At 38.7% G+C, this 64,132-nt stretch overlaps 6 protein-coding genes across 7 annotated transcripts; 3 read left to right on the forward strand and 3 right to left on the reverse strand.

Moving 5' to 3' along the window:
• Nucleotides 1-306: 306 nt before the first annotated feature.
• Nucleotides 307-3,276, reverse strand: nitr9 (novel immune-type receptor 9). Of its 2 annotated transcripts, XM_037534191.1 has the most exons (5): nucleotides 3,240-3,276; nucleotides 1,614-1,690; nucleotides 1,170-1,523; nucleotides 705-1,061; nucleotides 307-616 (listed from the first exon to the last, which is right to left on the reverse strand). In XM_037534191.1, the coding sequence occupies exons 2-5, from the start codon at nucleotides 1,651-1,653 to the stop codon at nucleotides 414-416; spliced, it is 954 nt and encodes a 317-aa protein (XP_037390088.1). In that variant the 5' UTR covers nucleotides 1,654-1,690; nucleotides 3,240-3,276; the 3' UTR covers nucleotides 307-413. The 2 variants fall into 2 exon arrangements, with proteins under 2 accessions (XP_037390088.1, XP_017575490.1); XM_017720001.2 differs by lacking the exon at nucleotides 3,240-3,276 and having other exon boundaries at nucleotides 1,614-1,906.
• Nucleotides 3,277-9,843: 6,567 nt separating this feature from the next.
• Nucleotides 9,844-12,879, forward strand: LOC108440844 (immunoglobulin kappa light chain-like). Its single transcript, XM_017719989.1, has 3 exons — nucleotides 9,844-9,868; nucleotides 12,104-12,430; nucleotides 12,512-12,879. The coding sequence occupies exons 1-3, from the start codon at nucleotides 9,844-9,846 to the stop codon at nucleotides 12,877-12,879; spliced, it is 720 nt and encodes a 239-aa protein (XP_017575478.1).
• Nucleotides 12,880-19,700: 6,821 nt separating this feature from the next.
• On the forward strand, nucleotides 19,701-31,335 carry LOC108440845. Its single transcript, XM_017719990.1, has 9 exons — nucleotides 19,701-19,723; nucleotides 20,236-20,306; nucleotides 20,927-21,253; nucleotides 21,352-21,702; nucleotides 25,503-25,853; nucleotides 25,935-26,285; nucleotides 27,910-28,017; nucleotides 28,117-28,145; nucleotides 31,210-31,335. The coding sequence occupies exons 1-9, from the start codon at nucleotides 19,701-19,703 to the stop codon at nucleotides 31,333-31,335; spliced, it is 1,737 nt and encodes a 578-aa protein (XP_017575479.1).
• A 2,006-nt stretch (nucleotides 31,336-33,341) lies between these two features.
• On the forward strand, nucleotides 33,342-41,393 carry LOC108440846. Its single transcript, XM_037543811.1, has 8 exons — nucleotides 33,342-33,426; nucleotides 34,379-34,729; nucleotides 34,809-35,159; nucleotides 36,652-36,759; nucleotides 36,873-36,901; nucleotides 37,967-38,067; nucleotides 38,900-39,293; nucleotides 41,382-41,393. Exons 1-8 carry the CDS (start codon nucleotides 33,342-33,344, stop codon nucleotides 41,391-41,393), a joined length of 1,431 nt encoding a protein of 476 aa, XP_037399708.1.
• A 3,796-nt stretch (nucleotides 41,394-45,189) lies between these two features.
• Nucleotides 45,190-49,065, reverse strand: LOC108440847. The gene is made up of 7 exons (XM_037545216.1): nucleotides 49,036-49,065; nucleotides 48,866-48,933; nucleotides 48,420-48,770; nucleotides 47,902-48,240; nucleotides 46,987-47,094; nucleotides 46,080-46,114; nucleotides 45,190-45,448 (listed from the first exon to the last, which is right to left on the reverse strand). Exons 2-7 carry the CDS (start codon nucleotides 48,906-48,908, stop codon nucleotides 45,323-45,325), a joined length of 1,002 nt encoding a protein of 333 aa, XP_037401113.1. The 5' UTR covers nucleotides 48,909-48,933; nucleotides 49,036-49,065; the 3' UTR covers nucleotides 45,190-45,322.
• Nucleotides 49,066-60,906: 11,841 nt separating this feature from the next.
• LOC119264812 lies at nucleotides 60,907-63,123 on the reverse strand. Its single transcript, XM_037543813.1, has 7 exons — nucleotides 63,080-63,123; nucleotides 62,884-62,959; nucleotides 62,431-62,778; nucleotides 61,948-62,298; nucleotides 61,574-61,681; nucleotides 61,458-61,480; nucleotides 60,907-61,275 (listed from the first exon to the last, which is right to left on the reverse strand). Exons 2-7 carry the CDS (start codon nucleotides 62,918-62,920, stop codon nucleotides 61,150-61,152), a joined length of 993 nt encoding a protein of 330 aa, XP_037399710.1. The 5' UTR covers nucleotides 62,921-62,959; nucleotides 63,080-63,123; the 3' UTR covers nucleotides 60,907-61,149.
• Nucleotides 63,124-64,132: the final 1,009 nt, after the last annotated feature.

Raw genomic sequence — 64,132 nt, forward strand, 5'->3', positions numbered from 1 at the left:
AGAGTAACTAGAATATTGCATTCTTGCCTTTTTTGTTGTCCTCAAATGTTCCTTTGCCTAGCCACATTCATGTCTTAAAATCTAATCAATTTTCACAATTGAGGTTGCTTCCAAACAGACCTGCAATTTTACAATTCATTTATTGCTGTACATGATTTTGAACAGACTTGAAAATACAATACACATCTATACCAGATTTATTCTTTTTTTCATGTCTTTTCTACTTCTTCCAAAATTCCTTAAAAACAAGAAGAAGGCAAGCTGCTGTTGTCATTTGTATCAATTTTATTAAAATTTTAACAGAACTAACATTTTTACATTGACATTTTTACATTGACTTAAACATACAAAAGGTTACAGTACAGTAACACGGACCAAAAGATATTTACATTAGTTTTAATCAATGCTGGAGTTTAGCAGCTACTCTTTTTACAGTAAGGCAACGTGTTTTTCTTGGTAGACTCTCTAGACAGTAATAGTGAATCAGATCTCATTGTATTTGCTCTTTGACCTGCACAATGGTATATGATGATCACACCAACACTGAAAAAGAGAACTGCAGTTCGTATGATAGAAAGAAGAACCAAGATGTGCATCTGTTCGGAGCAATCCACACCTGAAAGAGTGTTGCAGAAAGGGTATTGAACAATTTATTACTTTTTGATATCTATAATATCTAGTAGAATAAATCTGGTGGAACTTACCATTATTGTTTATTTTCAGCATTGTTCCATTCCCAAAGATGATCTCTCCACACATGGCAACAGCACAGTAGTAAGTTCCAGCATCAGAGAGGCTGAGGTTTCTCTTGGGGAGTTTGTAGACACAGCTCTGTGTAGGAGAATCAGTCTCAGAGCTTTTCTCACACTCATCACTCCTGTTTCCATGAGTGTAAATGATTCCTGGATGGGATTCTCCTGATCCATGTCTGAGCCAGTACACACTGTGTTGTCTTGAACTGCTCTCACTGAGCACTGTACACTCCAGAGTCACAGAGTCTCCTGGGTGTACTGGCTGTAATGTGGGTTGCTGGTGTACAGACAGGCTATGCAACTGTGAAGCTAAATAAATGCCAAAATTTCATGATTTATATAAAAAATGAGTTCCTCAGCAAAACAATGTGAGTTAAGTATCAATCATAACATTAAGATGAATCAAATCACACTAACCTCTTACTACCAGCTGTGTTCCTTCCCCAAACTCCACTATATTGGAATGAGCACTTCCACAGTAATATGTGCCAGAGTCAGAGAGCCGTAAGTGTGTGATCACCATATGAGTTATACCCTTCCCATTCATCATGTCAAACCGAGCGTTCCAGAATTCACCATAGAATGTGGCCTTCACATCGTATTTGTATATAGTGGAGATGAGCTCAGGCTTCTGACCAAATTTGTGCCTGTACCAGGAGAAGTGCATGGCCATTTCACTCTGGTAATGGCAAGCAATGGTAATATTATCTCCCTCCTTAACAAGTAGTAGACCACCATCTCGTTGTGAGCCATTTTGCATTTCAACAAGATCTGAGAATTAACAAAGTACAAAACAACTTGTTTACCATGTACAAATTCTAATATAGCTATTGAAAGCAATGAAATTCACATGTTACTTACTCATTGGACAAAGAAGGAAAAAAATCCCAATGGTCAACATTTTTTCAGCCTCTTCGTACACATTTGCTGAGAAGACTCTGGGGCAAGAAAGGATGAAAGCGTGGAGGATAAATAGAATGACTGAAAAGAAGTGACTAGAGGGTGAGGCAACAGTGTGACGCTTGAACATTTTGTTGAGCCGTGAAAGACTTTGTAAATCACAAAAGAAAAAAAAGAAAATTGTCAGAAACACCTGACCATGCAGATATGCTTTGCTGACTTATACAAAAGTACGAAAGTAATTTCCTTTAAAACTGGACTGTTCTTATGTGAAACCGTGCTAGCTGTGGTTTTTTTCTCTCTCCGGATACAGAATGTGACCTTCTTCAGTTCCAACTAACTTTAACACATGTGCAAAAACTACATTGTGGGGGATGCAGGGCAATGACCATGTGATCGTAAATGTGTGAAATCGTGTTGTACCCAATGTAAAATATATTCTTCCTGCTATTTTTCTTGCATCCAAAAAGTACAGAGTTCAAACCAATTATAGCTGTATTTTTTTTGCAAATCTTAAAAAGGCCTTATATTGTACTTTATCACTACATCATTTACTACCAGCACCACAGTAAAGCTTTCTGTGTCTTCACACATTACAGAGGAGCAAAACCACAGATACAGCAAATTTGCTTTGATTGAATAGCTTATGGTTTTAACTAAGGCAGCTCCTGTGGCATTTCAGTTTTAGATGTGTATGATAAATATCAGAATGGTTAAAAAAAAATTTACGTTTAAATAGAAACTTTTCTAGACCCTGTTCTAGACCCCTTTTCTCTTTGTTTTTCACCTTTGTCTCTGTTGAAAATGTCATTTCCTAAATCTGTTCCTTCCATAAAATATTCAGTTTCTCAGATTTGATTGGTGTCATTTTCACTAAGCATAAAGTCTGACATAGTGCTGCTTTAAATGTGTTCTCTGAAGAGAAAATGTACATATTTTTGCTGAAAAAGGCATGTTCAAACTTTTACAAATAACTGTAAATGTAGCTATTCCAAGTGAAAAAGTTAAACACATGTTTTCTGCCTAATGATAGCAACTCTTCTCATGCATAGTTGTGTATTATTGTCACATTATTAAGCTTTGGTTTTTGCCTTTTTGATTTTGGCACAAATGTGTGCTATATGTATCGGACTCTGTGGTGGCTTGTTTGTACTGTAAGCACATGTAGGTCAGTGTACATGTTCACAATTGCAATGTACAAGAGCTAAATTCTACCGTAGATGAAATCTGTTAAATACATCAGTTTCAGAGAATGCAGCAACTCAAACAGCACATCTCTATGTTCTTGTTTATGGCATAGGAAATACCAGAGATAAAACTTAGTACTGCCTAAGATTGGGGCACCTTGTTCACTAGATGCTGTAAACAATAAATATCACTTTATTTGCAGTTGACTGTCCAGGGGCAGTAGTAGGGGTTCAGTGCTTTGTGGATCAAGCAGTGTCTGAAGGTGTGGGCCTTGGCGTTCTAATGCTCGGTTGCTGAAATTGGCTTTTGGAACCTGGAATGTGGAACCTCACTAGCGGGGAAGGAGCCTGAGTTGGTGCGTGAGGTTGAGAGATACCGGCTAGATATAGTCAGGCTCACCTCAACAAACAGCTTGGGCTCTGGGTCCAATCTCCTTGAGAGGGGCTGGACTTTATTCTTTTCTGGAGTTGCCCATGGTGAGAGGCGGCGGGCAGCTGTGGGCTTTCTCATAGCCCCTCGACTTGGCACCTGTATGTTGGGGTTTTCTCCGGTGGACGAGAGGGTAGCTTCCCTACGCCTTCGGGTTGGGGAACGGGTCCTGACTGTTGTCTGTGCTTATGCATCGAACAGCAGTTCAGAGTAGCCAGCCTTCCTAGAGTCCTTGGGAAGGGTGCTTGAAAGTGCTCCTCCTGGAGACTCTATTGTCCTACTGGGGGACTTCAACGCTCACATGGGCAACGACAGTGAGATCTGGAGGGGTGTGATTGGGAGGAATGGCCTCTCTGATCTGAACCCGAGTGGTGTTCAGTTTTTGGACTTCTGTGCAAACCACAGTTTGTCCATCACGAACACCATGTTTGAACACAAGGATGTCCATAAGTGCACATGGCACCAGGACACCCTAGGCCGCAGCTCAATGATTGACTTTGTAGTCGTGTCATCGGACTTGCGGCCATGTGTTTTGGACACTTGGGTAAAGAGAGGAGCTGAGCTTTCGACTGATCACCACCTGGTGGTGAGTTGGATCAGGTGGTGGGGGAAGATGCCAGTCAGACCATGAAAACCCAAACGTAGGGACATGACTCAGAATGGGCCATGTTCCGCTCCTCCATTGTTGAAGTGGCTGACTGTAGCTGTGGCCGCAAGGTAGTTGGTGCCTGTCGGGGCGGTAATCCTCAAACCCGGTGGTGGACACCCCAGGTGAGAGATGCCGTCAAGCTGAAGAAGGAGTCCTACTGGGCATGGTTGGCCTGCGGGACACCAGAGGCAGCTGGCAGGTATCGACAGGCCAAGCGATCTGTGGCTTCAGTCGTCGCCAAGGCAAAAACACGGGTGTGGGAGGAGTTTGGTGAGGCCTTGGAAAGTGACTTTAAATCGGCTCCAAAAAGATTCTGGCAAACCGTCAGGCGACTCAGAAGGGGAAAGCAGTGTGCCACTAGCACTGTATATAGTGGAGATGGTGTGCTGCTGACTTTGACTGAAGACGTCATTGGGCAGTGGAAGGAATACTTTGAGGACCTTCTCAATCCCACCGACACATTCTCCAGTGAGGAGGCAGTCTTTGGACACGGGAATAGGCTTGTCCATTACTGAGGCCGAAGTCGCTAAGGTAGTTAAAAAGCTCCTTGGTGGCAAGGCTCCAGGGGTGGGTGGATGAGATCCGTCCCAAGTTCCTCAAGGCTCTGGATGTTGTGGGGCTGTCTTGGCTGACACCTTTTCAACATTGCGTGGACATCGGGGGCGGTGCCACTGGATTGGCAGACTGGGGTGGTGGTGTCTCTTTTTAAACAGGGGGACCAGAGGCTTATGGCCAAATCTCAGATTCAGGAGGAGCAGTGTGGGTTCTGCCCTGGTTGTGGAACACTGGACCAACTCTTCACCCTCTCCAGGATTCTGGAGGGTTCATGGGATTTTGGCCAACCAGTCCACATGTGCTTTGTGGATCTGGAGAAGGCATTCGACTGTGTTCCCTGGGGTATTCTGTGGGAGGTGCTTCAGGAGTACAGGGTACATGGCTCTTTGCTACGAGCCATTCAGGCCCTGTACAAACAAAGCAGGAGTTTGGTTTGCATGGCCGGCAGTAAGTCAGACTCATTCCCAGTGAGAGTTGGACTCCATCAGGGCTGCCCTTTGTCACCGATTCTATTCATAATTTTTACGGATAGAATTTCTAGGCGCAGTCAGGGGATGGGGGGTGTCCGGTTCGGTGACCTCAAGGTCACATAGCTGCTTGCACAAGTGGCCGAAATGGAGGTCTGGGTCTCATTGCTTAGGATGCTGCCCCCGCGACCCAAACCCCGGAGAAGCGGATGATAATGGATGGATGGATGGATGGATGGATGGATGGATGGATGGATGGATGAATGGATGGATTGTCCAGGATTTTAGACATGGGGTGGCACAAGAGGGGCAGAATTGGTGATGGTGGGCACGCTAAGGGGAGGCAACATTTACTTATATATGGGATAAAATTGTATTTGCAGAACACATGATCTGTACTTTGATGTAAAATTAATGGCTACACAATGATATTACTGGACTGATGAAATACATGCTCTATTATGCAAGAAAATGCAATATCCTTCAACAAGTATTTGTTAAACAATTAAAATATACTAAAGGAATAAAAACATACTAAAGGATCCCTCATGACTTGACATTGCCGTCCTTCATTTACACCACTTCGTGTTCATCAACCAGTTTGGCCTCCTCATCAGGATTTCTTCCTTTCACTCTCCTTGTCATCTACTAAGTTTCTATACTTTTTTATTTCTTATTGGATTTCATTAAGGTAATATGGTTAATAGTAAACTTTTTATCAACAGTAGCTATGTCTGTGTTGTTTTGGGTATGTTGATGGTTAGTCTACACTAGTTTACCCGTAAATGGCTGCATAAGATTCAAGTCTTTAAAATAGTGAATTGTCTAACCAAACCCCGATTAACACTTAAATGCTTTGATAAGCAGAGAAATTGACTGCTGGATAAAAATATATTCTCTGATTGATAAATCTAGTAGTAGATTTGTCTGTGTGCTCCTGTTTTGTTCAAATCACAAACACTAGTTCCTTGGCAAGAAGTAATACATTAAGTAGGGCCTGTATTTACAAAGCTTCTCAGATTAGGAGAGCTGGCAAAGGTTTAGATTCTGACTGCTCCTAACGTTTTGTGCTTTTTAGATATTTGGAACTTTGAAATAGGTATAAACTAACAAAACATCCTATTGCATCACTGCTTTTTCGCATCTGCTGTCCATAATGCTCAATGCTTAACCATATCATACCAAGCATCTCGAAAATCCTTTCTGATAATTTAGTTACCCTGCTCCTCAATGGTCAGGACCCTCACAGAACCACCACAAAGCAAGTATATATTATATGGAAACTCCAGCAGCACTGCTGTGTCTGATCCACTCTTACAAGCACAACAAATGCTACCACACCACCAGGTACGTGTCACTGCGGTATCCAGCAAGATCCACCACGCCACTAATACCTGCTCTGTGGTGGTCCTGACCATTTAGAACAGGGTGAAAGTACAGTCTGTAAGTGTGGACTATAATGTGCTCCTATACGGTAAGTGGAACTGATAAAATGGACTACGAGTGTAGAAACAAGCAGGTGGTGTTAATGTTCATTTTATTGCAAATTCATGTTTTTTTTTTTCAAATTTTCCACTTTGTTAGATCACATTGTTTCCATTTAGAAATTTCCTTTTTTTTTTTCCTTTTTTCCTCAGCAGGAATAGGAGCTGGAACCTGCTGCTTCTTGAGTTTAGTCTTATCAATTATATACATTTTAATGTTTTTTTACTGGTAGTTGCTTGAAATACGGATCTGTTTGAGGCAGCTTATTAGCTGTGATAACACAGTGGTAGGAGGAGCTTCCAGAACCTGGCAACCCTTTGCCCTGTACTTTTTTGTGGTTTTCTCTGCTCTATACACTTGACCCAGCCTATGAGGTGCGTGTTACTTAGTTAACAAGTTAAATCAGGTAAACTCTATGAGTAAAGCACAGGAGTGTTGGGATATCAGGGGACTGGGAACCCTTACAATAGAAGAGCTGTTTTAATTCCCTAAAGAACAACAGGCTTCATTCACCAACCATTCTTAAGAAGAAATTTTATCTTAAAATTACGTACAAATTACAATATTTTTATAATTTATAATATTTTTATAGTTATTTGAATTAATTTCCAAAGCATTACAATCTTTTAAAATAAATTAACACTGCCACTATATTAATGCTTCATTTAACAATAATTATGTTAATCAGGAATCCTGCCCTCCAACAATCGGTGACTGATTGTGATGTTTTTAGTCCCAAAATAGGCCTATTTATGCACCCTAGACCTTCTCACACAACTGCATATTTACTGCTGTTTCAAGATGTTGCAGTTCATACCCTGAGGAGGAAACGCAGCTTTGCAAAGGTCTGGAACCAGCACTGCAGAGTCATACCAGACAGTCTAACCCTGTACCACCACAAGCGCAGGTCCTCTAGACCTTGAGCTTTTTAGCCACTGGGGCAATTTAGAGGGAGCTAGGAGACTGGGTGGGCATGTAACAGACCTCCATCATCCATGGAATAAATCAGCTGGCCACACAATACATAAAATTCTCCAACACAGCAAAAGTTCCCGATCAAGAGAGTATTCCATTCTATTGCTGGTCAATGTTATAATGTTGTAATAGTCTGCACTCATCTACACATTAAAGCACTCTCTCCAGATCCGTTCCCATATCTCCATCACAAGCATGACCATGCTATAAATGTACAACTCATCTTGAGGCTATCTGAGCAAGTGTCTGGGCGAATCTCTCTTGGTTGTCCAGGACCACATCTGAGATCAGACATGGGGCAGTTAAATGGAGGTGAGGTGTCAGGTTCCACCTGAGAGGGTTGTTGCCTCAGCAGAAGGTCATCTGTAAATATGAAAAAAAAAAAACATTGTAGTGACCTCTTCATTTTGGGGGTTTCAACTATGAAACGTTTGGTCTGTTTGTTTGTTTTTTTTTTACTTTGATAACACTATTTAAACACATGGACATGTTGAAGATGTTTTAAACACATGGACCTGTTGGAGAAGACAACACATTCGCAAAAAGAATCATCTGCCATTAGGTTTTACACTGCTGTTTACATGTTAAGTGTATATGTCTCATGAATTTATAGCTACAGTTACCCTTTGATTCTGAGATAGGTGACAGGACATGAAACCACTGACACGCGGCCGAGCTCTGTCTCCAAATGCTTAGCTGATGCTACACCCGACAGTGCTGTCTTTCCAATATTGGCCCTGATGCGCTAGTCTAGCTCACACAACTCTTGGCAAGTCATCTTTAACCATCCAGTGGTCAGCAGCCTCAGATTTGATATCAAATCATTTCTATTTTACCTCAATAGTTTTGTGCCCTTTTCAGTGTTCACTGAACGTGTAATTGCATCACACACACCTTTTTATGTGTTATTTTATATCCAATACTGATATTACTAAATATTCTATTTTTGTCAGTTTGCTGTTCACTTCTTCAGCCTGTATCTCCACTTCAGAACTACTCAGGCTGTTCTTATATTTAGAGTCCATTACTTCACGTTCTTCAGATTTTTATTTTAGCATTCTTCACTTCTCTTTCAACTTTGGCCTTTGTGTTCAATTTGTGTAAACAATCATTATAAGAACAAAGGTGTGAACAATTCTGTGGTTTAAGAACATGTCATGAATCTGAAGTTGACTTTTTCTATGGTTTCCGAACTCATCTCATTGGAAATATCTAATATTTGTCATTCTGAGATTGTTGTAACAATAATATAAGATTATATAATTTATGTGCAGACATTACATTTTTATTAAGTGAAATTATCTCACTATATTAGCAGGTATTTTGCTTGTTTTAAGAGAGATGTTACCTACTATCTATTGGCTATCATGGCGTACTGAACCTGTGCAGCCTGCCTGAAAAAAAAAAAGTTTTGATAAACTTTTTGCTTTCCTCCCTCTATCTCTGTGAGCAAGCAGTGACAAAACTTAAACGCTCACATTAATAAAGTCATGAAGCTGTCTACCTTAACTACCTTTACCTACATTAAGTAATTACTTTAAGTGTCCTTCCAGGAACCTGTACGTTATGTGGAGTTTTGTTTACATTTTCAAATGTTTCTTCACATTCACACAACTCATCTACAGAATGGTTCTTTAACCTGCTTTGCTGTGTATTTTTGCCAAGAAAACTTCACCACATGCAGAAGTGTCACTAATGCCCCTCTCTCAAAAATAAAAAAGCACATCAGCACAATCACAGCACAGTGAAGCCACAGATGACATATATCACCCTACACATGCTCGAATTATGGGTTCAGCAAGACAAGGCATACAAATACAGAAACATGGTCTTTCATTTTTGCATGTTATAGTTAATTAAATAATTAAACTTGTTTAACTAACAGTTAGTTTAGTTTATTTAATCTCTGGTATTATTGGAATGTACAGCTTTATATCCAAAAGAAACAATGTGCACCTCAATTGAATTTGTGATGGCAAGACAAGCTGGTCGGGTTGAGCTTTTGTGTCACATAAACGTGACTGTAATTAGGCCGGTGTGTATTCCTGGCTGGCTTGCAGAAACGTTCAAAAACTGTCCCCAAAATGCCACTGCTGCCCAGACTGAGCTAAATCTTGTCTGAACCTTTGCCTAAATTACATTTAGTCCAACCATCACCCAAAATATGGGAAACATTCCTTATTTGTAAATTTATGTTAAAACAATCTTGCCTAGTTGTGTATGTCCCTATGCTACCACAACAGGACACTCTAACCTGTAAACATAAATCCAGAGTCATTGACTCATAGACCATTTCACAAAACAGACTGAGTTCACTAAGAGCATAAATGTTGCAGAAATTCCAAACAATGTCTTTAAACTTATCCACATAAGTGGATCCACATAATCACAGCAAATCAAACCTTAATCCGTTAAAATCAAATAATAAAGACAATGGGACAGCATGTACTCCTGTTTTGTTGTTGCAGGTAAGAAATCTGACCGCTGACAGAGAATAAATTGGATTAGGGATGTAAAAGAGGAAGAGGAATCCACTCAGAGCAAGAAAACACATTAATTCATGGATCAGTCTTAATGAAATTATGGTTGACTGCGTAAAGTTCTGTATTCCCCATAAATAGAGATTGTTTGAAAAGCTTTGAAGCCAATAATCCATTTTTTATTTCAATGGCCAATTTATGCATGTTCATAAGAATCCAGTTCAAGAAGTTCAGTTCTGTGTCAATGCAGAGGGTCTCACACATGAAGAAAGCATGATGAAAGGATTATCTTCATCCAAATTACAGGCAAGGATCCACAAACAGCGAGAGAGCAGCAGTACAAACGAAACGCCGACAGATAACTTAACATGTTTATTGAAGAAAAGACAGTTGAGACTCCAAACTTTTCTAGACTGTGCAAAAGGACATGGGAAATTGACTCAAGCCAAAGCTATAATAAAATGTAGGGCTGTGGTTCTAAAAAAAGAAAAAAAAATGCGTTTTTAGCTTATTCGTGGAAAACCCCAAATTGCCCCAATTCTGGTAAGAGTTGCGTAACAAGATGGTACGGAGGGGTCTTAACCATCCCTATGTACCTGTATATAAAGGACTGAATGAGCTTGCATTCTCCATCTGGTGATTTACTAGACCGGAGACGTGCCTAAGACGAGGCATTCAAGACTCTTGGAAACACAACTGAGTGAGTAACATTAACATTTCTTTAAAAAAATCTATCTGAGTGTTTTTTAAAGCTGTAAAAGAAGAGGTGAGTTAAACTTCAGGATCAGTGATCAGATAAGATCTAAAGCAATTTCGGCTACTCCCTGCCTCGACACTCCTGATCTGGGTCAGGGAAGGCTTGACACTCACTTGATGGGCTGGATCAGGAGCATTGAGACAAGGAAAAAAATCCAAACTGTGCAGTGCTGTGGATCTTCTGGAGAAGGACTAAGAAACACAGTTCTACGATGACAGTCAGCTACCTTGAACTGATGTTGCCGGACAGATTGTTGGAGGGTCTGGTGCATTTTTGATGTGTTCACAAGGCTGTATGGACCGCCATTCAGAATGCTACTGACAAAATCCTGTGAGTTAAGGCCAGCTTAACATTCAAAACTGTCATAGACTCTGACTATATGTGGGAAAAGCACCCATGGCTGGGATCTGAGTCGTTGCCTCTCTTTGCACTCTCAGTAAAGAATATTCAGCCAACATCCCTTTACTGTAACTACTCTTACAAAATGGTTCTTCAAGGATTCTTTAGTAAAGGAAACGGTTCTGCTTAAAACTATGGGTGTTATATAGAACAAAATGACACATGGAGAATGTGTTCTATGTAGTTCTATTTAAAATGTTTTGAAAATGCTTCTGTGTACTGCAAAAAATAGGTTTCTTCTACTGTTACGATGTCAAGCTTGTAACAGTACAAAAACACATTCTCCATCAATTTGAAGGATCATGTCACCATGCAAAGAATCATTTAAGCATGAAATTCTTCTATATAGAATGTGTGGTTCTAAATAGAACCCTTTTAAAAAATATCCCTTTACAAGCTTGTTTAAGAGTTTGGTAACAGTAAGAGAATGTTGGCTAAACATTCTTTACATATCATCATTATTGCTGTATTATGATAGTTTGCTGTTTCTTTTCCTCAAATAGGTCAACCTGTTAAGCATCATCCTTTCAAAATGAATATATACATTTTGATTCTGCTACTTTCTGCTATTCTTCTCTTCACTCAAATATGTAAGTAAAATAAATCTCTATAAAATCTCTCTCTCTCTCTCTCTCTCTCTCTCTCTCTATATATATATATATATATATATATATATATATATATATATATATATATATATATATGTATGTATATATGTATATATGTATACCTTGTATGTCCAGTTTTGTCATTTTTCCATTCTTGACATAATTTGGCCTTCACATTGTGTATAAATTTCATGATCAATGGACCAAAAGAAACAGCCCAAAATTACATCCAAAAAACTGTGGTTCCATTGACTTACATTAAAAGTAAAGTATGATTTTTCTTTCTCTCCTGTAAAGTTACCATTTCAGAGATACAAGGTTTTGTTCCGACAGCATATATACACATACATTTTTTATGCTGACAATTAAAATCCATGTTTCCACTCAATCAATGTGTACAGAATTTATAAAAATAAAGATTAGATTGTTTTTCAGGGACCACGTTTTCTGGTTATGCAGTTGAACAGGATCAGCTGAAGATCGCTGAAGTTGGAGACAGCATTGATCTGTCGTGCTTCAGTACAAGAGATATGAAAACTACCATTGTGTGGATGAAACAAAACCCTGGAGAAAAACCTGTTCAAATCGCTACATCATATCAGCATCAAGCTGGAACATTTTATAATGGCTTTGATCATAGCGGCCGCTTCAAAACACAAGCAGGACCTGGCAGTTTTAATTTGACCATCTCCAGTTTAGAGCCATCAGACACAGCAACGTATTACTGCGCTAACATATTCATATATGATATCACCTTTGGAGAAGGAACTGTTCTTGTTGTAAAAGGTAAGAATAAAGCCGTCTGTATCTAAGGTGAGCAGTACTGAGTGTAATATACATTAAACATGTTCTGTTCTCTTCTTTTAGACGCATCACTGACAAAGCACACAGTTCACCAGCTGCCTGTGTTTGAGGCCGTTCAACCAGGAGACTCTGTTACTCTCCAGTGTTCAGTAGAGTCTCTCACTCCAGACTGCTCAGGAGATCACCGTGTGTACTGGTTCAGACATGGATCAGGAGAATCTCATCCAGGAATCATTTACACTCATGGAAACAGGAGTGATGAGTGTGAGAAAAGCTCTGAGACTGATTCTCCTCCACAGAGCTGCGTCTACAAACTCCCCAAGAGAAACCTCAGCCTCTCTGATGCTGGAACTTACTACTGTGCTGTGGCTGCATGTGGACAGATACTGTTTGGCAATGGAACTGATCTAAATATCAAAGGCAAAGTCTAAAATTTATTTTGCTATTGGTTCATTTTTGTTCATATAAGACATAGTTGGTCAAATCTTTATTTTCCAGTTATTTTGAAGGACATTCTTCATTATTGCTATTTTCAATAAATTACATAACCTGATTTTTATTACAGATGCAGCTGGAAGAGTCGGTACTTGCTTTCTCATTCTGATCTACTCCAATATAATTTCATTTTTGGTGATTGTCTTCGTTGTCATTATGTGGTGTAAAAACCAAAGTCAAGCGATGGGTGAGTTCTTTCAGTATTGGTTGTTTTTTCCTACATAAAGCTCATTTTTATAGAACATATTTATAAATTCCTGGGCTTGTTCTTTGTTTTCCTTAAAGGATGTTCAACCTGTGAGGAATCTTTGGATACTCATGTGAGTCAGAAATTGATTTTGAAATTCTAAACTTTGTGTATTTCAGACAGAAAAATAATTTATAATAGTGAAATACAGGACTGATCAAAAGTCATTCTTCATTTGACACTGTGTACTATCTTTAAGAATTGAGTTTTGTTTTATGTACTTTTGAACATGCTCAGCTATTTATCCAGGGATCCTTATTAATAACTTTTTTTTTCATAGGCTGCATGTTATGAAGCTTCAAGCTCTGTGGCATCGAGTTTTACGAATAAACCACCAACTTCCAGAGGTCATAGAAGGCAACATTTGTTTAAAGACACTGAAGTGTTTTCCAAGGTCATATACCAGCAAAGCTGAATTTAAAGCTTACAGAGCTTAAATGTGTTCTAATGTTTGTTGACTAAAGCTTAACATTTTGTTAATGGTACAGTTTTTTGTCCAGTTAACCAGTAATTTTTTTCTGTCATAAAATACCTTCTATGGCTTTATGGGAGAAGACAAAATGTTCCGATCTCTCAGTGGAGGTTAATGTAAAAAATATTTAATTGTGAGTCATTTTGAAGCATTTCTAAATGGTCCATTTATCGTGAAATGTTATTGTTTAATTTTTATTTTGATAGACTTTAATGAACAATTATTAATAAAATACAATACTTCCAGATGTATTTCTGTGTCCATTCTTTGTGTATCTGTAAGGTGGATCAAATGGTGCTACATTAAGAGACACTGAAAGAACAACTGAACTTTGAGAAAACTGTGATCTTAGCCAGTTACAGGCTGCTTGTGCATTTTTTAAATTGATCTCTCTAGTGTGAGAAATACACAAATCAGCAAAGCAGTTGTCATCGTGGAGGTGTGTTTGGGGTCATTATCAAGTTGGAGGTTCCAAAGGGAGAGGATCATGCTCTGCTTCAGAATGTCATAGTACATGGTGGAATTCATTTTCCCTCAGTGAACCACAGCCCCCCTGTACCAGCAGCACTCATGCAGCTCCAGACCATGATGCTACCACCATCATGCTTGACTGTAGGCAAAAGACAGTTGTTTTGGTACTCTTCACCAAGGCGCAGAGGTGGACGAAGTACACAAATCATGTACTGGAGTTAAAGTAGAGATTCCCAAGGTAAAATATTCCTCCAGTACAAGTAGAAGTCTTTACTCTAGACCTCAACTTGAGTAAAAGTACAAAAGTATTTGGCTTCAAATGTACTTAAGTATCAAAAGTAAAAGTACTAAAAGAGTAATTATGGCTCTGATGTCCTGTTATCATTTTTATAACAAGACTCGCTTCATAAACTCATTTTAGGTGAAAATCCTCCAGTGTCTCTCTTGGTAAACCAGACTTTTAATAGAACGTCATTAATTAAATAAAATGATCATAAGCACAGAACACTGGAGGTAAACAGTTTCCATCAGGGAGAACCGAGTGGCTCTGAAATCACTTTTACAAACAAGCAAAGTTTCAGTTTAAGATTACTTTGTAAATTAGTTACAAGTTGAATAAAAACTTGCTTTAAACTCAGGATCACAAATGAGTTTTACTTTACTGTATTGATCTGTAGGGTCTCTGTTCATAAACATAAACTAACCCAAACTAATTTACCATAAAATGAAAGTGTTTGTATGAATTCAGAAAAAAAGAAACATGCCAGTCACGACTGCATATGTGTACATATTTCTATATTGTGGTCCATTTACAGGTAAGGTTACTTCCATCATTGGTGTTCTTGCTTTGCACTTCTTTTGCTTTGACATGTTACATTTTTATACACACAAAAACCAAAAGCAACGACAGATTTCTCAAAATGTAGTGGAGTAAAAAGTCAGATATTTGAGTGAAAGTAAAAATTCACCCAGAATGGAAATACTTAAGTAAAGTACAGATACAGAAAAAAACTACTTACAAAGTACAGTAACGAATTACATTTACTTTTTAATGCAGTTACTGTCCACCACTGCCAAGGCGTCACCACACATGCTGGAAACCATCTGAGCCAAATAAGTTTATCTTGCTCTCGTCAGACCACAGGACATGGTTCCAGTAATCCATGTTCTTGGACTGCTTGCCTTCAGCAAACTGTTTGCAGGCTTTCTTGTGCATCAGCTTCAGAAGATGCTTCCTTCTGGGATGACAGCCATGCAGACCGAGTTGATGTATTGTGTGGCATATGGTCTGAGCACTGACAGGCTGACATCTTCTTCAACCTCTGCAGCAATGCCGGCAGCACTCATGTGTTTATTTTTTTGAGACCAATCTGTGGAGATGACACTGAACACGTGGACTCAATTTCTTTGGTTGACCCTGGCGAGGCCTCTTCTGAGTGGGACCTGTCCTGGAAAACCACTGTATGACCTTGGCCACTGTGTTATAACTCAGTTTCAGGGTTTTAGAAATCTTCTTAGAGCCTAGGTCATATTTGTAGAAAGCAACAATTCTATTCTATTCTATTCTATTCTATTCTATTCTATTCTATTCTATTCTATTCTATTCTAATGACTCACATGACACCAGGGACAGACAACAACACAATTTGGACATTTTGTCACTTGTGTTGCTGTAGAACTATAGAAGCAGCACCCCATCTTGGAAAGTCCACCACTCCAAAAGAAATGTTAATATTCCCCTAACAGTCAATCATGTTATGCATAGTTTTGCCAAACCCAGACTCGTCCATCAGATTGTCAGATAGAGAAGCGAAATTCATCACTTCATAGAATGTTTCCACAGCTCCAGAGTCCAGTGTCGGTGTGCTTTACACCACCACCCCACCCATCTTATCCTATCAACAGAGGATAGGTACTGTGCACTTCAGCACTCTACAATTCTACAATTATAAGCCAAGGTTTGCATCACACTTATGGCTGTTGTTGATGCACACTACATTTTGTGTATGCAAGTGTGAGCACCCAGGGAAGAATTTCAGATGCTGGGGTGTTTGCATACTCGGATCTGAGGGTTGCCATGGACATTTCTTTATTTCCACCTTGCGACACCACTGCCAACAGAAATATCATGATGCCATAGATGTCCATGTATCATGCTCATAACTGTAAGTGCTTGAATTCCTGTGTAACAAAAAGTGTTGAATGATTAACTGAGTGTACTATCATTCCTGAATAACTGAAAGTGCAATAATTCCTGAATAAGTTAAAATGTTGTAATCCCAGATTAATGGAAAATGCAATAATTCACGATCAACTGAATTAAATAAAAAGTCCTGTGTAACTGAGAGTGTTATAAGTCCTGATTAATAAAAAGTGATGTAATTCCTGTGTAATGAAAAGTGTTGTCATTCCTGAGTAACTGAAAGTGCTGTAATTCGTGAATAACTGAAAGTATTGAAATTCTGTGTAACTGAAAGTGCTTTAATTCTTGAGTAACTGAAAGTACAACTGAAAATTCAATACTTCCTGAGTAATTGAAATTCCTCAGTAACTAATGTAACTCTTGAGTAACTTAAAAGTGTCATAATTCCTGAGTAACTGAAAGTGATACAATTCCAGAGTAACAGAAAATGCAATAATTCCTGAGTAACTGAAAGAACAATAATTCCCAAGTAACTGAAGGTATTGTAGTTCCTGAGTAACTGAAAGCGCAATAATTCCTGCATGACTGAAAGTGTTGTAATTCCAGAGTAACTGAAAGTGCTGTAATTCCTGAGTAACTGAAAGTGCTGTAATTCCTGAGTAACTGAAAGTGCAGAAATTCCTAACTAACTGAAAGTGCTGTGATTCCTGAGTATGGGTCTGGTGGCTATGGGAATATGACTGGAGGCTCTGCTGTGTGTGATATACTGAATGTGGCATTGAGATGGTATGGGTGTACAATGGCCACGAACTGGCTGAGCTGCAAGGGGTGCCCGAAATGATGCTCCTCCTGAAAGGAACCTCCTGCCTACTCTTCCTCCTGGGCATCATAAAATATGTTCATAATGTTTCACTGAACTGTTGTCAGCTCAGTTTTTTCAGCTTACTTGCTACTTGCTGTCTAAATACATCCTCACTCTTGTCAACAGAAGGAAGAGTAAACTGAGCCCCTTTTCCAAAGATACATCTTTAGAAGTTCTTTTGCCATCTCAGGAGAACTCAGGCATCTTTGTCAACAGACACATCTGTTTCCTCATCCTGCCATTCCTCATTATCTTCAGGGTCCTCATACTCTCCAATGTCAATAAGATATTCAAAGTGCTGACTAATGTATTTACATCTACAACAATAATCTATGCATATATGTGTTCAACTTACAGGAAGTTTCATATCACTTATTTTCAAAGTTGCAACTGTGGTTCTCTGTGTCACAGAGAACCATCTAAAAGTCTAGATATTTGAGAATCCATTGCTGCCTTGATGTTAGAGGTTTGTGACCACTGTCACTAGGTTTAGACTTGAGAAGCTTTCCGTTCCTTTTTCAATCTATAAGAAGCCACTGCGTGTTTTCTCTTCACTGACTGGTAATAAAATTATGGTAAAACATTGGGTAAAACAAGGGCTTTGGCCACATATAAACATATGTCAAATTAACATAACTGTAATGTACATTCAGGACTGTTGCCCTATATACACACCCACACAACATAACCAGTACAATTCAGGTCCAGGCCAACTGTCTCTCAACCACACATGTCCTCACACACACACACACACACACACACACACACACACACACACACACACACACACACACACACACACAGACAAACACAAACACACACAACTGTTTTGGAAAAAAACATGTTGATGGCATCAACAAATCTTTGACCTAGCTAGGTTGAAGAAAGATTTTTGATTGATGATGTTGCCAAAGCTCCACTAGGCTGGCTTCCAGGTCTTCCATCTATAACCCCAATTCCAGTGAAGTTGTGTAAAACATAAATTAAAACAGAATACAATGATTTGCAAATCCTTTTCAACTTATATTCAATTGAATACACTACAAAGACAAGATATTTAATGTTCAAACTGATAAATTTTATTGTTTTTTGCAAATATTCACTCATTTTGAATTTGATGCCTGCAACACGTTCCAAAGAAGTTGGGACAGGGGCAACAAAAGACTGGGAAAGTTGAGGAATGCTCAAAAAACACCTGTTTGGAACATTCCACAGGTGAACAGGTTAATTAGAAACAGGTGAGTGTCATGATTGGGTATAAAGGGAGCATCCCTGAAAGGCTCAGTCGTTCACAAGCAAGGACGGGGCGAGGTTCACCACTTTGTGAACAACTGCGTGAGCAAATAGTCCAACAGTTTAAGAACAATGTTTCTCAATGTGCAATTGCAAGGAATTTAGGGATTTCATCATCTACAGCCCAAAATATCATCAAAAGATTCAGAGAATCTGGAGAAATTTCTGCAGGTAAGCGGCGAGGCAGAAAACCAACATTGAATGCCCGTGACCTTTGATCCCTTAGGTGGCACTGCATTAAAAACCGACGTCATTCTGTAACGGATATTACCACATGGGCTCAGGAACACTTCAGAAAACCACTGTCAGTGAACACAGTTCGTCGCTCCATCTACAAGTGCAAGTTAAAACTCTACCATGCAAAGTGAAAGCCATATATCAACAACACCCAGAAACGCCGCCGACTTCTCTGGGCCCGAGCTCATCTGAGATGGACTGACGCAAAGTAGAAAAGTGTCCTGTGGTCTGACGAGTCCACATTTCAAATTGTTTTTGGAAATCATGGACGTCGTGTCCTCCAGGCCAAAGAGGAAAAGGACTGTCCGGATTGTTATCAGCGCAAAGTTCAAAAGCCAGCATCTCTGATGGTATGGGGGTGTGTTAGTGCCCATGGCATGGGTAACTTGCATGTCTGTGAAGGCACCATTAATGCTGAAAGGTACATACAGGTTTTGGAGCAACATATGCTGCCATCCAAGCAACGTCTCTTTCAGGGACATCCCTGCTTATTTCAGCAAGACAATGCCAAGCCACATTCTGCACGTGTTACAACAGCGTGGCTTCATAGTAAAAGAGTGCGGGTACTAGACTGGCCTGCCTGCAGTCCAGACCTGTCTCCCATTGAAAATGTGTGGAGCATTATAAAGCTCAAAATATGACAACGGAGACCCCGGACTGTTGAGCAACTGAAGTTGAACTGAAGAATTCCACCTTCAAAGCTTCAACAATTAGTGTCCTCAGTTCCCAAACGCTTATTGAGTTGTTAAAAGGAAAGGTGATGTAACACAGTGGTAAACACGCCCCTGTCCCAACTTCTTTGTTGCAGGCATCAAATTCAAAATGAGTGAATATTTGCAAAAAACAATAAAGTTTATCTGTTTGAACATTAAATATCTTGTCTTTGTCGTGTATTCAATTGAATATTGGTTGAAAAGGATTTGCAAATCATCGTATTCTGTTTTTATTTATGTTTTACACAACGTCCCAACTTCATTGGAATTGAGGTTGTAGATAAATCATTGCTTTTGCACTATTATTTTATTGTTTATCATGGCCACCTGCTGCTGCATGGGGTACAGTATAAAAAAAAGATTCAACATTTTAATTTTAAAAAGTACATAACCTGGTTTCTGTAAAATTTCCATCAAACTTTTAATAGTAACTTAACAGAACAATAATATGTGTTTTACATTCTGTTAACATGTTATTTGAAGTTTAATGAAATCAAAATGTAATCAGAAGTCCAACTGGTCATCTGAGCTTGCCTGGGCATTGGATTGGACATTACTTCCCTCCTCAAACCACAGCTGTCAGCTGAGACCCAGTTACTGCTGACTGAACAATCTTGTCACTGTTTCACAAGGAATTTCTCTTCTGTAACTACCGGACGCTTCAGCATTCTTATGCTAGCTACAAACATGACAGGCGCTAACAAACTAACCAACTAAGTCAAAACATTAATCAAAGAAAAACAGTTGAAACTCTAATCTCAGTGCTCGTATTACTGCAGAACAATAAATGCTGTTTTTCGGTAACCTGAAAAAAGCCCTTAATAATATCCCATACTCAATACCCCTCTCCCCAGCCTCTCAATCCGCCTGCTCCCCTCAAATGAACCCTCATCCCCTCTTAGTGGAAAGCCCCCAATAGTCACTGGTAAGAGTTGCATAATTAGATGAGGGGGTATACACCCTCCCTCTGCACATGTATATGAAGGGCTGATCCTTGAGATTTTATGTGCATGCTCAATCGAGTGACTCGAGTCAAGTCTGAGACCAGTAATACAGGAGCTTTTGGAAATACAGCCAAGTGAGTAACAATAACATTTCATCACAGAAACATCTTTGACTGATCAGATAAGGTTCAGAGCAGTGTTTAGAACAAAATGAACGTAAGCAGTGCTTTGGGACACCAAGAGCAGGTATTAGAAACTCAGATCAAGTGACTTGTGCACAGTGATGTTACCTGACAGCAGCCACTCCCTACCTGGACTGATTTAAATACTGGTTCATATAAGGGTTCACACTTGTTCACTTACTGTAACTAGTGTGTAAACCAGTGCCTTTGTTATTGTATAACAGCTTCTTTCTTTTAGCTAAATAGGTCATCCTGCTACACCAGCTTCATCTGTCATAATGAGCAGATACAGTTGGGCTCTTATTCTCGTCTCCCAAGCATGTAAGCATGAAATTGAACAAAGCTTGGTCAAATTTGATTAATGCATTCAAATATATATATTTATATAGACCTGTTTTTTTCAGGTGCTGTTTATGTAGTTCATCAGGATCAGCTGAAGATCGCTGAAGCTGGAGACAGCATTCATCTGTCCTGCTTCAGTTCTAGAGATACAAAAACTACCATTGTGTGGATCAAACAAATCTCTGGGGAAAAACCTGTTGTTATTGCTACATCATATCAGCACCAACCTGGAATATTTCAAAATGGCTTTGATCAGAGCGGCCGCTTCGAAACACAAACAGCAGCTGAAAGCTTTAATCTGACCATCTCCAATTTAGAGCCATCAGACACAGCAACGTACTACTGCACTGTCATATTTTTCTATGATATCACTTTTGGAGAAGGCACATTTCTTGTTGTCAAAGGTAAGATGAATACTGAAACTATTGATTTTCCGTATTTTTGGCGGGATTATACGGTTGCATATAATAGATACTAAACATGTTCTGTTCTCTTCTTTTAGACACATCACTGACAAAGCACACAGTTCACCAGCTGCCTGTGTTTGAGGCCGTTCATCCAGGAGACTCTGTGACCCTGCAGTGTTCAGTGCTCACTGAGAGCTGCTCAGGAGATCACAGTGTGTACTGGTTCAGACATGGATCAGGAGAATCTCATCCAGGAATCATTTACACTCATGGAAACAGGAGTGATGAGTGTGAGAAAAGCTCTGAGACTGATTCTCCTACACAGAGCTGCGTCTACAAACTCCCCAAGAGAAAGCTCAGCCTCTCTGATGCTGGAACTTACTACTGTGCTGTGGCTGCATGTGGACAGATACTGTTTGGGAATGGAACTGAACTGAATGTCACAGGTAAAGTTTACTATGGATTTTGGTAAAGAATTTTCCTTTTGTAGAGTAAATAATTGTTTACATTTATCAAATGCTTATGTTGTCAATTCTGGTTTTAAACAATTTACAAAAATAATAAACTATTAGTATTAGCAACTGGTTATTAGTGATGCAACTGGAACAGCTTTGTTATATTAATAGTTTTGTATAATATGTCATTACAGACAATAACCCTACACTGACTATCAGTACATGTTTTCTGATTCTGATCTACTCAAACATCATTTCAATATTGGTGATTATCTTTGTTGTGATTATGTGGTGTAACAGCCAAAGTCATTCAGTAGGTGAGTTCTTTAGGTTCTTATAGGTTGTTTTTTCCTATATTTCTACATTAAAAGCTTATTTTGTATTAATTCAGTCAATTGTATTCATTTGGTGCTGGGCTTATTCTTTGTTTTAGGATCTCCAACCTATGAGACATGTTTGGATGCTCATGTAAGTCAGAAGATAACTTTGTCATTTGAGACAGAAAAAATAATTAGCACTTTTTTATTTGACAAATTTCACTTCACATATCTGTCCCATTTTATCCAGCATTTAACGTGTTGCATTACGTAGTTCAAGAGTTACTTATTAATTACAGTCTCTTTATGCAGGATGCATGTGATGAAGATTTGGACTTTGCAGCACTGGGACTCTCAAATAAACCAATGTCCTCCAGACACAATAGACAACAACAGAAGTTTAATGACACTGAAGTGTACTCCAAGGTCATATATCGTCAGCAAAGCTGAATTTGAAACTTGTTTGATTTGAAGCTCTCTCTTCTGTGGCATTAATGTAATCTGTAATATTATCACTTTTCTGATTAATTAAGCGAAACATCATCACTTAAAGTAGTGTATTTTAAAAATATGTGCAGATAGTGTAAAGAATGTTACTTAATAAAGTATCAATAAAGTATTTCTGCAAGCTTTCTTCGTATGTGTTAGAGGGGGATCAAATGACCCTGGTTTCTAAGCTCTGAGAACACTGTGATCTCAGCCACTTGTAAGCTGCCAGCACCTTTTTTTGTGTTCTCTTTTTGTCTTTGTGTTTGTAAAGCCACAACTTGCAAATGTGTTGTCAGAAGTGGAACAGAGCCCCTGAAACAGCATCTGTTAGGGTATAAGAGTGCAGTGTTGGGTTATAAAAGTGCTTTGATTTCCTGGGGCAAACTGCTTCAAGAAGTGACATGGAGTCTTCCAGGAACTTGACTTTGACTTTGATGCTCTAAGTATATGACCTGGATACAAAGTAGTTAGCATTTCCTGCCGCCTTATGAACATCCTTAGGACTTGGGGCAGATATCACAGATGTCTTTCTTCTATGGGAATATGTACCTGTCAGCACCTAGCCAAACCTTTAAGACACCAACAGTTCTGTTGATTCCTATTGAACGTCAAAGGCTTCCTTTGTCAATGATAAAGCACATTATCAAAAAAAAAACTAAACAAGTAGAGTTTATTTGAAAGGTCAGTGCCACTTCTTTAATATGACCACAAAACCAGTTCAAAACAACCCCAGATCGAAGGTTGGTAATGTATCTGTAATGCTGAAAACACATAAAACATCAACCAAAATAACTATTCATAGAAACAAACTAAAGGGTTGTTTAATGAACTACAACAGTGATGTATGTTCAAGATCACTAATGAACAATGGACGTGTTATTGGCCTTCATAAACAATTCATATCCTTGTTCGTTACCCCATTACTTTCAAAATCTGGAGGAACATGAATTAACACAAAAAAAGTCCACACAATCTTTGAACATAGAAAAAGGGTCAAATTCAGTTTCATTTGTTTTGGTCCTGTCTTGACTGATATGAAGAAGCTGAGCACATCGCCAGTCACTGGTTTACCAGTCGTCGAGCTGAGAGACAGAGACAAGCAGGGTTAGCAGGCTAGCTAATCAGTTTAGCTGATTCCTGTAATATAAGAACAGCCATTAATCTATCAAACTTTTGCATGAAACACCGAGTCAAGAGTCCTCGACAAAATTTATGCTCTACTGAAGTTATTTCAGTCACAAAGGAAATTGAAGTTGGACCACTAACAATGTATGAAAATACATGGCTAAGCAAAGATTTGAAAAGATTGTCTTGAAATAACTATCATTGCTGTTGAGGTGAGCAAGAATCCAGTTAGACTCATCCGTCTCCTTATCTGGCACAATGTTACAGCAACAGTCTCTCTGCATGTTTGCGACTTCCACAGAAAATAGAGATGTATATCAAATATGTAAATGTACAATTTATAAATAAAAAATCATTAAAAAACGCAAACAAAAGATGTAATTATATTAATATACTTTGTAATTACGGTCACCATAGTCATTCTGTTTTCAGTTGGAATTCTCCTCATTTAATTACAGCCATTCATGACCATTACAATGAAATCAAAACTGCAGTGGAATTAGATTCATCTACTGCATTTCCATTCTAATAGTTTTTAAGTAATTAAAAGCTTCATCACTTTTCATTAGAATTTTGTCTCTCTCTTCATTGATGAGACCCAATAGCTTCACTTTTCAGTAAGCCAAGGGAAAACAAGGCAAATGCTGACCAATCCTTTAGAGTCACTTTAGCCATGCTACAGTAGCTCCAATATTAGGTTAAGTTACTAGCATCTTTGAAACACACATACACACATTTTCTAAACTGCTCATCCTTCTAGGTTACAGGGGGTGCTGGAGCCTATCCCAGTGGTCACTGGGTGGAAGGCAGAAGACACTCTGGATAGCTTGCCAATCAATCGCAGCGAGCTAAACCCCAAAAAATGTCCTGCTCTGCTTATATATGTATCCCTAAAATTCTTGATAAGTTTACAAAAACTATACCTAATCTGTTCTGAGTAACTCTTTATATGCATGCAAAATAAATGTCTTTTAAAATCAATGACACTGTCTACATCAGGGTATATGGACCAACTTGTGTGCTAATTCTTACTAGAAACAGTAAATATGAAATAATGTCAATTGATTAACTGTGATGTTTGTGTAAGCTACTGCTTTTTGAATGATCGTCCTCACCTTATGAGTGGAGGAAAATACATTTGAATACTTTCCTTTTCAGTTTTATCATATTTTTGTTTTTTATAGAAACTTTTCAGGCAATAAAGATTTTCCAGCATTGAACTATCACAAACAAGCAAATGTTCAAACAAATGGCAAATTGAACATTGTAGCAATGGAACAAAATCATTCTTGACACTATTTTGTGCTGATGTCAAGTCTCTTCAACCTCAAACCACAAATAGGACAAAGGCCCCACAGAGACCCCTTTTCATGAAATTGTCTAGAAAAAAAAGAAAGAAAGAAATAAACAAAGGAAACAAAAGAAAATCTGATACTCCAATTACTTTTATGAAACATATCACATATCACACGTCACCCCCGGTGTAAAGCTGTGTCGTCCCTTTTACAATTCTGACCTATTTTGACGCAGTGCCAATCAGCCAGCCTGCCCCTGTGAAGTGATGTTACCAGTCAGCAGCATCTCCTTACACCCCTAGGTGAAGGTATTCAGCCAAGACAGTCACAGTAACCAGAGTGAAATTCCACATTGCAGTTGACCTATGACAGTTCTTCTGCCAAAATGGCCGATCCTGTTCCACTTCATCTTTTGAAAATGAATAGATACGTTTTCATTCTTATTCTGTCTCTCCAAATATGTAAGTACACATCTATCCATATGTTGTACTCCATATTCTTCTACTGTATTTGTTGATTAATGCTACATAATGTGAATAATAATATAAACATGATTGTTTTTCAGGGACCACGTTTTCTGGTTATGCAGTTGAACAGGATCAGCTGAAGATCGCTGAAGTTGGAGACAGCGTTGCTCTGTCGTGCTTCAGTACACGAGATATGAAAACTACCATTGTGTGGATCAAACAAAACCCTGGAGAAAAACCTGTTCAAATCGCTACATCATATCAGCATCAAGCTGGAACATTTTATAATGGCTTTGATCAGAGCGGCCGCTTCAAAACACAAGCAGGACCTGGCAGTTTTAATTTGACCATCTCCAGTTTAGAGCCATCAGACACAGCAACGTATTACTGCGCTAACATATTCATATATGATATCACCTTTGGAGAAGGAACTGTTCTTGTTGTAAAAGGTAAGAATAAAGCTGTCTGTATCTAAGGTGAGCAGTACTGAGTGTAATATACATTAAACATGTTCTGTTCTCTTCTTTAAGATGCATCACTGACAAAGCACACAGTTCACCAGCTGCCTGTGTTTGAGGCCGTTCAACCAGGAGACTCTGTTACTCTGCAGTGTTCAGTGCTCACTGAGAGCTGCTCAGGAGATCACCGTGTGTACTGGTTCAGACATGGATCAGGAGAATCTCATCCAGGAATCATTTACACTCATGGAAACAGGATTGATGAGTGTGAGAAAAGCTCTGAGACTGATTCTCCTACACAGAGCTGCGTCTACAAACTCCCCAAGAGAAACCTCAGCCTCTCTGATGCTGGAACTTACTACTGCGCTGTGGCTGCATGTGGACAGATACTGTTTGGGAATGGAACTAAACTGGATCACAAAGGTAAGTTCATTTTTTTGAGTGTCTCCCATAGTGTTCTTGCAGTATTTTTAACTGCAATTACAAACCCATCTCCAGAAAAATTGGGATAGTTTGTAAAATGCAATAAAAAAGAGTCTGCAATGTTTTAATTCTCTTGAACCTTTATTTGACCAAGAAAAGTACAAAAAAAGAATTCCAATGTTTTCACTGACCAAAAATTGCTATTTATAAATATAAACAAATTTGGAACCTACAATAGACCTAAAAAGTTGGGAGGGAGGCTTGTTTGCCACCATGCTGCATCACTTTTCTTCTTATTTACACGTTTTACCCATTTGAGAACAGAAGATACTAATTGTTGCCGTTTTCTGAGCGGAGTTTTTCCCCATTTTTGCTTGATGCAAGATTTCAGTTACTCAGCAGTCCATGGTTGTTGTTGTCTCATTCTCCTCTCCATAATGCATGATACATTTTCAAAAGGAGACAGATCTGGACAGCAGACAGGCCAGTCAAGCACATGCACTTTGTGCTTATGAAGCCACACTGTTGTAGCACGTGCAGAATGAGGCCTGCCATTGGTTTGCCGTAATGAACATGACTTCCTACCATAATGAGTTCCTGGGAAAAGATCTTGGGTCATCTTGATTGGATCTCTCTAATATCCCAATATATACCTCTGTGTCAATGGCATGTTCATACATATGCAAGTCACCCATGGGATGGGTAGATATGGCTTTTACCCCTTTTGTGGATGAAAGTCTGGATGGTCCCTGTTATCTTTGGCACAGAAAACTCAAGATCCAATTTTCCGAAAAGAAAAAAAAGCTCAAATGTGGACTCATCTGACCATAGCACCCATATTCAGACTGTCTGAGATGAGCTCAGGCCCAGAGAGCTCAGTGGTATTTTTGCATAGAATTGATGGGGGCTTTCTCTTTGCATAATAGCGTTTCAAGTTGCATTTCTTGATGCAGCGGCTTACTGTGTTAAGTAACAGTAGTTTTCTAAAGTACTCCTGAAACTATGTGGCTGTATTTAACACAGTAGCATGATGGTTTCCATTGCAATGCTTTCTGAGGCCTGGAAGTTTACACACATTCAACAGTGCTTTCCGGCCCTGCCTTACACAGATTGAGATTTCTCCACATTCCCTCTTTTTTTTAAAAATTATATGAATATTTTGACTGAATTTGAATTGACAATTCTCTCATGACATTTGGCACAAACCATCTTTACTTTATTGTAAAGAATGAGCCTTTAGTGGATGCCCCTTTTATACCCAATCATGATACTCTCACCTGTTACCAGTTCACCTGCTTATTATGGAGCTTTTTAAAAATGATGCAACTTGTAAATATAAACATATCACTCTTATTTTGCCCCTGTCCTGTCCTTTTTGAGTGTGTTGCTGGCAGCATATTCAAAATGTGTTTATATTTACGAATAACAATCAAGTTGGTCAGCCGAAACATTAAAACCATTTATTTGTAGTTAGGTAAGAAACAAAGGTTCAAAAGAATTAAGAAATCACAGAATGTACCAACTTTTCCAGAAATGGGGTTTGTACATGTTAAAATAATATGAGTGTCACTTATTTGTTGAGCCAAGACACATTCTTACATTTTATGTATGCTATCTTAACCAGACAATACATTTTGGAGTCCAACTGTTGTGGCTTTGGCAACTTCAAACATGATATGTATGTGTGTGACCATAATTCTGGGAGGATTCTTATACAAGTACCAACAAAAAAGTAAGACTTAAGCTGATAGAATCTACTTTTTCAAAAATAGCTTCAAACTAAAGCAACACATAATAATGATGTGTCAATGTAAAATTTTGTTTTTGAAAGGTGCCGTTGATGCCGCTCAGATAAATCAGGTAAGATGTGTGGAGCTGTGTGTGTGTGTGTGTGTGTGTGTGTGTGTGTGTGTTTTCTCTTAACTTAATTAGCAACCTGACGTTTTAAAAGCTGCACAAACACCTAAAATGAGTTATTATGCTCTTTGAACAATACTTTAGCATTTAAACCTCATTTCTATCTGCTATGTTTGTATCACACTGTGGATTATGAAGGCAGAAAAGAACAAAAGACTTTTGACTAGCCATTGGGTAGTGGCTAAAGTCTGCAACCACTTATGCCAAATCTATTAATGTAGAACACGTCCAGTAAGCGTCAATCAAACTTTATTCAAACACAGAATAAACTGATGGTGCCCCTCTTTTGCAATGAAGCAAAGCATTATAAACAATTGGAAAAAAAACCTGCACAGTTTAGTGATCTCTCTTCTCTAGCACACTATCTAAACCAGGTAATTAACTGATGAGCTGAGCACAGGTGTGCTTGAGCAGGAAGATCACCAAACTGTGCAGAAATCAGGCTGTACAGGTCTTGAATTCCTTGTGCTGGCAGAGGGCAGAGAGAGAAGCTCAATGACAAGGCATGAATGTACTTTATCTACTACAACAAATTAAATGCTTTAGAGTGAGATTAAACTAGACATTTTAATGTCCATTTGGCCACTCGACTGGACCAACATACTAACTGGGAACAGAACAATGGAGCTCAAAACCAGGCCTCCTGTACACCTTGCAACCCAAGATATAACACATACACAGAAGTAAATCTTTAGGTGTAGGAATGTTTTGCTTTGATTAACAAAGTCAATAAATCAGGGACAGTCACAATGTAAGTCCTATACAGATGCTTTAATTTCCTTCAGTTAATTAGCTGCATGACTTTGGAAATATTACTGAATATATAAATATATAAAGATTGAGAGTGTAAAAAGCATGAAATATTATCTAAATAATTTAAAACATTCTTCAAACACTGTAATTCCATAACACCATGTTTCTACCATGTTCACATTCTATCTCAGGTTGAAGAGAGAGATACCAAGAATTATGCATCCCTAAGTTTTTGTCAGAGACCCCCTACCACTAGAAGAACTGGAGAGAAGATGAATCATGATCACTCATTGTATGCACAAGTAAAAATATATGAGCAAGAATGAGAACTAAAAAGCACTGCCATTAAGGTGTTTACAGTACATGTTGTACACTTTGTTTTTTTAAATCTTTGATTTTCTTTTTACTTTAGCTCAGGAAGTTTGTGTGCAGTAAATTACATAATTGTAATGAAACAATAACAGTGTTTATTTCTTGAAGCTAATTTAATATGCAAAACAATCACTGTGTTGCTTGTGACTTTTGGAATCTTTTCTCTCAGTAAACCAGTTTCCTTCATGGTGTATTTTACAGTATCAATTGTGTTTTTGTATCTCAATAAAATACTTTCTGCTGAAACCTGACAAAACTATGCAAAACAGAAAAAGGTTTCTGTTGTTCCTGTCCAATTGTTTTTAATTGAACAGTAGAAGATTTGATTTAACATTGTAGGTGGTATGAAATACCTGGGAATACTGCTCTAAACAATTTATAAAATAATGTAAATAATGTAACATCTATCCATCCATCCGTCCATCCATCCATTATCTTCCGCTTCTCCAGGGTTTGGGTCGCAGGGGCAGCATCCTAAGCAATGATGCCCAGACGTCCCTTTCCCCAGCCACTAACGCTAGCTCCCCAGGGGGGATTCCAAGGTGCTCCCAGGCCAGCTGGGTGATATAGTCATGCCAGCGTGTCCTGGATCTTCCCCGGGGTCTCCTCCCGGGTGGACTTGCCTGTGACACCTCCCAGAGGAGGCATCCTAACCAGACGCCCGAACCACCTCAGCTGTATGGATGGATGGATGGATGGTGAATATGGACCAAGGACAAGGCATCAGAACAAGTCAAATCACTAACTAGCTGTTAGTTGGGAGCTGGGAAAAGGCTGATCTCTAAATTAGGTCTTTTGGGGTAGTTTAATAATTGCTTATCCCAAATTCAATGCCTGCAAACTTCCAAAAAAAAGTTGTGAGCAGGGCTCTTGTGTTAAACCAATTAGGTTATGTACCTTATTTCAATTCATTATGTTTAAACTTTAATGTCATCATAGTGATAAAGAATTGTACAGCATAACAAAACACTGTGAGGGTATTTCTCTGGTGCAGTGACAAAACAGATAAACAAAATCAATATTGTAAAGAGAACAGACAAAAGTAAGAAGACAACTGATGCACATACAAGGTGCACATATGAGGACAAGGAAAAGATTTATTTAAAAATGTATATTCTGTATCAGATTTCCAGTGGGTCAAAAATAGTATTTGGTGGCTTTCTTTTCAAATTCCCTTTTTCTTTTTTTTTTTATTCAAACACTTAGGGGTAGGCTATGCAAAATTCTCTCAATATTTTGCTGGAATTTTTGATCATTTTTCCTGACAGGAGTGGTGTAATTTTTGCCTGCATGCAGGCAGTTCAGTCTTCAGTCTTCAGTCTTTTCAGTTCAGTCTACAAATATTCTATGGAATCAGGTCATGGCTTTGCGATGGCCACTTCAATACTTTCACTTTGTGGCCTTTTAGCCATTTGGACTTTGAAGGAATTCTTAGACTCATTGTTCTGCTGGAAGATGTGAGCAAGTTTAACTTTCTGATTGAAGAATTTGCTTCTATATTTCTAGATAATTCTCCTTTTTCATAATGCGTGTTGTGAGTGTTGTGAAGTGCATCAGCAAAGTACCACCACAACAAGATGCTGCCATCTGCATGCTTCACAGTTGGGATAGTGCTCTTTGGATTAAAAACTTTTTTTCTAACACACATTAAGCAGATCATTATGGCCAAATAACTTCACCAGACCAGAGAATATTCCTCCAAAAGGCTAGGTGTACTGGTGATCTGCAAACTGCAATCTGACTTTTTTTATGTGGGTCTTTATTACGAACTTTTATTAGGAACTTAGATTAGGAATCTTTTTTGTGTAAATAATTCCAGGTCATGGCAATGTAGGACTTTCTTATTGGTTGATGTAAACAGTTATTTGGTTGATGTATACAGATATTTGATGTCTCCAGCTGTCACGTATTCCTTGGACTCCATCACCCAGACTCCTTCAGAAAGTCACCTGTCAACTCTGACCTGCCTGCACGCTCCAATTACAGATCTCACTCTCCGGAATACTAATGTGGTTCACCTGTGATTAGCTATTAGCTTTAGCTTATAACCCCGGGTGTAAGACAGGTTCATTGCGAAGTATTGTTTCATTCTGCCACATACTGAGCGTTTCCTGTGTTTCTACGCCTTATCGTTATGACCTGTTTGCCTGTTTACCGTTTACTCTTTTGCTATTTCCCTGTGGATATTCTGCCTGTGAGAGATCTCAGTGTTCGGACCTTTTGGACTGTTTTCTGGACTTTGATTTTGTGTCTCCTCCTTCAGATTGTTTTGGTTTTGACCCAAGTCTGTTTCCACTCTGAGCTAGGATTACATCTGGTTTATTAAAGATTCCCTTGTTCTACTTTCCACACGCGTCTGACTTCATCCTCGACACTACACCAGCTTCTTTACTGGTTTCGTTGTTTTTGTTTTGGTATTCAGTGTTTGCTTAAAGTTCATCCATCCCTGGGAGCTAATTTGTGTCTCCTTCCTGAACAATGAAATGTCCTTTTAAGACATTTGGCCAATCAGATTTGCTTCTAAAATCTTTACATCAATATCTGTAATCTTTCAGACTGTTTTAAGGATAGTCTTGGTGTATGTAAACTTTTGACCCAATAAAAGTCTGATATGGTGTATTAAAGCTGAAATAAATCTGTATTTAACTGGTTGTTTTAAAATGACCTCAAATGTGAACAAAGTAGATGCTGTATATGTTGATATGGCAACATGAAATATGTGGAGTTTTGAGTTTAAGTTGAAAAGTCTTTAGCATAGGTGTATGTAAACTTCTGGCCTCAATATAATGATTGTTTCAGGGCTAAAGAATGCACTGTGGTTGTACATTTAGATGTGAAGTCAGTAGCTCATCTGTTGCTGCACAGTTTATTTTGGTCTTCCTCTAGTCACCATGTGTCAAACACAAGGCCCGCAGGCCAAGTCAGGCCCGTGACACAGTGCTCTTTGGCCTCTATGATTTTCATTTTCTATTCTTAGTAGCCCATTTCACCCTGAGATACACTACAGTCCCCAGAATGCACTGCAACATAGTATGCATTGTGACCCCCTTTCTTCAACAACATTCTATAGGCCTGTAGTTACACAAAAAAAGATGTCATGCCTGCTCTCTAGCTCAAGCAAATAGGCAATTGAAAAAACTAACTTTTATGTAGAATTATTTTTGAATGAGTATTCAATGACTATTTTGCTGTTGCAGTTTTGACATATTTTGAATAAACAATGGCTTGTTTGGATGGTGATAGCTAAATGTTAGCTAAAATTGAAATAAAAACACAGCCGGCACATGAATTTGCTGACATTTTCAACCATTCTTATGGTTGATCTTGACACCTCTGCTCTAGTCCTTCGGTGTGAATGCTGCACACAGGACGTTGCTGTCTGGATATTTGTGATTGGTGGAAGTGATAACGTAAGTTAGTAACCCTTACCTATCACCAGCCTTCTAAAGGCTCAGTGCAGAGATAATTTTAACAAAGACATGCAAATATAGACTGGGCACTTACCTGTATCCTTTGGGAGTGGCAGTGTGTGGGTCACCAAGCTTTTATATCCTTCAGTGGACTGGGGGAAATCGCTGGTGCAGGGGGATCCTGTTTATCTGAGGAGAAAGAAAATGATTAACGTGTCTCTTCAGTATATAAATAACAAATAATATTTACCTGTGATGTTAAGGAACAAAGTATGTTTTAAACAAACTGGTTGTTCATGTATATAATGCCGTGATTATGTTACCACCGTGGACTATCTCCAGTCCAGCAGAAACATTGAGGTGTTTGAAAACTGGGTCTGATCCACTCATACCAGCACCACACATACTAACATGCTGAGAATGATCCAGCACACAAATAATACCTGCTCTGTGGTGGTCAAAAACTGTTCTAAGGAGCATGTGAAAGCTGGCAGTGTAAATCCCCAGTGCAGTAAAGTAACTTCTCTCTTACTCTGCCTCCTCTGCCTAGGCCCAGTCACCAGGTCTTACTTCACCTTCAATCCTGGTTGTTGAGCTCTAAGGTATGGTGACTGTGGAAGTGGAGAAACGGAGCTACCGTCTTTCCACAAGCATGTGTTTCTCCCCTGATCACAGACAACTTTGGGAAGGTGGGAAGGAGTGAAGGCCACATAAAGAATGGCTCTCTCTCTAGTCAGGTGGACAGTGTTTTGAGACACAGATCCATGAGCACATGGGCTCTTTATTGGACTCAAATAGTTCAAGGTTGGCTTTATTTTGGGGTGTCACAAAGAACGTGTAAATAAAACACTTTTATTCAATTTGGCTTATGTACATTGGTCTTGTCTGTGTTTTCTAAATGCTTGTTAGGTTTCTCAGCCAGTGTCCATCAGCTCCTCCCCAGGCCTGCACCACAGTATACATATACTTGCATCCTTTGCATTTTAGTTCTATCACAGCTTCGTTATTTGAAAGATCTAAATTGGAAACATATTCTACACATTCCAGCAAAGACACATCTCTTCAACTAAATGGAAAATGTTTAAAATTGCTGCACTGGAGGAAAATAATGCTCATACTATTTTGTGCTGATGTCAAGTCTCTTTAACCTCAAACCACAAAGAGGACAGAGGCCCATTTTTGGAACTTTTCATCAAAAAAGGAACTGAGAAAGTCTGTACAGCGGACAAAATTACATAACAGCATATCACCTATCACCCCTGGTGTAGAGCTACATCCTCCCTTTTACAATTCTGACCTATTTTGATGCAGTGCCAATCAGATAACCTGCCCTGCAGACTAATGTTTCCTGGCGGCAGCATCTCCCTACAGACATATCTGAAGGTATTCAGTCAAGTCAGTCACCGTAACCAGAGTGAAAATCCACATTCTTTTTAAACGATCACAGTTCTTTTGCCAAAATGGCCGATCCTGTTCCACTTCGTCTTTTGAAAATCAGTAGATACATTTTTGTTTTTTATCTTTTACTCCAAATGTGTAAGTATATACATTTTTTTAAAAATATTTTACTCTGTACTTTTATGTATTTGATCAATAATGTTACATAATGTGAACAATAATATAGACATGATTGTTTTCCAGGTGCCACTTACTCTGTTCATGCAGTTAATCAGGATCAGCTGAAGATCGCTGAAGCTGGAGACAGCATTCATCTGTCCTGCTTCAGTTCTAGAGATACAAAAACTACCATTGTGTGGATCAAACAAAATTCCGGGGAAAAACCTGTTGTTATTGCTACATCATATCAGCACCAACCTGGAATATTTCAAAATGGCTTTGATCAGAGCGGCCGCTTCGAAACACAAACAGCAGCTGAAAGCTTTAATCTGACCATCTCCAATTTAGAGCCATCAGACACAGCAACGTACTACTGCACTGTCATATTTTTCTATGATATCACTTTTGGAGAAGGAACTTTTCTAGTTGTTAAAGGTAAGAGAAAGGTCAAACATCTATAGTGAGTTGTGTTGAGTGCTATATACATTTAACATACTTAATTCTGTTCTTTGAGATGCATCACTGACAAAGCACAGAGTTCACCAGCACCCGGTGTTAGAGGCCTTTCATCCAGGAGACTCTGTGACTCTGCAGTGTTCAGTGCTCACTGAGAGCTGCTCAGGAGATCACAGTGTGTACTGGCTCAGACATGGATCAGGAGAATCCCATCCAGGAATCATTTGCACTCATGGAAACAGGAGTGATGAGTGTAAGAAAAGCTCTGAGACTGATTCTCCTACACAGAGCTGTGTCTACAAACTCCCCAAGAGAAACCTCAGCCTCTCTGATGCTGGAACTTACTACTGTGCTGTGGCTGCATGTGGACAGATCATAATTGGGAATGGAACTCAACTGGATGTTAACGGTAAATTAGTTAAATTACAAAGCAATGATTTTATTAAAATGACATTTTATGGGTAATAGTCTGCAGGAAGCACACTGAAAAAAAGAAAACACACATGCAAAATGAGTCAAACACACAACTCATATGCCATAAATGAAATATATGTTTTATATTTCTATTGTAGTAGTTTTTGTACTGTTTTTAACAATGTTAGAAGAACATGAGTTAACTGTAATTTATTTATCTAAAGTTGAATCTGTACAATCAAGACATAGTCCAGCAATTTATTTATAATTTTCAGTAACATTTTATAGTAAGGGTTGCAAAAAAATATAAATTTTAGGTTTAAAAATATTTATTGATTAGTTAACTGTCGAATAAGGATAGTAACTAATAAGGAACATAGTAATTACTCGTTAAGGACACTTAATTTAGTTTGCCATTTGTTCATAGTTTAATTTGAAAAACGTTTGGATAGCACTCATATAATAATTGCAAAAAAATTTGTTTATTGCACTCACAAGTGAAAAAGTGGCTTGTCCGATCTACCTAAAAACATGACTTAATGTGGTAACAAGTAAATTAACTAGTTTAAATAAATGATTTTTTTTATCAATGTAGTTTTTTAAGTTGACTAAAACTATTTCAATTGCTTCTTACCACATGAAGTCATTTTGTAGGTAGACGAGCCACTTTTTAGAGTGTACATACACATTTTGGCATACGGCTTTCTTCAGCATGCATAGCCTTCCTCAGTGTGTTGATATCTTGAGTTCTCTTTACTTGTTTTTGGGTTTGTTCAAAGTGATTCTATATCAATTTAGTTTTGCAATATTAATCTAAAATGAGTCTTTCTCACTTGTACATCTCATAAAGTGACAGGTTTCTTATAGTTCCAAGAGTGTGTTTTCATGGTCTTACTGTAAAAAGAAACCACTGGCAACATAAATTGTAGATAATAAGATATTGGTGTGACACTTTGACATTCTGTTGCTTTTAAGGGGAAGTCTACATAAGTATAACAGGCAAGCTAGAAGACCATCTTTAACCACCATGTCCAGTTCATGAAAATGAGATGTTATTTTAGAAGAGCATCACCCTTGTTATCTCTTAGCTGCCTTAATGGCCTGTTATATATCCTCCATGCCCAAGCTCTGGGATTCACACAAGACTGTACAAAGGTAAAAACAGTAAAGCAGTAGATTCATTAACAGATAATTAATGGCACTAAAACATAAGTAGTAGTAACCTATATTATTTCTTTATGTGAACACATTTATCAGCTCATTAACTGCATAATAAGCAACAATTACTATACAATTAATGAGTAAATAAGCTAAGAACTTCACAATCAGTTAAAAGTGTAGTCAGTTAATCATTACTTAGGACATCATTAGTTCCTAAACTAATAAATACTTAATTCATGTATAAATGACTGGTTAATGACATAATAAAGCATAATTTGTGACCCTTAATTTATAGTGTTAACATTTTTTCTTCTGACTTAAACCAGATAGTACATTTTGGATTCCAACTGTTGTGGCTTTGGCGGCTTCAAACATGATATGTTTGTGTGTGACTGTAATTCTTGGAGGACTCTTATGCAAGTACCAGCAAAAAAGTAAGACTTGAAGTTTGCTTTTCAAAAAGAGCTTCTTACAAAAAAAACACATAATGTAATAGTGACATTGCTGATGTCACAAATTAGTAACATATTCTTTTTGTTTTTAAAAGGTGCTGTTGATGATTCTCAATTGAATCAGGTAAATGCAGGGGTTGCATGCCCACATGTGTGTGTGTATTTGCATGTGTGTGTGTCTGTGTGTCTGTGTGTGTGTGTGTGTGTGTGTGTGTGTGTGTGTGTGTATGTTTCTTTGTTTTCCCATTGAAAATATTTAACTTTACAAGCTGCACAAACAATTAAAAATAAATTATAATACATTATAATCTTCTTAAAGTGACACCCCAATGTTTTAATTCTCATCTCTATCAACTATGTCTATCACAATGTGAATTATCTTGCTAACTGTGGGCAACTTGTTAATGCAAATACAATACAAATATAATATTATATATTATGTTATATTTACAAAATACTTATGAAAATTACAGGCTTCAGGTCTTCTTTATTATGAAAAGTCCTTTATTATGCAGCTTGTCACAATCGTAGCCATCTTTTCTTCCTGGTTTGTGGTTCAATAGAGGTAACGTTTCCTCTCTGGAACAGAGAGAGAAAGGTTGGTGTGTCTAAATAGCTTATGGGTGGTAGACTTTCACCGTCCATGGGCTTACAGACAACAGGCTGCAACACAGGCCTAATCACACACTACCACAGTGTTTCCTGCCGTTCCATCAACTAGAGGGGGGGGACTACTAAATTGCCACCCACCTAGAATACAGAGATGAGGAGTCCAATCCGGGTCACAGCACCACTGGAAGAATTCAAACCCTGTACCAAACCAAGGAACTAGCCGTATATCTGAATAATTTAAGTTTATTTCTTGCGTGCGTGTATCAGACACCTAGCCAACCCATAAAACAATAGACTGACACAGTTTTATGGCTGGACTGTGCCAAGATTGAAAATCTTGAACACATCACAATATTTATGACCCCAAGTGAAGGCCTAGCTTGAGTCACACCTCAGGTGGATATTTTTTGATAGCCAAAACTTTGTGACTAAACCTTAAGGTTAAAGGTGCATGCATCATTTACTAGTTTGTGTGTATATTTGATAAGATTTGAAATATTATCATTATAAAATTTAATAGGCATTCCTTATACATCGTAAATGTGTGACTGTGTGTCTCTTCCTTGTTCATATTCAGGCTCAGGTTGAAGAGAGAGATACTATGAATTATGCCTCACTAGGCCTTTCTCAGAGACCCCCCACCACTAGAAGAACTGGAGAGAAGATGAACCAAGATCAGTCACTTTATGCAAGAGTGAAAATACATGAGCAAGAATGAGAATCAATTTACAGCACACGTATTTATTATATTGTATATTATTTGATACTTTTTGTTCTCCATACAGCTAAGGAATTGTTAAGAATTGTTGCAGTTTTAGGGCAGGTTTACTGAAGCAAACTTAAAGTGCAGTTTAGATTTGCATGTCTTTAAATCTTTTGTGTACCTTACAGTCTTAATAGTATTTTTATCTCAATAAAATATTTTTCCTGAAACTTGACAAAGTTATGGAAAATGGTTCTGTCCTCTAAATCTCAGTAAGAAGTAAATCTACCCCTTTGAGTATGCAATCATTTTTTCAATACCCTAGTAACATATTGGATTATAATACTAGATCTCAGTCATTGCATAGACCGCATACACAGATTGGCCACTTTAATTAAGCACTTAATTAAGCTTATTTATAATTTGATGCTACATCACATTTCCTTTTAAGAGTACTTCATCAATATTAGATCCAGTTTTGAAAGCAGCATTTTTAAAATTTTGCATCATTCAAGTCTTTAGCTGCGCAACCATACAGGGCCTTGTCATATTTTATGCACATTAAGGGCCACACTTTTCTAACTTGTCTAGTAGACAAGTCTGGCAGGCCATTTTAGCACTCATACTCTCTGAATGCAACCATGCTGTCATAACACATGCAGAATGTGGCTTGACGTTGTCTTGTTCATTAAGACATTATCTAGAAGACAGCATATGTTACTCCAAAATGTCTTAAATTCCAGTTAGACAATCATTGCAATGGCACTTCATGTCCACTTATTTATCTCTGTTGCTGTACTGAATCAGTGCTTTTACCAGTATTGCACAAAGCTCCAAAGACCCATCCCTGCCTGAGGCCCTCAACAAGTTCTACGCCCGCTTTGAGAACCCTGACACCCCCCCCAGCACCAAACTCACACACTCACCAGGAGAGGAGCCCCTCAGCGTGACACCAGCAGAAGTAAGAAGGACGCTGAGGAGGATCAACCCCCGGAAAGCTGCTGGCCCGGACAACATCCCCGGAAGGGTGCTAAGAGACTGCGCCGACCAGCTCTCGGACGTCCTGGCGGACATCTTTAACGCCTCCCTCATCCAGGCAGCAGTCCCCTCTTGCATGAAGACTGCCACCATCATCCCGGTCCCCAAGAGCTCTGCAGTGACGGGTCTAAATGACTACTGGCCAGTGGCCCTCACGCCGATAGTAACAAAGTGCTTTGAAAGACTGGTTCAGACCCACATCAAAGCCACCATCAACGTCACTGTGGATCCACACCAGTATGCGTACAGGAGGAATCGATCCACAGAGGATGCCATCTCCTCTGTGGTCCACACTGCCCTCACCCACCTGGAGCAGAAGGATTCCTATGTTCGTATGCTCTTTGTGGACTTCACATCTGCTTTCAACACCATGATTCCTCAGACCCTGATAACAAAACTCTCCTCACTTGGACTGAGCTCTTCCATGTGCAACTGGGTCCTAGACTTCCTGACCAACAGGTCGCAGTCTATGAGGATCCACAACATCTCCTCCCCCACCATAACCCTCAGCACTGGCTCCCCTCAGGGCTGTGTGTTGAGCCCCCTCCTGTTTACACTGCTTACATATGACTGCTCACCTATCCATCCAGGCTGTCATATGGTGAAGTTTGCGGACGACACAGCAGTGGTTGGATGCATCACAAACAGAGATGAGTCCAACTACAGGCAGGAGGTGGAACACCTGGAGGGTTGGTGCAGAGAAAACAACCTCTGCATCAACGTAAAGAAGACGAAGGAGATGATTGTGGACTTCAGAAGGGGCCATCATGACCACCTCCCTCTGCACATTGGAGGTTCTGAGGTGGAAGTGGTCGACAGCTACAGGTACTTGGGTGTGCACCTGAGCAGCAACCTCACCTGGAGCAACAACACTTCCACTCTGGTCAGGAAGGCACATCAGCGGCTCTACTTCCTCAGGAGGCTGAGACGAGCTGGACTCGGGAGGGCAGTCCTCACCTCCTTCTACAGATGTGTGGTGGAGAGCGTCGTGTGCTCCAGCATCAACGTGTGGCATGGAAGCCGCTCTGCTGCAGATAGGAAAGCACTGCAGTGGGTGGTGAAGGCTGCACAGAGGATTGCTGGAGTCAGCCTCCCCAGCACCACAGACATTTACACCTCCAGATGCAGGAAAAGGGCTACCTGCATCAGGAAGGATCCCACCCACCCAGCACATGCACTTTTTGTCCCGCTCCCCTCAGGCAGGAGGCTGCGGAGCATCAAGTGCAAAACAACCAGACTCAGAAACAGCTTCATACCAGAAGCTGTAAGGCTCCTAAATTCCAACTGACACTTACAAGAACAAGTACTGTTACAGGCACTGTCACTTTAAACCGCACTGAGACACTTTATCTAGACACTTTATCCACTGCTCTAAGTCAATATCATGCTGCTATAGCAAACTTGCACTCTGGACTTCATATTGCTGCTAACTTCCTACTCTCCCTCTCTTGTGTACTTCTATTTATTTATCTATTTTAATAACAGCTCTTGGGTGTAAACTGGACCATGAGATCTTAATTTCGTTCCACCTCATGTACCATGTGATGCGAATGACAATAAAATCTCCTTGAATCCTTGAATCCTTGAATCCTTGAAGATGTACACTTTCTACCTCGTACTCATGCTACTGTGTTTCATGCTGCTGTTATTTGCACCTTACCATTTATTGTTTATTGTTACTTTTGGGAGGTAACTGGGACCTTGAGTACACTATTTCGTTCCACCTCATGTACCACGTGTGATATGAATGACAATAAAGCCTTATCTTATCTTATCTTATCTACATCTTTCAGTGTTAACGGTGCCGTCAAACATTCTCATGGGCAGTAATACACCCCCCATATGATAACATAACCTGGCTTTTGAACTTCATACTGATCTGGACAACAAAAGATCCATTATTTCACATACTCACATACATTGTCTAAGCTGCTTCTCCTTCTGGGTTATGGTTGGTTGGGGGGGGGGTGGTGGTTGGATTGTGCTGGAGTCTATCCCAGCACTCATTGGGCAGAAGGCAGAAAACTCCTGTCCAGTCCAGTCCCTGGACAGGTTGCCAATCTATTGCAGTCCATTATTTACTAAAATCTACAATCAAAAAGGTTTACTACATGTTTACACTGTGCATCAGTCATCAAAGTATTCCCAAACCCAAGTCATCACAGAAGCATGAGGATTATTAATGCAATGGCATCTGAAGGGGTCAAAGGTCACAACCATTCACTTATGTTTTTTTGTCCTTTATGCATAGAGAATCCTGTAGATTCCCTGAATCTTTTGCTGTTACTACGTAGATGGTCAAGTACCTAAAATCCGCCAATCATTGTACATAAAGTACTAGGCTTTTCCTGGATGTTTCCTTTATACACATGCATGATTGTACCACCTGTTAAAGATGTTTTGGAATATTCATAATATTCATAGTTTGAAATTGATCCTGAAGAGCAATAAACTATTAATGATTAAGTTAATAAGGTAAAACATTCAACATCTTGTATTTGTACTGTTTTTGTTTAAATACAGGTCAAAGTGGATTTAGCCATCAATGCTTTCAGTATTTATTTCAGAGGCTGTCTGAACCTTTCTGGAATTGAAGTTTGTAAAATAGTTATAATGCTGACATGAAAGGCATGAAAAGCAATAATATTAATAACAGCATTTTCATGTGTGAACATAACACATACAGAGGCACATTCATTTACAGTAGTTGATGATATTCTACATGATTCTATGTGTAATGAACAGTACTTACAGAGTAGTTACCATTAGTAGTTTTCAAGTGTGGTTCCCTTGATATGAGTTTACATGCAGCAAATTATACATAGCAAACAATATAACATTTCACAAAATGTAATGGTAACAATTTTTTGAAAAGTGAACCATTTTTGATAAGGGGACCATTTTCTTCAATTTAGTGAAGAAGCAATAAGGAAGCATCTGAATACATTGAGTTAACAAAAATGCTGAGACGCTGTGTAAAATGTAAATAAATGTTAAAAAAAATCAAAATGCAATGGTTTGCAAATCCCATAGACCCAAATTTTATTCACAATAGAACATAGAACACATATCAGATGTTGAGAGTGAGACATTTTACCATTTCATGAAAAACATTAACTCATTTAGAACTTGATGGAAGCATGACATCTCAAAAACGTTGGGACAGGTCCATGTCTTCCATTGTGTACCCCCTTCTTTTAACAACAGTCTGTAAATGTCTGGGATGTGAGGAGACCAATTGCTGGAGTTCTGGGAGAGGAATGTTGTCCCATTATTATCTGATATAGGAATCTAGCTGCGCCCTGTGATGGACTGGCGACCTGTCCAGGGTGTATCCTGCCTTGCGCCCGATGACTGCTGGGATAGGCTCCAGCACCCTCCCGCGACCCTGACGGAGAAGCGGCTTGGAAAATGGATGGATGGATGGATGGATGGATGGATGGATGGATGGATGGATGGATGGATTCTAGCTGCACAACAGTCCTGGGTCATATTTGCTGGATTTTCGTTTCATGATGCTCAAATGTTTTCTACTTGTGAAAGGTCTGGACTACAGGGAGGCCAGTTCAGCCCCCAGTGACAATGATTTTTGGACTGTTCCTGAGCCCATGTAGTGGATTTCCAGTACAGAATCAAACCTGTTTTGAATGCAGTGCTGCCTGAAGGCTTGAAGTTTACGAGCGTCCAGTATTGACCATCAGCCTTGTCCCTTGTGTGCGGGGATTTCTCCAGATTCCCTGAATCTTATGTACTGTAGATGGTGGGATATTAAAAGTTTCAGCAATTTTACATTGAAGAACATTTTTCTGAAATTGTTCACAGTTTTTCACAAATTGGTAAACCTCTGCCCATCTTTGCTTCTGAGAGACTCTGCCTCTCTGAAATGTTCATTTTATACCTAGTCATGTGAGTTAGTTGGAAACTGCCCCTCCAGCTGTTTTTTTTATTAGTAGCACTTACTTTTCCAGCCTTTTGTTGCCCCATCGCAACTTTTTTGAGATGTTGCTGCCATCAAGTTCTAAATGTGTTAATATTTTTCATGAAATGGTAAAATGTCTCAATTTCAACATCTGATGTGTGCCACAATGTTTCACTGGACATTGGACAGAAAACCTACTGACTTGAAACTCTTTAAAAAATGTCATGGGACAGTTGACCACAAGCATTTATGAAAAATGTCAACATTTTCAGTCAATGAATGAATGAATCAATCAATCAATCAACCAATTAATCAATCAATCAATCAATCAATCAATCAGTCAGTCAGTCAGTCAGTCAGTCAGTCAGTCAGCCTTTATTTAAACTTGGAAACAGTAAGGTTGCCCTTTGTTTGCAATAGAGCGAATTAAGAATAACAAAAAAAAGAATAACTGGGGAAAGCATACCTATGGGTAAATAAAGTTTAAGCAACTAAAGCAAGTTAAAGTATCCAAACTAATGATCAACTAAAACAATAAAATCTAAAAAGAGATGTACTAAAGGGGAGTAAAAAATTAAAATAATAATCTGCCAAGAACCAATTAAAAGGACATATAAATAAAAATAAAACAACTATTGAATAAATGTTTACTAAAAGCAACTAATAACTAAAATGATCGCAGGCCGAGAGGAAGTGGTCAGAGGTTAAATTTGTAATGAATATCCAATAAATTCCAAGTCACTGGAACATGTGTACATGATATATAAGATGACATATAACTGCTTTATGAAAAACAAAGGCCAGTGTTTCCCACCACAGTGCCAGAAACTCACTGTGTCACCAGTGATCAATCTGCCAGAGTTTAAAAGAGGCGATGAAACACAGTGGTAAACATGCCCCTGTTCCAAATGGGCATATATTTTACAAAAAACAACTGAATGTATCAGTTTCAACATTTGATTTGGTGTCTTTGTACTATTTTCACTGAAATACAGGGCTTACATGATTTGCACAAAATTGCATTGTATTTTTATTTATATTCTGCACAGCGTCCCAAATTTTTTGGAAATGGGGTTGAAGCATTAATGATCCATTCAGTGATATTACCCATGTTATCCATGCCATGAAGAAATTCAGAGATATAATCACAAGAACGCTCAAACAAACTATAATTGTTGCAGCCAAGTGTATATCTGTTTTATTTTATGTTGACCAGCAGCCCTTAATTCATGTGGTACATCCGCAGTTTGCTGATTGTAACTGAGTTTCATACAATGGATAGAGATTAGATTAAGCTGAGAAGTTAGCTTTGATTCTAATGTTCTGCTCCCCTGGATGGTCTGCATCATATAACTCCCAGTCTGCAGACAAGACCTGCTCTGGCCCTCAAGTTAACACTGTACTATGCCCAGAAACACTGCTGACTTCTCTAGGCTAACTCAACTGAAATGGACTGATGCGCAGTCAAAATGTGTATTGTTGTCTAATGAGACAACCTTTCACATTGTTTATGGAAATAATGGACTTTGTGTTCTCTGATCCAAAGAAGTAAAGGGCAGTCCATATCGCTACCAGTATAAAGCCAGCACCTGTCACAGTATGTGAGTATATAAGTTTCTGGCTAACACGCACGCCTTTTCAGGGACATCCATGCTTATTTTAACATAAAAAGAACCATTCCTCACTTGTTACATCAGCATGGCTGAATGATCAGAGAAAGCAGGTGCTAGACCTGCCTACCTGTCTCCTATTGAAAAAGTGTGGTGCATTATGAAGTGTAAAATATGACAATGAAGGCCCCATATAGTTGCGCAGCTGAAGAATTCTACTTTCAAAACTGGATCACTTGTTGTCCCCAAACACTGGTCCCCAAATGGTGATGGTCTAAAACAGTAGTATTTGTGTTACAGGGTTCATGTTTGGAATAAGCATATATTTACAAAAATATATATGCTTATTTGTATTGCAATATTATTGACATGTGAAGTAAGTTTATATAAGTTGTGTGTACATGTTTTATTTGTTAAATGCATTTAAATGGATTTTTTCCAGTATTACTCAATAAGCAGCACTTGATTGTTAAATTGTAATATGTAATTTTAATATGAAATACTTAAACAAAAAAAGTACACTTGCATTTTTTGACAAGGGGAGGTACAGTGATTTATAATATTAATGATTTTCTACATGAATCTGTGACAAATGAACACTGCTTACAGTGTAGTTATGATGACAGTAGATTTCCAGGTTTGATTGTAACTCTGATGTTGTTTCTACTGATGGGTCTTTACCTGTGCATACACAGGCTGATCACTGCTGTTCTTTGTTCTGCTTCTTCTTGAGGAGGAAGACTGAGCAAAGCTTAGAGCTGCATAGTTCAAGACGTCGGTGTCTTCAGCCTGACAGATCACACAAACAAACATGCTAGGAACAACATAACATTTCAGAATGTGTAATAAATTAAGCTTTAAAATGTTTAGTTAGAATGACACATATGCATTAAAGGCAATTATAATAAAGAAATTCAGCTGTATCACACGGTATACTTTATAGATATTGTATGGACCATTATACCAAATTAGTTCTTACTGAAGTCCCACAACAAATAAATAAATAAGAGATACATTTTTTTTCATGAGTTTAATTTTTCATGTCACTGCTGAAAAACAAAGAGTGTTCCAAGCTGTGTTTGCTAGTCCAATATTGAATAGCAATTTTGAATTTGTCAAACTAGCCAAAATTGTTACTATTAAAACAGTCACTATTGCAAATAGTTTCTTAGGCATTTTTACTAAATTGGCAGTGACAAAATGTAATGTTCCATTATTTAAAAAAACAAACAATTACTATAGTGTCATTCAAGCAAAGGGATTTTAGTCTGAATTTTAAATGAGTTAAAATTCCAAAATGTGCCTGACAAGGAATATTTAAAGAATTGCTAATCATTTGTTTAAGTTAGAAATAAGAACTTTTTTTGTAGCTGAAGTTAGAAAAAACTATAGAAGAAAAAATATAGAGTGGAATACTGACCTGATTTGCTCGAAATGTGTGACCTTCAGCAGCAGCTACAATAAATGAAAGGGAAATCATTAAAACATTACAGTAATGTGGATCAATCAATGCCAACTAACTAACTAGGTTCAGTCACATCTTGAATTTCCATGATAAATTCAAGCAAAAACTATTAAATTCTGTCAAAAATTCCAAATTTTTAAAATGAATTAATTTTCACATTTTTAAAGGTTGGACCCCTGAGGCTATATTGATATAGAAAAGATTAAGTATCTTAAAAGTTGAGTAACTGCTGGCTTAATGACTCAAATGAGCTGAAATATAGCTGGGTATAAAAACATTAAAGATAATATTTTGCTTTACAGAAGTTAGCTAAGATTCATTGAGCAAACTGCAGGTGATGCTGAGGATTTATACAGTGTTTATATATGCTCTTCAAAAAAGATAGTCCTTCAAGGGTTCTTTAGTAAATGGAATGGTTCAATTTAGAACTATGAGTTACATATAGAACCATTTAATGCTTAAATGGTTCTTCACATGGTGAAATGGTTCTTTGATGGGGAATGTGTTGTATGTTTCTATACAGAACTTTTTTGAAATTGGTTCTATATAGCAGTAAAATAGGTTGACGTTATAACAATAGCAGTTTTTAAGTTCTTAATAGATTCAATCATTAAGATGCCTTCTACAGTAATATGGAAGTAGTTTATAATTTTAAAAATCCATAACTAAAAATGAATTTGAGCATGGCTTTTTCAATTTTGCATGGTTGCATATTTTTTCAAGCAAAGCAGGATGTGATCAGACACGCCTTAGATGGATATGTGTGCAATGGCCCACGTACAACATGCTGAAATGAGCTAAATATATCCAATTAAAATATGAACTGAACATCATATCACAGTTTCACATGTGTAAAACATACCTTTATGATGAGTGTTGTGTAATTTTCGGCATAGAAATAAAATCACAGCCATGGAGATGATATTTGAAGCCGCTAAAACAATAATGGTTGGGTCTAAAACACTGTTCTCTGTAATAATGAAGAAAGCAATTTCATTATTATTATTTAATCAAAATGTTGATGAGTCATGCAAAATTATAAAGTGATTAAATGCATTAAAGTTAAATGATTAAAGTCATCAGCAAAAGTTTGAACAACCCCTTCAAATGACATATTTTATTGATTTTCGCTGTGAAATAAGTTCTCTCAGAGAACAAACTTAACATTTCAATTTATTTGCTAAGTTTGGTATATTGTAAAATATCAAAGGTACCATCATTTTTTATATAGGCCAAATTTTATGTATACATATTTGTCCAACATAATAAATTCTGCAACTAAAGAATAATTGTAGATTGTATGTACTTATTTTCACTGAGAAAATCAAAAGCACATGGAATTTAACCAGAGGTGCCCAAACATTTGCATTCAGCCATTTATTTTTACTTCACTTTATCTACAACATGATTTCTGCTTCATCTTTAACACTACTAACTGCATGATATGTTAAAGACTCTTAATATGCTACCAAATGTTACTGTTGAAAGTTGCCAAATGCAATTTAAAAATATTCTTTCAAGCACTACTATGGAAAAACCCCTTTTGTTATCAAAATTGTCAATAAATGACTGAAAGAATTTTTTTTTCAAATGATAGGTAACTGTGTAGAACAATTTAAATTTGTTTTTCTACTTTCTTTTGTTTACCAACTAAAAATTCTTAGAATCGTATCTCCAACTAACCTATTAGGTGCCTATTAGGACTATTTGGAAACTTTTATGTTCAAGATTGTAAGTTCTGATACTATTTGATGGGACTGAAAAGAGTAGATCTTACCTGTAAAGCCCAGTTTAGTTCCGTCTCCAATGATGATCTCTCCACACATGAGCACAGCACAGTAGTAAGTTCCAGCATCAGAGAGACTGAGGTTTCTCTTGGGGAGTTTGTAGACGCAGCTCTGTGTAGGAGAATCAGTCTCAGAGCTTTTCTTACACTCATCACTCCTGTTTCCATGAGTGTAAATGATTCCTGGATGGGATTCTCCTGATCCATGTCTGAACCAGTACACACTGTGATCTCCTGCAGACGCATCTGTGAGTATTGAACACTGCAAAGTTGTATCTCCTCCCAGTTCAACAGGATCTGATACAGGAGGCTGGAGAACAGAAAATCTGCCTAAAAAGGGAAAAAGATTGTGATTTTTGAGTAGGAATTTCAAGATGTTTCAGTCTATTATTTAAGGGTTTTGCAGTGTAGGAAGCTGCGGGCAGCTTTGAAATTGATGGGAATAAACAAACCTATAGCACAGAAAATGTAGACTCATAAATGTAATGATGTAAGAGACTAGGACATACCTTTAAGGACTAAAACTGTGCAAGCTCCTAATCCAAGGTTTGAATAATCCACAACTGCACAGTAGTATGTTGCTGAATCTGATGGTTCTGCGTCTAAGATATTCAGAATAAAACTGCTGCGTTCTCTTATTGCTCTATAGCGGCCGTTCTTATTAAAGCCATTATGAAAGGCTACAGGTGTAGAGCGAAAAGCAGTAGCAATAAGAAGGGGCTTTTCTCCTGGAGTCTCTTTGAACCAGGCAGCCGCTGATGCATCAATGGATGAAAACGAACAAGTCAGATTAATTTTATCCCCAAGATGAATGAACTTCAGCCTTTCTAGAGAGATAATGTCTTCATTTACTGTGGCCCCTTAAAAAAAGAAAAGAAATCTAATGAAAACTCACCAAAACTCTAATCAAATACTAAACTAATGTTGAAAAACAAAAAGAAAATCTAAACCGTACCTAATGGTGTTGAAAGCAAAGCAATTACATACAATGGAATCATTGCTGAACTCTTCAGATAATGTATCCTGGAAAAAAAAAGTATTCAGAGCCAATAATGTATCCTGCTACACTGTGTAAACACAAGAAGCATGTTATCAGAATTAGGTTTATTTCATAAGCTCACTTACTGTTTTTGAAGGAGCCTTCTGAGATAATATGCAGCCATCCCCCTCGACTTAAAACTTCTACAAGACCAGCTTTATAATACTGACAGCTGACAGCTCATAGGCTCCCAAAACAGGAAGGTGAATTGAGCCCCAACCACTCACGTCAATGGGGCGACAATGTATCTGCTGCACCATTTAAGGTGGAACAGGAAATGAAGCTAGCTAGCTACCGAGATATCAGCATACTACTAGGGTTTTTTGTGTGCTTGTCCATAATACATTGAAACCATAACACATTGAAATACCATTAAACTAAGATAATGCAATGATTATCATCATTTTAACAGAGAAAATATTCACATTTGTGGTTTCTTTGGTCGCTTGAGCAGCCATCTTGCTGTTTTTCTTTTTTTTCTTAACACTTTGTTTTGATTGTGCCTTTGAAAAACCTCTGTTTGGAGGGCCGTGTAGCCCTAACACTTTGTCCTACATCTATCTCATCAATAATCGGGACACCCTATCCCTAGATGTGAACATGTAAAATGGTGGGATAAGGGCTAAGTGGTAGGGGCAATGGGGTGAAATGGGATTGGGCTTTATTATACCTTTAGTGTGTGCACATGATAGCAGCACATAAAAATGATATGCAATATTGGTCCACCAGACATCCTTGCAAAAAACAAGAACAGTTTAACCCTTTAAATGGCCAGGGCCCACCAGCAAGCCCAAAGTTTTACTACACACTTCTATAACCTAAGAGTTGCTCATCCAGTTTACTTTAAAGTCACTGTAGTTACTGAGTAATAATGAACCTTTGTATGTATTAAGCCTGGGAGCTTAAGGGTTTCATTTTTACACAAACCTTGAACTTCAAAAAAAAAAAGAAAACTTCTTTTAAACAGCAACTTTGAAGCTTCTTTTTTCTTCCCAGCATCTTTTCTAGATGTTGTTTTGGGTACTTCAGACATTGACTTTTGTGATGAGGTTGTATGTATGGTTTCCTACTGAAGATTCTAGTAAGATGGTACTCCTAAGAGTAAGCACAAAGTTCGAAGGATCAGAAAATCAAGATCAGAAAAATGATCATTAATAATGATGATTCTTGATCTACCTAATGAGTGAATTAAGGCCTAATGAGTTATTTGTATTCTGAGACTTCAGAAAAGGAAGAGGACCTTGAAAAGCTTGGCCAAACTTTGGATCACTACTCAATTAAACTATTTGATTCTTTCAATTAAACTATTTGAATCATTCAAGGTAAATGAAACTGTGTTGAGACAAAAACAGCAAGCATTTATACAAAGCTAGATGTTACAGTTGGACCCTATTAGAAAAACAAGATTATTCATACCTGGGAAGCAGATAAATAAAAGGTATTTTTATAACTTTTGGACACTATGAATATTTAGTGATACCCTATGGGCTCAACCATGCTCCATTCTCTTTAAAATCCTTTATCTGTGGTGCTGTCTGATTCGATCCACCAGTTAATTAATGCTCACATCGCTTTACAGTCAGCCTGGAAGAGCACATCAGCCATGTGAGGGCAGTATTGACCAGTTTATTAGAACACATTGTTTGTCTGTCCAGGCATTCAGGCAGTGCTAGACTAGCCAGTCTTTAGGAATTACAAAGGTTCTTGGGATTTGCCAATTTTTTCTTTTTGCTTCTCAAAAGTGTTTTCCAGCTTCTCCTGGTCAGTAAGGGGACATTTGCTAGATTAAACTGGGGTTTATTCAGCCCTGACTTGTCTAATCCTGGTTGAGTGAAGTCTGTTGCAGTTGAACTGGACTCCTACAAGGTTTGAGTAGGGGCTGTACTTTTCCAGTAGAAGGGTGATCCAGCAAATATGCGCTCTGTTGCTTTTTATGATAAGATAAAGTATAAACCTACAGGTTGCTATCCTTTGGTGCAACCTCACAACATCTACTGTGTCTGAAAGACACAAGGCCTTTATAGGCCTGTATATACTCTGCTCCAGTGCTACGTCAGCCTGATTTTAAAATAGTAATTTAATGGAAAGCAATGCTTTTATCAATATCTGGATGCAGAAGCTATGTTGGAAATTGCCAAATGTGAGCATTACATCTTGACTGGATGATGATCCAGTCACTACAGTCTGATCACAGAGATCAGATGTTAATGCAGGACCTTTGATCCAGTAGAACAAAGACCATGAATTCAGAGAAGCTTCTGTGTTCAGCCCAAGGCAATGTGTAAGTGACAAGCCTCCCATGTTATTTCTCATTAGCTCCATAGCAAATTAATAACCTGGATGCAAGCCTTTTTGGCCAGTGGGCATCCTGGCATTCTCCATACTCAAAACCAACTATTAGGCGTTGGGCATATTCCATGAACACTGATGCACAAAATCATGTCAGATGCTGAACTATGTGTGCTCATACCAAAGTGCTAGGGCCGACTGCCAAACAGAACCACTCCATATTCTATAATATACTTAGAATCTGAAGGTAACAAGCACACAATTCAATATCATTATTTTTTTGAGAATATAAAGTTATTCAGAAAGAATACCAATTTACAATGGAAATGTGGAATTTCTTTGCTGGCCAGTCAATGGTGGTCAGAACAGTCTGCATGAAAAACAGAAGACAGCATCTTTACTGACTAAATATTTGAACCCATAAGAACCCAGACCCAGTTTACCTTAAATAAAAATTATGAGGGATATAGAACAATTGGACCACAAAGAACACATTTCTGAATTGCTTTTTGAAATTGTACCTGCTACTGTCAAAATTCTGTAATGTTACTTATATGTTACTTGGGGCATTTATGGTGAATATATGCTGTGTTTAAAAATAAATCTGCTTGAGTTTATTTTTGCTAATAATACAGATTTGGCTTTTTATTTGCATTTCTACAATGTTGCTGGCTAAGCCTAACAACAAATTCTTTTTTTTTTAGATTTGTTTTACAACAATGTACAAAATAAATAAGACCACCTCATATTGAAGGTATTCACAACAAGCAACTATAGCTGCAGAAAATTTGAAAATGACTTATGCAGTGAATTTTAGAAAAAGAGTACATAGTGCACAAAATGTTCGGAAGAATTAAATTGGTGAGAAAAGTTAAAGAGGATATATATAACTTAGGAGTTATTTTATCTGGTAATTTGGTCAAAGCCAAATAGTAATGCTTAAAACAGTTCCTCACAGGCCAGTGTTCAACCTGGTCGGTGTGAACATCATCTGGAACTTCAATACGAGTTCTCTTGGGTTGTGCTGGTGCTGGAGGTATGGTGATAAGGGATGGGTGACCTCTTTATGAATGCACAAGAATCAGACTAGTGGCAACCTCTGCTTGGAAGCTCCTTTGTTTCAGTGGATTTTGTATACTAAGTTTTGACTTTTTTTGTCTTACTGAAACGTGGGTTAGACCAGATGAATATTTAGCTTTAAATGAAGCCATGCCTGTAGGCTATAATTATGCACATAGGCCGAGACTATTAGGCAAGGGAGGTGGAGTTTGTGTAATATACCAAAATACTCTCGATATCAGTCAGAAACAATGCAACACTTTTACTTCCTTTGAAGTCCTTTCTATTCATGCTACAAATCCGGTCACAAAAAAGAAGGCGTTCTCATTATTTAACATTTACAGGCCACCAGGGTCATACTCCGAATTTATAAAAGAATTTAGTGACTTCGCTGCAAACCTGGCTGTGTGCAACGATAAAGTAATAATTGTAGGGGATTTTAATATTCACTTTGAGAAGGTAGACGACCCATTAAAAAGGGCATTTACCTCAATCCTAGACTCTGTTGGTTTTACCCAAAATGTAACAGGGCCTACACACTACTGTATACAGGGCCTACACACTACTGTATACGTTAGATACGTTAGATTTAGTTTTGACACTAGGTCTTAACATAGACAAGCTTAATATCCTACCGCAAACCACAGCGATTTCCGACCATTACTTAATTTCATATGAGCTACGACTTAGCCATAATATATATACGTCCCCTCGTTATTCAACAAAGCGCACAATAAAACCTTCTACCGCCCTACAATTTATAGAAAATCTCCCAGAGTTATCAACCCCAGTCTCCACTCCATCAGATCCAATGGAACTAGATTTACTAACCGATTATTTAGAAAATACCTTACGATCCACTTTAGAAAATGTGGCCCCACTTAAAATAAAAAGAATAAGGCAGAAAAAGTTCACCCCGTGGTACAACAATAAAACCCGGACCTTAAAACAAACAGCTCGGAAATTAGAGCGGAAATGGCGTCAAACCAAACTAGAAGTGTTCCACACTGCCTGGAAGGACGGCCTTATAGAGTATAGAAATGCTCTCACTGAAGCTCGCTCAGCATATCTGGCCTTGCTGATCGAGAACAATAAATATAATCCTAGAGTTCTGTTTAATGTGATTTCCCAAATCACACAAAATCAGGCAGGTACTGAACCAGAAATTCCAGCAACTCTCACTAGTGAGGTTTTTATGGACTTCTTTAATAATAAAATTGAAAATATTAGAAACAAATTCAACTCACAGTATCAAATTCAAATCCAGCTTGGCTGTCATCTGACTTGGCTGATATAGAACAAAACTCAGCTGTAGAAAAGAGTCTGGAAACTTTTTACCCACTCCCACAGCTGGAGCTAGAGAAGATTATCTCTTCTGCAAATTGCACAACCTGCATACTCGATGCAATTCCATCAAAATTACTCAAAGAAGTACTGCCAGTTATTATAAACCCTATTTCAAACTCGTCCCTTAGTCTGGGCCATGTTCCCAAAGCTTTTAAACTAGCAGTTATTAAACCTCTGATCAAGAAACCAAATCTTGATGTCACCGTTTTGTCTAATTACAGGCCTGTTTCTAACTTACCGTTTATATCTAAGATCTTAGAAAAAGCTGTGGCCCACCAACTTAGTTCATATCTACATAAGAACCATATATATGAAAAATTCCAATCTGGATTCAGGCCACACCACAGCACTGAGACGGCTCTAGTTAAGATAACTAATGATCTTCTTCTTGCCTCTGATCAAGGCTACATATCTCTCTTAGTGCTACTTGACCTTAGCGCGGCTTTTGATACAATAGACCACAATATTCTCTTAGAAAGGTTAGAAAACATGGTTGGAGTCACAGGGACGGCCCTATCATGGTTCAGATCTTAGCTATCAGAAGTAGTTATCAGTTTGTTAGGGTAAACAATTTATCTTCCAATTATTCAAAAGTGAGATTTGGAGTTCCGCAGGGGTCTATATTAGGACCATTACTATTTACACTATACACGTTACCGTTAGGCATAGTTATAAGTAACCATGGCGTAAACTTTCATTGTTATGCAGACGATACTCAACTGTACATATCAGCCAAACCTGATGACCAATACAGGTTAAAGAAAATGGAGGACTGTGTAAAAGACGTGAAAGCATGGATGTCAGGCAACTTCCTCCTATTAAACAGTAACAAAACAGAGGTTCTCCTTCTGGGTCCAAAATTAGCAAGAAGTAAATTACCAGATTTAATCTTAAATCTCGCCGACTTTCCAGCCACACCTGGCTCAGCAGCAAAAAATCTTGGCGTTATAATAGATTCAGATTTATCAATCGATCAACACATAGGCAGCATCACTAGGACAGCTTTTCTACATCTTCACAACATTGCCAAGATCAGAAATGCCCTGTCCCTGCGTGATGGAGAAACACTAGTACACGCTTTTATTACTTCAAGGCTAGACTACTGTAACGCGCTACTGTCAGGATGCACGAGCAGGAGTTTAAACAAACTCCAACTAGACCAAAACACCGCAGCCAGGGTCCTCACTAAAACTAGAAAATTTGAGCATATTAGTCCAGTGCTATCATCACTTCATTGGCTGCCTATTAAATTCCGTATTGATTATAAAATCCTTTTATTGACTTATAAAGCCCTACATGGGCTTGCTCCTGAATACCTGCAAGACCTTATTTCTCATTATGAGCCATCACGACCACTCAGATCACAGAGTGCTGGCTTATTAATAGTCCCCAGAATTCAGAAGGTTTCAGCTGGGGGAAGAGCTTTTTCTTATAAAGCCCCCAAACTCTGGAATGATCTTCCAGAAACTGTTCGGGACTCAGACACAGTCTCAATCTTTAAGACTAGGCTGAAAACCCACTTGTTCAGTTTAGCTTTTGGTAGCTAATGTTCCCCCTTAGATAAAGGCAGCAGATCCAGGGGTCCATGGACACAGGGAATTATAGTAAACTGAGACGCTGGTGCTGTCGTCCCGCTGCTCACATGCGGTCACTCAGGTTTGTGGACGGTGGAGCGGAGGGATGCCAGACTGTTTCAGAGTGCTCCCATGTCTGTGTGTCCTTCTGGTTCTCTCCTTTTAGTTAAGCTGTCATAGTCAGATCTGCCTGAGTCATTAGCCACACTCTGTAATGTTTACATTCCCTGTTTATGTACAAACGGATAGAACAAAACTAATTCCATTTACCTGCTTTCTTTCTGAGTACACAATCACCCATATGTCCGGCTGGACACTGAAGGACGACTGACTGCTGAGCCCTCCTGCTACCCACTTCAGACCAGCTGCCCAGTGCCCCAGTTGCCACCACCTGCCTTGGACGAGCTGCCCACCCTACGCTGATGTTCTCATGGACTCCTAGTTATTCCTAATACCAACATTACTGCTAGTAGTATAATCACTTGTAGGTAGTTTGACCAGAGGAGGATGGGTCCCCCCTGGTGAGCCTGGTTCCTTCCAAGGTTTCTTCCTCAGTTCTGAGGGAGTTTTTTTTTGCCACTGTTGCCCCTGGCTTGCCCACCAGGGGGTTTCTGTACATTCTTACAGTCCTGTTGAAACTTTGTCTTTTCCGAAATTCTGTAAAGCTGCTTTGTGACAACATCCGTTGTAAAAAGCGCTATACAAATAAATTTGATTTGATTTGATTTGCCTCTCCTTGGATCACCACCTTATCGTGGTGGAGGGGTTTGCGTGCTTGAATGATCTTAGGAGCTATGTTGTCTGGAGCAAAAGCTCCTGGTAGGGTCTCCCATGGCAAACTGGTCCTAGGTGACAGGCCAGACAAAGTGTGATCCATAATAACCCCTATGAAGACACAAAAGCAGGACTTGTGTACCCTGCCCGGAACAGGGTTACCGGGGCCCCACCCTGGAGCCAGGCCTGGGGGAGGGGCTCGCCAGCGAGCGTCTGGTGGCTGGGCATTTACTCATGGTGCCCGGCCGGGCCCAGCCCGAAGGAGTTACATGAGTCCCCCCTCCCATCGACCCACCACCAATGGGAGGGGCAGTAGTAGGGGTTCGGTGCGTTGTGGACCCTCACCTATGGTCATGAGCTTTGGGTAATGACCGAAAGAATAAGATCGCGAATACAATCGGCCGAAATGAGTTTCCTCCGCAGGGTGTCTGGACTCTCCCTTAGAGATAGGGTGAGAAGTTCAGTCATCCGGGAGGGACTCGGAGTAGAGCCGCTGCTTCTTCACGCCGAGAGGAGCCAGCTGAGGTGGTTCGGGCATCTGGTTAGGATGCCTCCTGGACGCCTCCCTCGGGAGGTGTCACAGGCGAGTCCACCTGGGAGGAGACCCCGGGGAAGACCCAGGACACGCTGGCGCGACTATATCGCCCAGCTGGCCTGGGAGCGCTTCGGAATCCCCCTTGGAGAGCTGGTGGAAGTGGCTGGGGAAAGGGAGGTCTGGGCTTCATTGCTTAGGATGCAGCCCCCGCGACCCGAACCCCGGAGAAGCGGAAGATAATGGATGGATGGATGGATGGATGGATGGATGGATGGATGGATGGATGGATGGATGGATGGATGGATGATTTGATTTGAGTAGTCTACAGTAATGGTGGTAGATCAACCGTGCTATAATAAGGCCTGAGATGATGATTTGCTAGAACAGGTAGACATGCCACCTCCATGACCTCATGTGGTCTTTGTACCTTGCAACACATGCATCGAAGGGGTCCGTTCTGAACTGAACCATTTTTGGCATTGTGAATTTTCTGAAGTACTCCAGTAGAGTATGGCGTACAGTATGGAGCACTGTCTGGAGATGCCACACTTTGTCCTTTGAATGTGCAATTAGGAATATCAAATGGTTTCTTTCTCCAAAAAAAATATTTTTTTTCCTCGAATGGTTCTATTTTTCTGTTAGGACTTCATGTTTCGCTGAGGTACACCATCTAAATCATTTGATTCACTGCTGTCAATCATTAGATCCAGTTGATTCATTACTCTCCATGTCTTTATTTCTGGGAGTGTAATCAGGGTATTCAGGGTCTTCATCTGAGCCATCTTCACATCCCTATAACTCACTGTCATCTTCATTGATGATTGTGGCATGCGCCCGCCCCCCGGGCCCCGATTATGATGGCTGAAGGGTGGGCCCCAACACACAGCGGCAATGCACCTTGGCGAGGATGCCAGGGAGAGAGCTGCGAGGGTGGAGGGGCGGAGCACAAAGCCCGAGCTCCTCTGACATGTGGGAGTGATGGCAGGAGGTGGAGGACAACGCTAGTGCCAGCTACGAGAGGCACGGGAGGAAGGAGTCCTGCCAGCTGGGGGCGATAATGAGGAGGCGGAGCAGCGAGCTCTTGTTCCCTCTCAGCTCATTTTAAAGGCGCTCAGCTGGCTCTCATTAAGGGCAGCGTGAGCACCAGAGCTGAGAGGGAACGAGAGCTCGCTGTTCCGCCTCTTTGTTGTCGCCCCCAGCTGGCAGCTCGAACGTAGCGGCCTCGCTGCGTAACAGGGGACGGAGTCTGGGCGGTGGGGCTCGGGACTCGATCCTCCCTCTGGTGCCTCCCATAGCCAGCACCAGCGTCGTCCTCCTCCTCCCGCCATCAATCCCGTGACTGACGTCCATCGGGGGAGCTCGGGCTCTGCGCTCCGCTCCCTCCGCACTCACGGCTCTCACCCTGGCGTCCTCACCGAGGTGCGTTGCCGTTGTGTGTTCAGGCCCCGCCTTTTAATTAGCCAATTTAATTAGGTCTTGTGGCCCTCATCGTCGGGCCCGGGGGGCGGGCACATGCCACAATGATCTTGAGTGTATACTGAAGACTATGTCAGTTCTTGGTATTTATATCACAAGTAAATATTATTCCATTGAAATCGGGTTAACACAGGACATTAGAAATTTTGCTCACTTGTTTTTTTTATTTTTTTACTTTTTTTTTTTTTTTTTTTTTTTTTTTAGCATCTCAGCTACAGCCAAGGTGTCATTTCAGTACTGATATGCAAAAAATGTTTCATATTACATTTTATTACTAATTCAATTAATTTGACTTTTTTATGCTTACATTTGTTTTAGTATGCTTTGAATTGAACAACAAAACACATACTGATACAAAATAATAAAATAAGTCACATTAATTGAGCAGATAATTAAGTGTTTTCTTGTTATGACAAAGAGGTTACATGGTGTCAAAATCCCGATGTAACGTATTTGTCACAACACAATTACGTAAATTTTATCCTAGTAATAGGGTCGGAATGGGTTATATGTAATATAGGAAATAAAGCATTAAAATTGTTAAATGGGTTGGAACACACTTTTAGAAGCAAACAACACACTTTTAAACTTAAGTGGTTTGGTCTCATGCACTATCCAAGCACACTGCCATTTTGTTAATGAGGTCACATGAACACAAACTGTCATATGACTGCATGCAGGAAGGTCAGTATGTCACTTAGGGACATCATGAGGATAAAGTGAAGGATAACGCTGTATAAGTAACTTGCCTGTTAAAGTGTTTGTGACACATTCAGTATATCATCTTGGGTCCTTAAATGTTGTCAATCTGTTGTGCTTTTCTTCTTACTTTGCTCCCTGTCCCTGTACTCTCTGTCTGCTCTCTCACCATGAGGTTTATTTATCTTTTATTGAATTATTTAGTCATTTAATTCAAATGATTTCACACACATGTAGCTGCTCATTTTGCAGGATTGTTATTTAGCTTGCACCTATTGAAACTGAAAAGCGTTGAAAGGAAAGATGATGGGTCACTAAGGAAAATGTTTGTGGTGAGTTCTCTTAGTTAAAATGTTTGCGTTGTGTTGTGACTTTTTTCCCCCTTGATTACGGTGGGGCACTAAACAAATTGGGTCTAGGCAAGCCTCTGTCCCTCTGTGTTTCAATTTGATCAGCAACCTTCAACACTCTTTATATTTGGGAGTGTGGACCAATTTATCCATCAGCTAATAAATGGGGCAGTTTCTCTTCCTCTGGACCATGTGTGCCAGTGTTGTGTTTCCGGTAAATAGCAGCTTAAAAACAGAAATGGCTCACAGAAGTATATGGCTACCTCCATATTCTTTGGGGAGTCTCTGCTAAAAGTTACCAAATATAAAAATAATGTCTGTATGTAAGATAATGACTGAGGTGTTACAGTCACAGTACTTAAAAATTAACCCGGAGCCGGGGCCCACAAGCAGGCCCAATTTTTTATTACACACTTCTATAGCCTAAGAATAGCTCATCTTGCCTGAGATAAGGATTTATATATCATTTGGAACAGTATTATAAAGTGAAAAACATGGCAGTGAGAATTCTCAGTACTCAGTATACTGTAATGACTGATTTGCATACAAATAAAGTATTAATAAAGACAACTGTTCAAGAGTAAATATGTGGCTTATTAAAAATTACTTCCTTTTTTGTATGTGTACAATTACAAGTAATTACTGTTAATAAATAATGAAACCTTTCTGAGTTGTACCATTGGAAAGAATAAGTACAACCAAAACAAAAGGTGAAAGGAGTCCTGCAACTAATTACAGTATGTTGGGCAAGTGTACATTATTTACACATCTTTCTGTGTAACATACATAGTTGCACTGGGCTGCTCGTTAGCTTACCTCAGCTAACTAACATGTACATGCAATACAACACATAACAGCAGCTTTAAGTTTATTTGATGAAAAGGAAGTAAAATGAACAGTCTGAACACATCATAACTGTAGTGTTGTTGGAGTGTGGCCGTCAGTTTCAACTGAAACTTTTTCATTTCAATCTTGGTTTTATCAAAGTAGTTAGCAAACTGCAATGTATGTTTGAACTGTAACAGTTATTACAAGTTGAAATAGTGAAGTAAAATACTTAATTTGAGATTAGCACTAAATACTTAAAATGCCCTAATAATTAAACCATATTACCTACTGAGTAATTAACCATTGTTCTTTTGTAGTTAATGGTATCTCAGAGATATCGGTACAGTTTGGTGATGTCCCTGCTCTAACTTATCGAATAAACCTAGCAGGTGTCAATTTTCCCCATCGCTGACTTAAATGAACATTGGAAGAATAAGGTAAACACTGTAGATGTTATCATCATTTGGAATTTTGCTGTGCAGGAATTTGTGACCAATTAGAACAAATTTATTGTACGACAAGGAGGCAACCCAGTAATTTGTATCTGATTAAATAATTGAGTAATTAATCAATATTAGAATGTAATTCATCTTAAACTTTTGATAGAATACTCCATGAATTTAAATCTAGTGTTTAATCAAATTTATTCATAGTAACTTAGCAGCATCATTTGTGATCATTTGTTAGAGTTTTCAAATGAAAGCCATCAGGAATAGTGAAACCATCAGTAAGCATAAGAACATCATCTAAACACCAAGAAATGGCACTTTCTGACATTTTCAGACTACTTCTGATGGTATGTGAACCATCTTGCAAGGACAGCAAATTATAATACAACATTCATTACTGTACATGCAAAAAAAAAATCATTATATACTTATGACAACAATGCAAAGTTGGATGAAGCAAAGCACCATTTTCACACGTGAAAAATAACACATACACAGTTATAAGAATTTATAGTAATTATAATCCTATACAGTCATATTTCATTGTTGTCCAAAAGCAAAACAGAACTAAAAATCCTTATTTTTGTTAGATTTTTATTTTTCTTCATTATTTGAGTACATGAGCTGATTATGTGGTCCTATGTGAACATTTCTTGTTGAATTAAGAATAGAAATCCTCTGGAAACACTTGAAATAAACTCCTTTTTACATTAACTTACAGTAAAAATGTAGAACATGTTTGCTTTCTCCTGAGCACAGCTTACAGAAAAGTTATCATAAGAGTAGATTTCCAGGTTTGACTGTAACTCTGACGTTGTTTCTACTGATGGGTCTTTACCTGTGCGTACACAGGCTGATCACTGCTGCTCATTATTCTGCTTCTTCTTGAAGAGGAAGACTGAGCAAAGCTTAGAGCTGCATAGTTCAAGACTCCAGTTTCTTCAGCCTGACAGACCAACACAACTAGCAGTTATACAAAGCAAGTGAACAATGCAACATATGAAAATGCAATAAACCAGGCTTCAATATTTAAGATAGATGTGCACTATTGGTAATGTAAAACTTTAGACCACTCATATTGGCTTTAGAAAGAAAACAGGAATAATATTTTTAGTCATCAATAATTACCTGATTTACTTGAGTAGCAGCATCTTCAAATGACAATAAAGCAAACATATTACATTAATGTACAACACACAATGTGAGCAATATGAAATGAACATTCATATCTCAACCTCATGTACCTTTATGATGACGGATGTATAATTTTCTGCACAGAAATAAAACCATTATTATGGTTATGATGTTTGATGCTGCTAAAACCAAAATGGCTGGGTCCAACACATTGTTCTCTATAAAAATCAAGAATCAGGAAATCAGATTTTATCACTGAATAAATTTCTGATTAATGTTTTTTTTTAAAACAAAGAACAAATAAAACAAAGAAAATCAAAATAATTGGCTAATTAAAAATGATATCCTCATAATCTTGATTTTCAATTTATCTAGAAGCTTGCAGAAAATAGCTACATGACTGCATGTCAATAGAGCTTCTGAACACTACTACACAATAGTAGTGGGAAAAAAATAATATTTGCATCATATACCTTGCTCTTACCTACAAAGTCCAGTTTAGTTCCATTCCCAAAGATGATCTCTCCACACATGAGCACAGCACAGTAGTAAGTTCCAGCATCAGAGAGGCTGAGGTTTCTCTTGGGGAGTTTGTAGACGCAGCTCTGTGTAGGAGAATCAGTCTCAGAGCTTTTCTTACACTCACCACTCCTGTTTCCATGAGTGTAAATGATTCCTGGATGAGATTCTCCTGATCCATGTCTGAACCAGTACACACTGTGATCTCCTGCAGACGCATCTGTGAGTATTGAACACTGCAAAGTTGTATCTCCTCCCAGTTCAACAGGGTCTGATACAGGAGGCTGGAGAACAGCAGAGAGACTTGAAGATGAACCTAAAGAGATGAAAATGTTGTTTTGTTATCATTGAAAAAGATCTAGATAGGAATATCAACTTTACACTTTGTACTTATGTTTCAAAATTGATGGAATTTTATGAAAACAGACAGAAGTAGACTAACACCTACCTTCAAGGACTAAAACTGTACATCCTAATAATGCAATATCTGTATAATATGCAATAGAACAGTAATATGTGGCTGAATCAGATGTTGTTGCATTTGAGATACTCAGAGTAAAACTGCTTTGTTCTCTCAATGTATTAAATCTGCCGCTCTTGTCAAAATCATTGTGATATTCTGGAGCAGAGCCAAAAGCAGAAGCAATTAGAAGAGGCTTTTCTCCTGGAGTCTGTTTGAACCAGGCAATCACTGATGCATCAAAATATGAAAAAGAACATGTCAGACTAATATTATCCCTGTCCTGAAGGACCTTCAGCCCATCTAAACATGCAATGTCTATTTGTGAGGTGCCACCTAAAAAAAAAAATACAGAATGCTGTGCATTAGACAATTTAGTAATCCATGTTTTCCAAGCTACACAATATGAATAAAAAAGAATGAAAAACACTTACACAGTACCTAAAGCTGTCGAGACAGTCATATAAAATGGAATCATTGCCAAACACTTCAAGCAAAAGCTCTCCTAGACAACAATCTAAAGAGGAGGACAAAAACATTTGGTTATGCTATGAAAGCACAACAAACAACAAACATGTATATGTCCATATATAATCATCTGATATTAGAATGATGTTTATTCTATTGGTTCACTTACAGTTTTTGAAGAATGGGAGTAATCTTTTGAGATGAAGGTGACACATGCATACTGTACATAAAACTACTACAAAAGCAGTTTTATAATTCTGTGCTAAAAGCTGATTGGCTCCCATAACAGGAAGCTGAATTGTGCTATAACCACTCAGAGCAGTGGTTTAGAGCTCAGCATTCTAACCAATACTGTTGGATTGAAAACCTTTATCCTCACCAAATATACGTCTCAAGATTTGAACATTTCTCTTACACATCTCTGCTAACTAGTAATATATGAAAAATGTACAATATAAATGTAAATTTAAAGAAGAGAAAATTTTAGGTAAACATTAAACACAATGTGGTGGCAGTTTAGTTTCTCAATAATCCGTCAATAATCAATTTGGAGTGAGCATTTTATACAGATAGACAGATACACAGTGCAAAGACAAATTGCAGAAAGTAACATCAAATTGCATATTTAACATACTGTAGTGTGTAAGTTGTCAGATATTGTAGTGAATGTGAAAAAACATTAACATGTATGTTTAAAACATTAACATGTGCAAAAACACAGCAGTGTGTAGTATGCACCTTATTGCTGGTATGGAAAATTTTTATTATTTTTTGTTGTGAGAGACTTACAGAGATTGCAAGGTAGCATGCTTCATTGTGTAGTCAGATGGCACTTGGCAGAACAGATCCCCAAATGCGCCTCCTAGAGCACCTTTGAGGAATTAACCTATGCCTTATGTGTATTTTGCCATGAGGAGTAGGCAGAATTTTTCAAAATGGCCTCCAATTTCGCTGCCCTCTTCTTATGTGTCACAGCCTTAGTAGGCCTTGTGATAATGCTAGCTTTCCAGATCATTGAGGCACTTGGCCTCTCATGCAGTAAAAAAATTTCATCATCATCACTGTCGTTAACCGCTTAGTCCAGATAGGGTCGCAGTAGCAGTTGGGAGAGCAGAGAATCCCAGATGACTCTGTCCCCTGCAACTTCCTCCAGCTCCAGCTAAGACCATAGACTCAGATTTGGAGGTGTCAATTCGCATACCAACCGCTTCACACTCAGCTG

The sequence above is a fragment of the Pygocentrus nattereri genome, chromosome 2 (genome assembly GCF_015220715.1).
Source record: "Pygocentrus nattereri isolate fPygNat1 chromosome 2, fPygNat1.pri, whole genome shotgun sequence".
NCBI classification, from domain to species: domain Eukaryota; kingdom Metazoa; phylum Chordata; class Actinopteri; order Characiformes; family Serrasalmidae; genus Pygocentrus; species Pygocentrus nattereri.

What these genes read in the sequence shown, in the direction of transcription:
- nitr9 (XM_017720001.2), bottom strand. Translation starts at nt 1,782, where the DNA reads ATGTTCAAGCGTCACACTGTTGCCTCACCCTCTAGTCACTTCTTTTCA. An exon ending in AACACAGCTGGTAGTAAGAG is followed by an intron (nt 1,062 to 1,169) that starts GTTAGTGTGATT and finishes GCATTTATTTAG; the next exon opens with CTTCACAGTTGCATAGCCTG. An exon ending in GCTGAAAATAAACAATAATG is followed by an intron (nt 617 to 704) that starts GTAAGTTCCACC and finishes ACACTCTTTCAG; the next exon opens with GTGTGGATTGCTCCGAACAG.
- LOC108440844 (XM_017719989.1), top strand. Translation starts at nt 9,844, where the DNA reads ATGTACTCCTGTTTTGTTGTTGCAG. An exon ending in CTCCTGTTTTGTTGTTGCAG is followed by an intron (nt 9,869 to 12,103) that starts GTAAGAAATCTG and finishes CTGGTTATGCAG; the next exon opens with TTGAACAGGATCAGCTGAAG. An exon ending in AACTGTTCTTGTTGTAAAAG is followed by an intron (nt 12,431 to 12,511) that starts GTAAGAATAAAG and finishes CTCTTCTTTTAG; the next exon opens with ACGCATCACTGACAAAGCAC.
- LOC108440845 (XM_017719990.1), top strand. Translation starts at nt 19,701, where the DNA reads ATGGCCACCTGCTGCTGCATGGG. An exon ending in AACTGTTCTTGTTGTAAAAG is followed by an intron (nt 25,854 to 25,934) that starts GTAAGAATAAAG and finishes CTCTTCTTTAAG; the next exon opens with ATGCATCACTGACAAAGCAC. An exon ending in AACTAAACTGGATCACAAAG is followed by an intron (nt 26,286 to 27,909) that starts GTAAGTTCATTT and finishes TATCTTAACCAG; the next exon opens with ACAATACATTTTGGAGTCCA.
- LOC108440846 (XM_037543811.1), top strand. Translation starts at nt 33,342, where the DNA reads ATGGTGACTGTGGAAGTGGAGAAACGGAGCTACCGTCTTTCCACAAGC. An exon ending in TCACAGACAACTTTGGGAAG is followed by an intron (nt 33,427 to 34,378) that starts GTGGGAAGGAGT and finishes ATTGTTTTCCAG; the next exon opens with GTGCCACTTACTCTGTTCAT. An exon ending in ATGATTCTCAATTGAATCAG is followed by an intron (nt 36,902 to 37,966) that starts GTAAATGCAGGG and finishes GTTCATATTCAG; the next exon opens with GCTCAGGTTGAAGAGAGAGA.
- LOC108440847 (XM_037545216.1), bottom strand. Translation starts at nt 48,908, where the DNA reads ATGATTCCATTGTATGTAATTGCTTTGCTTTCAACACCATTAG. An exon ending in TTTGCTTTCAACACCATTAG is followed by an intron (nt 48,771 to 48,865) that starts GTACGGTTTAGA and finishes TCTTTTTTTAAG; the next exon opens with GGGCCACAGTAAATGAAGAC. An exon ending in ACACATTTCGAGCAAATCAG is followed by an intron (nt 45,449 to 46,079) that starts GTCAGTATTCCA and finishes GTGATCTGTCAG; the next exon opens with GCTGAAGACACCGACGTCTT.
- LOC119264812 (XM_037543813.1), bottom strand. Translation starts at nt 62,920, where the DNA reads ATGATTCCATTTTATATGACTGTCTCGACAGCTTTAG. An exon ending in TACAGTTTTAGTCCTTGAAG is followed by an intron (nt 62,299 to 62,430) that starts GTAGGTGTTAGT and finishes TCATCTCTTTAG; the next exon opens with GTTCATCTTCAAGTCTCTCT. An exon ending in AACTAAACTGGACTTTGTAG is followed by an intron (nt 61,682 to 61,947) that starts GTAAGAGCAAGG and finishes TGATTTTTATAG; the next exon opens with AGAACAATGTGTTGGACCCA.